General features: G+C 45.6%; 5 protein-coding genes and 1 pseudogene across 6 annotated transcripts; 4 read left to right on the top strand and 2 right to left on the bottom strand.

The window, feature by feature from the left end:
• The first annotated feature begins 15,315 nt into the window (after positions 1-15,315).
• Positions 15,316-17,339, top strand: LOC112897288 (xyloglucan endotransglycosylase/hydrolase protein 8-like). Of its 2 annotated transcripts, XM_025965560.1 has the most exons (3): positions 15,316-16,210; positions 16,343-16,935; positions 17,206-17,339. In XM_025965560.1, exons 1-2 carry the CDS (start codon positions 15,920-15,922, stop codon positions 16,919-16,921), a joined length of 870 nt encoding a protein of 289 aa, XP_025821345.1. In that variant the 5' UTR covers positions 15,316-15,919; the 3' UTR covers positions 16,922-16,935; positions 17,206-17,339. The 2 variants fall into 2 exon arrangements, with proteins under 2 accessions (XP_025821345.1, XP_025821344.1); XM_025965559.1 differs by lacking the exon at positions 17,206-17,339 and having other exon boundaries at positions 15,317-16,210; positions 16,343-17,122.
• Positions 17,340-28,030: 10,691 nt separating this feature from the next.
• Positions 28,031-31,723, top strand: LOC112897112. Its single transcript, XM_025965310.1, has 3 exons — positions 28,031-28,246; positions 28,348-28,544; positions 31,130-31,723. Exons 1-3 carry the CDS (start codon positions 28,133-28,135, stop codon positions 31,419-31,421), a joined length of 603 nt encoding a protein of 200 aa, XP_025821095.1. The 5' UTR covers positions 28,031-28,132; the 3' UTR covers positions 31,422-31,723.
• A 5,323-nt stretch (positions 31,724-37,046) lies between these two features.
• LOC112896354 (tetraspanin-8-like) lies at positions 37,047-40,362 on the top strand. Its single transcript, XM_025964294.1, has 2 exons — positions 37,047-37,665; positions 39,818-40,362. Exons 1-2 carry the CDS (start codon positions 37,153-37,155, stop codon positions 40,121-40,123), a joined length of 819 nt encoding a protein of 272 aa, XP_025820079.1. The 5' UTR covers positions 37,047-37,152; the 3' UTR covers positions 40,124-40,362.
• A 1,620-nt stretch (positions 40,363-41,982) lies between these two features.
• LOC112897429 (transcription factor IBH1-like 1) lies at positions 41,983-43,823 on the bottom strand. The gene is made up of 2 exons (XM_025965720.1): positions 43,054-43,823; positions 41,983-42,499 (listed from the first exon to the last, which is right to left on the bottom strand). Exon 1 carries the CDS (start codon positions 43,692-43,694, stop codon positions 43,077-43,079), a length of 618 nt encoding a protein of 205 aa, XP_025821505.1. The 5' UTR covers positions 43,695-43,823; the 3' UTR covers positions 41,983-42,499; positions 43,054-43,076.
• Positions 43,824-66,068: 22,245 nt separating this feature from the next.
• Positions 66,069-68,906, bottom strand: LOC112896322. Its single transcript, XM_025964257.1, has 5 exons — positions 68,506-68,906; positions 67,588-67,743; positions 67,026-67,121; positions 66,582-66,702; positions 66,069-66,418 (listed from the first exon to the last, which is right to left on the bottom strand). Exons 1-5 carry the CDS (start codon positions 68,776-68,778, stop codon positions 66,249-66,251), a joined length of 816 nt encoding a protein of 271 aa, XP_025820042.1. The 5' UTR covers positions 68,779-68,906; the 3' UTR covers positions 66,069-66,248.
• Positions 68,907-70,550: 1,644 nt separating this feature from the next.
• Positions 70,551-70,916, top strand: part of LOC112898123 — a 2,840-nt pseudogene continuing 2,474 nt past the window's right edge.

Here is a 70,916-nt window from a genome sequence, read left to right as displayed (position 1 = left end):
AAAAGGCCCAATTCACCCCCCCTCTTGGTCCATCGATCCTTTCAATTGGTATCAGAGCCTCGTTGCTCATTTGGATCATTAGGCTTCACCGCCTAGAGCTATGGCCAAGATGGGTGGTTCGCCGCCTCACTTCGAGGGCAAGAACTTTGCCTATTGGAAAGTCCGCATGGCCGCATACCTTGATGCGATTGCCCCCGAAGTATGGTTGGCAACTAAAGTCGGGTTCACCGGAGATCCCACCCCCGATCAATTAAAATGGAATGCTAGAGCTAGAAATGCAATTTTCGAAGCTATTAGTGAGGAGGTTTTTGCTAGAGTAAATGGCATGGACCTAGCAAGTGATATTTGGAAGGAGCTCATTGAGATACATGAAGGTTCCACCAAAGTTCGTGAGCAAAAATATCACTTGTTTAGAGCTAAGTATGATTCCTTCAAAATGCTAGCTTATGAAAATTGCAATGATATGTATTCTCGCTTGAATGTCATTGTCAAGGACATTAATGCACTTGAAATATCCAAAATTGACAGTGCATCCATCAATCGCAAGATCCTCATGCTACTCCCGAAGCCCAAGTATAACATTATCCAATGCTATGCTTCAAAAGGAGGATCTCGCCACAATGGAAGTAGGAGAACTTGTGGGCGAAATTCGCGCTCATGAAATGAGCATTCTTGGTATGTCCGAAGAGCCAACATCAAGCAAGTCAATTGCTCTAAAGACCAAGATAAACAAATCCCGCAAGCTCAAGATGGTCAAACAAGACTCAAGCTCAAGCAATGAAGAAGATGATCATCATGAGAGCTCATCCCGATGTTGAAGATGATGGAGAGCTTGCTCTCATGATGAGAAAGTTCACACACTTGAATGAGAAGATCAATAAAAGGGCTTCAACTTTGACTCCAAGAAGGGAATGTTCCGGCCAATGGATGTCAAGAACAAGATTGCTACAATTGTGGCAAAAAAGGACACATCCGTCCAAATTGCCCCAAACCGGACAAAAGAAGCAAGGACAACAAGAATAAGCATCGCCATGATTCAAGCGATGATGAAGAAGAGGAGAGAAAGAACAAAAACAAGAGATTTGGGAAGAAGAAGACCCATGACAAGAAGACCAAGCTCTTCCCAAAGAAGAAAGGGCACACCAAGAAGAGTTTCTTGGTGGAGAAACAAGAGTGGGTGACCGATGTCTCATCAAGCGAAGACTCAAGTGATGAAGAAGACATTGTCACTATCGCCCTCACCAATGAAGAACCACCTCTACCACCGCCTCCTATGTGCCTCATGGCAAAAGGTAACACCAAGGTATGTGAGGTGGATAGTGAAGATGATAGTGATGAAGAGCTTGATCCTAATGAATTCACTAACCTCATCAATGAGTATACATCCGTCATCAAGAGGGAAAAAGGCAAAGTCAAAATTCTTGAGAGCACTCAGGCCAAGTTAGAGCTTGCCCACTCCGACTTACTTAGTAAGTTACAATGACTTGGCTCAAAAAGCACAATGAGTCACTTGTACTTGCTAAGCAAGTTGAAGAGATCCACAAAAAGCTCAAACAAGAGCATAGGGAGTTGGCTCACAATATCAAGAACTTGAATTTGCTTATGAAGTAATTGACCCAAGTCTTGAGAAAGTTGTTCATGAAAAGGTCAATGCTTCTACTTCATGTGATGACCTACTCATTGATGCATATGCCACTAATGTTATGCCCAAGCTTGCCTCTTCTAGGGAAAAGGAATTGATGGATCAAGTGGCAAGCCTCAAGAGTAGTGTGGAAGAAACTCTCAAGGGGAGAATACATCCACAAGGAGATTCTCTTTAACAATGCCCGTGACTATGGTAAGAGAGGTCTTGGTTCATTTTCGGAGCCAAACATGGCTACAACTCCTTCTCCGGATATCAAGACAAGCTTTATCAAGGAAGTTGGCTCATATTGCCAACATTGCCAAGTCACCGGGCACCACACTAGGGAGTGCACTTTACCATCACGTCCCCTTCCTAATTACCCAAGAATTACTCATCAATGTTCCAAAATAATCATTTTCTCTTGAGTAAAGTGAAGGGCAAGGTGAAGGCCAGTTCATTGGCAAAATTGCTAAGGAGTCGAAGAAGAAGCTCCCCAAGCAACTTTGGGTCCCAAAAGCTCTTGTCACACATGTGCAAGGCCCAAAGCTTGTTTGGGTTCTGAAAACTCAAAAATAAATTCTCATGTGTGTAGGTGAACTACAAAGCGGTGGAAAATATTGGGTACTTGATACGGTTGCTCTCAATATATGACCGGCAATATAGCATGTTCACCTCACTTGAAGACCCCCGGCGATCATGAACATGTCACCTATGGTGATAACTCAAAGGGGAAAGTCTTAGGTTGGGTAGAATTGCAATTACAAAAGATTTATCCATCTCAAATGTTTTGTTTGTAGAAGCACTTAGTTTTAACCTCATTTCTATTGCACAATTATGTGATCTTGGACTAACGTGTGCCTTTGACAAGAATGGTGTTGTAGTGACTCATGAAAAAGACAAGTCATTGGTATTCACGGGGTTTAGGCATGGCAATATCTATTTGGTGGATTTCTCTACAAACAAACAAGCACCATGGACTTGCCTCTTCACCAAGTCATCTCTTGGGTGGCTTTGGCATAGAAGAATTGCTCATATTGGCATGGAGCAACCTTAAGAAAGCCCACAAGAGAGGGATGATCACCGGCATAAAGGACGTCACTTTTGACATGAACAAGCTATGCAAAGCATGTCAAGCCGGGAAGCAAGTTGCAACTCATCATCCTATCAAGACGATGTTGTCTACCTCCCAAGCCGCTCGAGCTACTACACATGGATCTCTTTGGTCCAACTACATACAAGAGCATTGGCGGTAACCTCTATTGCCTAGTAATTGTTGATGATTTTTCACGTTACACTTGGGTCATGTTTCTAGGCGATAAGGGTGAAACTCCGGAAATCTTCAAGTCATTTGCAAGAAAAGCTCAAAGGGAATACAATTCCCCAATCGTGAAGATCCGAAGTGACAACGGCACCGAGTTCAAAAATATGAAAATTGAAGAATGGTGCGATGAAGAAGGAGTCAAACATGAGTTTTCCGCCACCTACACGCCCCAACAAAATGGTGTGGTGGAAAGAAAGAACAAGACACTCATCACCCTAGCAAGAGCAATGTTGGATGATTATGGCACGTCCGAGAAGTTTTGGGCGGAAGCAATCAACACGGCGTGTCATGCATCCAACCGAGTGTATCCTCACCGACTCCTCAAAGAAAACTCCATATGAGCTCATCACCGGGAGGAAACCAAATATATCATACTTTCGAGTCTTTGGTTGCAAATGCTTCATTTATAAGAAGAAAAGGCTCGGTAAGTTTGAAAGTAGATGTGATGAAGGTTTCTTTCTTGGTTATGCATCAAACTCCAAAGCATATAGAGTATTCAATCAAACCTCCAGGTTAGTTGAAGAAACATGTGATGTGGAGTTTGATGAATCTAATGGCTCCCAAGAGGAGGTTGTTGGCTATGAAAATGTAGGGGATGAAGAGATTGAAGAAGCCTTAAAGAAGATGTCCATTGGGGATATCAAGCCGGAAGAGGTGCATGAAGACAATGATCAAGGGGGAGGAACTTCCTCATCTTTGCCAAACACCTCCACGGCACCCCAAGTGAATGAAGATCAAGATAAAGTTGATCCACTACCTCAAGAAAATGTGTCAACGCCAACACCCCAAATCCAAGAACAAGAAGAGCAAAATGTTCCACCACAAGCACAAGTCACTCATGATCCCCCAACAAGCATCCACGCAAATACCGCTAGTAAAGCATGGTCGCATCTCCAAGGATCATCCAATCGGTCAAATCATTGGTAGTCCTTCCAAAGGAGTAAGAACTCGCTCTAAGTATGCTTCATTTTGCGAACATCACTCGTTTGTTTCTTGTATTGAACCCACTAGCATAGAGGAAGCACTTGAGGACTCGGATTGGGTGATGGCCATGCAAGAAGAGTTGAACACCCGCAATGAAGTATGGGTCCTCGAAGCTCCTCCGAAAGACAAGAACATTATCGGCACAAAGTGGGTCTTTCGAAACAAGCAAGATGAACATGGGGTGGTGATACACAACAAAGCAAGACTTGTGGCAAAAGGGTTTTCTCAAGTCGAAGGTTTGGATTTTGGTGAAACTTTTGCTCCGGTCGCAAGACTTGAAGCTATCCGCATTCTTCTTGCTTACTCTTCACATCATAATATTAAGTTATATCAAATGGATGTGAAAAGTGCTTTCTTAAATGGCTTTATTAACGAACTTGTTTATGTTGAGCAACCTCCCGGGTTTGAAGATCCGAGGAATCCTAACCATGTTTATAGGTTGCACAAGGCACTCTATGGACTCAAACAAGCTCCAAGGGCTTGGTATGAGAGGCTTCGTGACTTCCTAATCATGCAAGGTTTCAAGATCGGGAGGGTGGACACCACTTTGTTCACAAAAGACGTCAACGGGGATCTTTTCATTTGTCAAATTTATGTTGACGATATTATCTTTGGCTCAACTAATGATTCACTAAGCCATGAGTTTGCTACCATGATGTCTAGAGAATTCGAGATGTCCATGATTGGTGAATTGACTTTCTTCCTTGGTTTTCAAGTCAAACAAATGAAGGAAGGGACATTCATCTATCAAGAAAAATATACTAGAGATATCCTGAAGAAGTTCAAGATGGATGAATGTAAGCCAATTAAGACTCCTATGGCTACAAATGGGCATCTCGACTGGATGTGGACGGTAAACCTGTTGATCAATCCTTCTATCGTTCAATGATAGGGTCCTTGCTTTACCTTACCGCATCTAGGCCTGATATAATGTTTAGTGTGTGCTTGTGTGCCCGTTTTCAAGCTAACCCTAAGGAATCACACCTTTCTGCTGTGAATAGGATCCTTCGATATCCCAAGCACACTCCTAGCATAGGCTTGTGGTACCCCAAAGGCGCTAGCTTAGATCTCTTGGGATACTCGGATTCGCATTTTGCCGGAAGCCGTGTCGATCGCAAGAGTACCTCCGGGGGTTGCCACTTGCTTGGGCGTTCTCTAGTTTCTTGGTCGAGTAAGAAGCAAAATTCCGTGGCTTTGTCCACCGCGGAAGCGGAATATATAGCAGCCGGTGCATGTTGTGCCCAAATTCTATATATGAAGCAAACCCTTTTGGACTTTGGTGTGAAACTGGGAAGAATACCACTCCTTTGTGACAATGAAAGTGCCGTAAAAATTGCCAAGAATCCGGTTCAACACTCTCGCACAAAGCACATTGATATTCGCCATCACTTCTTGCGTGATCACGAAGCCAAGGGGACATTTCCCTTCAAGGTGTGAGATCCGAGGAGCAATTGGCGGATATTTTCACAAAACCTTTAGATGAGAGTACCTTTGTTAGGCTAAGAAATGAGCTAAATGTGTTAGATGCGGCAAACATCATGTAAGTTGCCATGTCATATAGAAAAATGCATACATATAGGACACTTGTCTAACCATGGTAAGATAGTGATGAGCAAGGGTTTAGCTAGAGGTGGTGGTCCACTTGTTTTCCTCTAGGCTTGTAGAAAGGCTCATCATGATGAAGCTTTCCGTGGGATCAAACTTGACAAGTAGATCTTAAATTCTCGCTATGCATTTCTTGTCATATAGTTGTGCATCTCATGTTTACCTTTCTTTCACATGTGTTTGTAATTTGCATTATCATTGCATGCGTAAAGGTCACAAAGGAGATCACTTGATGAAAATGAGACTTGTTTTACGTGCAAGATCTTAATTCATGACAAGTGAAAAGAGTAAAGTGTTAGGTGCGTTATTGCCTAGTGAGCAAGGTCATTGTGAGTTTGAAGCTTTCCTCCTTCAATACTCCTATGACATGGCTCATACATTTTAATTTGGCGCTTTGTCTCTCTTGCGACTTATCCTTGATTTTGAAAAGAAAAACTATTTAAGTTATTAAGCTATCCTATTTTGAGGGGTAAAGTCGCATATGCAAGTCCATTAACTTGAGTTTAGTTGAATCTTATAAGTTCATTGGACTTAGCATAGAAAAGTGAGCTGAGAGAGGGTTTTTGGGTTCATCGGTTAAACCGACGTTCAATGGATCTATACCCATCGTTTTAACCAGCGTTACTAAGTGTCAGCTTCAGCTCAGTCATTTCAGGCGTTCAACCGGTGTATACAAAGTTTGCATCATCGGATCAACCGGTGAACATAACATGCTTCCGACCTGAAAATCAACTGATATTTGCATCGTTCAACCGACGAGTTCACTTTTCAGATCATCGGTTCAACCGGCGTACTGATGCAGATTTGGCAGAGTTTCTGGTGAACTACACCGACGCAATCAACCGGTGTTCAAAACCTAAGCGTCGGATCAACCGGCGATAAGAAAAACTGCGGGGTCCACATGTCATATTACTCTCTTGCCCGCTCGCGACCTCTCACTCTCGTTCGCTCCCAGCTCAACCCGTCGTTGTTTGCCGCCGCCTCAGCTTCGCTCTTTGCGCCGCCGCCCGCCGCATTCTCGCGCCGGCCGCCGTCACACCGCCGCCGTCACACCGCCGCCGTCACACCGCCGCCCTCGTGCCGCCGCCGCTTGCGCCCGCGCCGTCTCTCCCCCATTGCATCGCCGTCCGCCGCTACGCGCCGCCATCCGCCGGCTGCACTCAACCTCGTCGCCGCCGCCTGCATACTTCCTGCGCCACTGCCACCTGTCACCCGTGCGCACGCGCAGCCCCATCCTCTCCTGCACCCACGCAAACCCTAAACCCTGCGCCACCGTGCCACTCACTCATCATCGTTCCACCACCACTGCTGCTCCGTGCATCACCTGCACCGAATTGCGTCGCTTGCAGACCGTACATTGCCCTCGCACCACCGCGTCATCGTCTTGTGCCACCCGCGCAAAACCGTCACCGCACCGCTTTCTGTTGTTTGTCGAGATGGGTCGTGACAAGAGAAAGGGTAAGGAGATAGTGGTCGAGGAGCCCGCTCGCAAGCGGACTCGCGCAGCGAGAGAGGCCGAGAGGGCCGAGTTGGTGGCTAAGGCCGCAGAGGAGCAGGCATCAGGCCGTGCTCGTCCATTCGCGATCAGAGATCCGCCAGCCAGAGGCAGAGGCAGAGGCAGAGGGATGGGCAGAATCCGAGGTGCCAGGGCCACCAGAGCCACAGCCGCAGCAGCAGAGTCAGAGCAGTCACCTTCAGCGGCAGAGTCCGAGTCAGATTCAGAGACAGAGCAGTCTGAGCAGTCTCAGGGGCAGGATACACAGCAGTCACCAGCTCTACGACGTTCTAGCCGCACCCGGCAGACGTCCCCCGTAGAGGAGACTTCACCAGCGACCGAGCGTCGCACCGGACCTAGGACGCGAGGAGGCCACCAGCCACAGGAGCCTCGCAGGTCCACCGCAGCAGCAGCAGCAGCTCGACGAGCCGAGGCCCTAGAGTCCGAGCGCGCAGTGTTCCGCATGGACACTGTCGTGCGTCTGGAGCCAGGTGTGCTGCTCCAGAACTTGACCAAGGCCAATGCGGCGAAGGTCAAGAGGCTCAGGTGGAGTGTACAGGAGGAGGAGTGGTTCCCGGTGACACGAGACAGCAGGGTCGATCGTAGATTCTGGACACTCCTTCAGGCCAGCTTCTACGAGACCTATCAGAGGCGGGGCCACAGGATTTTTCCTCACAGAGTGCTAGACTGGGTTTCACTGAGGACAGCCGCAGGGGGAGCCGATGTCAGGGAGCACTTTGATCACTTCAGGGGTCTGCCCAGGTTGCTCTCGATTGAGAGGAACAGATACATTGAGGATTGGGTCAGGGTTTTCTATGCCACAGCTTGGATAGCCCCAGAGCGCAGAGCTGTTCACTTTATGTTTGGAGGGGAGGTGTTTGGTTTGTCCAGAGCGACACTTGCAGGGATTCTAGGAGTTGATTTGGTTGATGTCTCCCTGCACGAGATGGTATATGGTGATGCAGATCCACCTCGCAGGGCCATGATTGGCGGGATTGCACCTTCACATGAGGCGATCTCACAGTGCTTCCGCCAGCCCTTTCCAGCTTCTTACGCCAGAGTCCCCAGCCTGCTGACCCCAGAGGCTTACGCTGTTCACATGGCACTCCGGAGGACTTTGCTCCCGAGGAGTGGCTACCCAGAGGGGTTCACAGGTCTGCAGCAGCTGCTACTGCTTCACATTCTCACTCACGAGCCGTTTGATATTGTTGACTTTATTCTGGCTGAGATTGAGGATGTCATCACTGATGGGATGGGAGTCGTGCGTCAGTTTCCTTATGCTCACTGGATCAGCTTCATCTGTTCTATGATTGTGCCAGCTGAGTCACCCGTCAGTGCAGTCTACAGGCAGGACGAGGTCCCCTGGTTTCCAGTTTACCGACCGACAGCACCCTCAGACAGGAGGAGAGGGAGACAGGCAGATCGTGCTGCCATGGCACGGCTGTCACCTGAGGTTCAGGCCCGTGTTGCCCAGGAGGACGAGGCACTGCTAGCCGCAGAGGCACAGCTTCCCGGAGGAGATGATGAGATTCATTAGTCAGACTTAGAGTCAGACTCCTCCGAGGATGAGGAGTACTTCCCTGCACCTGCTCCAGCGAGTCATGATCACGAGGCAGGAGGTTCCGGAGAGCCAGCTCCAGTGTCAGCTGCTGCAGCTACCATAGTTTCCGAGTCTCAGGTGTCTCAGCCGTCTGAGCTCACCGCACTTTTGCAGCAGCTGGTCACACAGCAGAGGGAGGATCGCCGTGCTCAGGAGGAGGCCAGGAGAGCCCATGAGGCCCAGCTTGCAGAGATTCAGAGGGAGGCCGCCCGAGAGCGAGCTGCTACAGAGGAGAGTTTTGTCGGCCTCATTGACCGAGTATCTCAGAGGACAGACGCTCAGTTTCAGCAGATGCAGCAGGGCATGATGGCGATGTTCGGGATGATTTCACAGCTATATTCTCACACCGGACTCGCCCCACAGCAGCCAGGACAGTCAGGTCTTCAGGGCACCGGAGCACCACCACTTGCAGTTACACCAGCTCCGGCCTCCACTGCTCCAGCTTCTTCCGCGACCCCGGAAATCATGTTCTCATTGTCAGCATTACTTGGGTCTGCGAGTCGTCCTCTCTTCTCTCCACTGCCTGCGACCTCACTCTTCCAGGAGTCACCCTCAGCAGTGCAGCCAGTTGGCCTCCCCGTCGTACCACAGCCACTACCTTCAGGGGGAGGCGGAGAGGTGTCCTTAGTTCAGCAGTCGTCACAGCCGGCAGCATCCGCTCTTACTACTTCAGATGTTGACACATCTTCTGCTGAGCCGGCTACTACCTCCACGGAACCTCTCCCCGGCAGTGCTAGCACCAGAGCCTCGACGACAGCTACACCTCCAGTCAGCTCAGCACCTGCCGGCAGCTCAGATCAGCAGCTCCCTTCCGTCACCGAGGATCCTCCGTCTGACGACGACGATGATGATGACCCGGATCGCTTCCTCGCCGTCCCTCGTCAGCCGGATCAGTAGCTATCCTTTTTGTGCTTTGATGCCAAAGGGGGAGAGGGAGTGAGAGTCAGGGGGAGGGTAGCATTAGAGAGAGCTCGATCAGGATTTTGTTGTTTCTTATTGTATTATATATTGTATTATATTTGGTTTTAGTTCATGGATATGTACATTTGTCATTTGAGCATGCTGAGCTTTTGAGACATATCTATGGATTTCGTTTGAGCCTTTGAGCTCTTTGGTTCTTTTCTTTCGAGTTTGCCTGTGTTTATTCTTGCCATATCTTTCTTGCTCTCTCGTTATTTATGTCTGTGTTGTCATCAATCACCAAAAATGGGGAGATTGTAAGCATCTAGGCCCTCAAGGTATGTTTCGGTGATTAATGACAACCATTATTGTGACTAATGAGTTTGTGCAGACTTTTAGATCATTATCGCTTATATTGGTTATATGTCAAAAGAGGCCCCTAATTTTCATTATTCAAAAAGGCGATCTCGGCATTCAACTCAATAATATGTCAAGACTAAGGATCTTTCTAGTCCTAAGTGTCATAAGGTTGAGAAGGACACTTAGGTCAGTATAGGTTTTATAGTTTTGTAGTGATCGCACTATTAAGAGGGGTTTAGGCTTAGTAACTTGAGCATGGACATGGTCATTTGAAAATGGATGCACACAATGGTCACTCAAGTTTCTAGAAGCTCAAATAAGTGGTTCTAAACTTATATCTCAAGAAATATTTGGATTTCATTCAAGACTCAAGTCAGAAAAGGCAAAATCAGAAAAATCCTATTCATCGGTTTAACCGACGCTTCAACTCTTCTATACGTCGGTTAAACAAGGTCAGCAGAGTTTGACAAGTCAATTCACCGGTTCAACCGATGATATTTGAAAAAGGACGTCGGTGCAGTTGTCCAGAGACTTGGTATTTCAGTTGATCAATGGATAACTACACTCACCGGTTAAACCGACGCTATTTGAAATTGGACGTCGGTGCAGTTGTCCAGTGACTTGGTATTTCAGTTGATCAATGGATGACTACACTCACCGGTTAAACCGATGCAACGACGGTTAATCTGCCCAAGCTGTAACGGCTAGTTTTCAGAAGGGGCAGTTTACATTCACCGGTTAAACCGACGATGACTATTGGAGGGACGTCGGATTAACCGGCGCTATGCAGTTTTTCTGGCAGCTTTTTCTCCAACGGCTCTATTCGTGTGAGCTGCCCATATATACCCCTCCAACGGGTCATTCTACTACTCTTGACACCAGGCAACACCCAAACACACATACTTTAGTCAAGAGCCACCTTGAGCTTCAACATTTCATACACTTGTTCATTCAATCATTCAAGAAGCAAGATTAAGGACTTGAGTAGAGAGAAGCTTGTGTGCATCCATTCTTGGTGATTGGTTCTTGCTCAAGTGAAGGCCTTAGCTTGTTACTCTTGGTGATTGGCATCATCTAGGCGATCTTGGTGATCGAGGTGATTCTCGCGGAGCTTGCCAAGTATTGTGGAAGCCCGGAGAAGAGATTTGTACGTGGCTTGATCTCCACCACACCGGGATGGTGAACGGAGACTCTTAGTGAGCGCCCTCGTCTTGGTGACTTGGGAGGTGACAATACTCTTTGTGAGTGTCACAACGTGGATTAGGGGTGTGTGCCAACACATCGATACCACGGGAAAAATCCGGTTGTCCCTTGTCCACTTTACTTATTCAAGCATTATCTTTCATGCAATTCATTCATGTGCTTGATTTAGGGATCACTAGTTAGCTCTACCTTGCTAGGCTTTATCTCCTTTTATCTTATCTAGCTTGTGTTGGTTGTTTAGTTATCCGGTTGGTGAATTGGTGCTTTTCTAGTTTTGCATAGGTTAAGGCTGCTTTATCTTGTTTTAGAAATTGAAAAAGGCCCAATTCACCCCCCCTCTTGGTCCATCGATCCTTTCAACTGGTCCAAGGCCACACATGGGACAGGCGTCCGTCCATACAAAGCAAACAAATTCATTTGGGCTAATCTCAGCCCAAAACCCCAACTAGCTTCCTAGTCAGGGTGGCAAAGGCCTCTGTCCCCGACTGACTACTCAGTCAGGGCGACCAGGGCTCGTGTCCCCGATTGGTTGCTCAGTCGGGGTGACCAAGGCTCGTATCCCAGATTGTAAAGCGGTCTAACAGGTCCAGGGATCGGGGGTCCCAGCAGGCCCACTTCTCGCTGGACAGCCCAAGCCCGCGCGTAGAACGAGCACCAGACTACATCTACGACTACTTCGACTACCTCTATAACTATTTCGACCACATCTACAACTACTTCAACTACCTCTACGACTACTTTGACTACATCTATGACTACTTCCTAGTGACTACATCGAGTACACCTTGATCGGCTACATCAAATAGGCTCGACTAGCAAAGTTGAGTAACGGCGCATCCAGTGCCTTCAGCGCTAGATCCGCCTCTGGCGACAACTTCATCTGGGCCGCCTCGGTCTGTAACCTCGACTACTCGGTCGGGGTGACCAAAGCCCGTGTTCTCGACTGCAAAGCAATCGAAGGCCGGATCCGTACCTAGGCTCCGACTAGGGGTTCCGATTGAGTTCCGCCCAACACGTGCCCGCCTCCTCGACTGGTAGGGCAGTCGGAAGGCCGGACTCAGCTTGCCAGCAAGCCCTAGGAGTAGGTGAGGTGTAGAAGATAAGGATAGGCCTTGGGGTCAACTTATCATACACGGCCAACCACCCCCTCCATAGGGGTTACAGTCCTCTCTGCTGTGGCAATAGGACGCCACTATTTTACCTGCCCATCCTCGCAAAGGGATGGGTAGAGCGTCATCGTGATACGACTGGAATGCCCCCATCACGACGAAGTGGTCGGGAGAGGACAGGGCATGATAGCCATACCCCATACCTATAGACGCCCCCACGACCTCCGATCGATGAAGCATAACGCACAGGGACAAGATGAGATGGCCATCCCAGACGTAGGATTTTGGACGATGGTCGTCGCAGGGCTCCGATTGAAAGGGTTGGCGGCCCTCACTGGTGAAGCGAGGAACTCTCTCTCTACCTCATTTCTTCTACCTTAGCACCCCCGTAAAGGAGACCCCCCTTGGACTATAAAAGGGGAGGGTCACCCGCCTAGGAAGGGAGGGGATCGAAAAATCTAATCTCCCAGTCTCATGTCTTACACTCGAAAGCTTGTAACTCCCCATCTCACGAACACCAGGGCTCAAGCAATACATCTGACTAACCCCCGACTGAATGTAGGGCATTCTGCCCGAACCAGTATAAATCTTGCGCCATTGTGTGCTAGGCCACATACGATCACGATGTGCGATACACATCTTCAAGTAGTTTTAGCTGTCATCCATTTCTGGAACCGACACTAACCTTAACAGAAGTTGTTGTACTCATACAACAAAAAAGAGGAGCCTCCATGATGGATTTAGATGAGGAATGATCCTAAAATGAAGAAAAATTCATCACAAAATGCAAGATTAATCCAAAAAAGGTAGGAATCAAACGGATTGCTAATTAGCAACCTTAAAACAAATTGATGTAGTCCATACTTCAAAATGGAGAGCCTCCATGAGAATTTTGGCAAAATCCGGATGCAACAATGGTGGAGAGCAATGTGGTCGTCGGGGTGGAGAAGAAAGGTGGTGGGAGGAAGAAGAAAAGGTGGGGGGTTATGTACTATACAGGGTCATCAGCACTGGTTCATTATATGAACGGGTGGACGGCGATAGTGGGCATCACCGCTAGTTTGGGCCATGAACCGATGGTGATGCTATCACCGCCGGTTCCAACTGCCAATCCGCCCACCAACTTTAAAACTCGTGGTGATAGCCTATCACCACGGATTTAGTTCAAACCAGCGGTGATGGGCTGTTTACAATGGCCGGTTCTATAGTGGTGTGACATTATTTTGGTATATTCGGATAAGATATTATGAGAATAAACTACAAACAGACGCCAAATAAAGAATCCAATTAACTAGTTTTGCGAAGTGCTTTATTGTTTCTTGTAGAATTTATTTGGACACAAGCTAACTGACATGGTGATTTCGTCAAATTGAATGTTGTATGCTTGCATAAATATATCCTAGAAAAAAGCCCAACAAACACTTGTTTCTGTTGCATAGTACTGAAAGCCCTCATCTCCGGTACTAGGAAATAATCTCCTTCAGCCCCTGAGCAATAATATTACACTGCTAGAAAAACTAGAACTAGTGCCGGTCATATGGAGCATTTAGTACCGCTCGCTACAACGAGTACCGCCCGGTCGGGTACTAAATGGAAAACCGTTTAGTACTGGTCGCAGCAACCCTCGGGAGGCCTGCACACGCGCATGACGAATTTTCACGCGTAAATGCGCGTGCACGGCCGATTCCAACCCACGACCTCCGGCCCCGCGCGTAGCTTTCTTACCATCCTACCTACACATCACATGTGACTTGGTTGGAGATTCTTTCCTTTTAAAATAACCCGTGAAGGATCATTTAGTACCAGACCAAGTCATCGACCGGTACTAAATATCACAATTCAGTAGTGGGTGGTGTCATTGACAGCTACTAAATGGCTGCCGAGCTATTTTAGTACTGGACCAAAATACTAACCGGTACTGAATGGTGACATTTAGATATACCGCCACGGCGCCACCAATAGAGATGACAGATCTCTTCCATGTTTTGTAGTAGTTGATTGGAGATGAATTAAGTTGCCTTATGTGGTGAAAGAGGTAGAGATGCTCCACGTGATTTGTCGTAAAACTACCTTGAACTTGATGAAAATGAATGGCTTGGCAAAACCCCATCTACCACATGTCACTGTAATACAGTGAAATGACTTTGAAAGCTGAAGATGAAAGATGCTACGTTTATTACGTATGTCACTGTACCATCAAATCGTATATTACACAGTAAAACATAATGTCATCTACATAACGTGATATAATTCAGAGCCCTCATGTAGCACCATCACGAATCTGTAGGTTATAATGGAGAGACAGGATAATTCATTCATTCCTATCCTGGCAACCCTGCACTAATAGATCTTGTTCCATCCGGCTTCTTGCCCACACCACCGGTGGGTAAAAAAGTACCCCACGCATAAACACATGCTGCGTCAGCACGAGCTGGAGCCTGGAGCAGAGCACTCATCCACCACTATATAACAGCGGCCGCGTAGTGTCAAAAAAGCCTCGCCTTGTTGAAGAAAATGATGCAGGAATGAAGAGGGAGGGAAAGAGTTAAGCGTCGTCTCCTACACTGCAAAAGGGTGATCCTGATGCCCTGAACGAAACTACTAGATTCGACACACGTATAAATTGCATCGACGGCTTGTAATAAACTCTGAAAAAAGCAATCTCTCTGCTGCTGGCGCCTAGCCTTGTCAGGCTGCTCGTACTTAGAGAAGAGGCGGCTGATCTGAGGAGAACATTCGTGAAAATTTTGGTACTCATATCACTGGCTAGTCAGTACTTCGCCGTCGTAATCCGCCAATCATTGCTCAAATCTGACCATCACTAGCTGCTCAAACCCAGCCACACTTGTAGACGGAGCATGCCCAGCCACCGCTGGCCAAGCACGCCGGTTGCAAGGACTGGCTGTCGATGCTCATGGTCACCGTGTCGCTCCCCTGCCCCAAGGCCTTCCTCACCCTCGCCACCAATCAAGCTCGTATCACAACCAGCGTCTTCTCTCACTTGACAAAAAGTTGGCATATTCTCCAAAACCAGACAAATAATACAGTGAAATAGAAAGACTAAAGAATACACAATTTGCCTCTCGATCACTGCAACTCAAATACAATGTTTCTACGTGCAAAGATGCGTGATATTTTGCACTGAATGCAAAGTAAACGAAAATGAAATTAGAGCACGTGCAAGGGACACATGCAAAGTAAACCGTACCGGCTGACGGCTAGCTGGGGGTGGTGGAGCAGAACCTGTAGGTGGTTAAGGCTACCGCAGACGGCGGAACCATGGAAAAGGGACACATGCAAGGAAGACGGGAGAGGACTAACCAAAAACGAAAGAAGAGGAAGACACCACCTCGGTGTCAGAGGAAAACAGCAGTTAGTCAGGAGCTGTGGATCGACGACCGCTGGATGGATGGATTCCTGTCGCCAATGCCACGTTGTACTAACATTCCTGACTATTTAACCAACCAGTTCCTCCACCGTCGACGTACCGACAAGAGAAAGGAAATGCGCCGCGCTCATCAAAACGCATGCAACTTGTGCGGCGCATCCTGCGCCAGCACCACCACAGGCCGCGACCCGTCACACTCACCCTCACTACAAAGCCGTGCCACCTCCGGCTGGCTCCTTCGCAGCACCCAACCAACCCCGAACCCCACTGACCAAGCTCCCTTCCAGAAGCCGAGCAAGGACAGACGTGCCAGCAGCACCAACAGCAGCCATGGCGCGGCGGTCTCTGGCTCCGCTCGCCCTCGCCGTTGCCGCCACCGTCGTCGCGCTCGCGCTCTGCTTCCATCCCGCCTCGGCGCAGTCGGCCTGGCTCGACGAGTTCCGCACGGACGGCGAGGTCCGCTCCGACTTCGACGCATCAGGCAAGCAGGTGGCGTCGCTGGTCCTGGACGAGAACTCCGGCGCCGGATTCAACTCCACGGAGAAGTACCTCTTCGGCGAGTTCAGCGTCGAGATGAAGCTGGTGCCCGGCAACTCCGCCGGCACCGTCACCTCCTTCTACGTACGTAAGCCATCACCGTCAATCAGCTTCAATTCGTCGTCCGGCCTCGTTCGATTCCATCTACAGAGATGTGGTAATTAATTAAACAATGTAACCCACGGATGATGACACTGGTTGTATAATTGTTTGCAGCTGACGTCCGGCGAGGGCGACGAGCACGACGAGATCGACATGGAGTTCATGGGCAACTCGAGCGGCGCGCCGACGGTGCTCAACACCAACGTGTGGGCCAGCGGCGACGGCAAGAAGGAGCACCAGTTCTACCTCTGGTTCGACCCCTCCGCAGACTTCCACAAGTACACCATCATCTGGAACGCCAAGAACATCATCTTCCGCGTCGACGACGTGACCGTGCGCGCCTTCCGGCGCTACGCGGACCTCCCCTACCCGGACGCCAGGCCCATGGCGGTGCACGCCACGCTGTGGGACGGCAGCTACTGGGCGACGGAGAAGGGCAAGGTCCCCATCGACTGGGCCGCCGCGCCCTTCGTCGTATCCTACCGGGGCTACACCGCCAACGCCTGCGTCGCCCGCGGCGGCGGCGGGCGCACGTCGTGCCCCGCCGGGCGGAACGAGTGGATGGACAGGGAGCTCGACGACACCGACCGGCTCACCGTCGCCTGGGCCCGGCGCAACTGCCTGCAGTACAACTACTGCGAGGACGGGTGGCGCTTCCCGGATGGGTTCCCCGGCGAGTGCAGCCGCGAATGATCTGTGTCCGTCCGGCCATCCAGACACACGCAGGCATCACCATATTTTTCTTGTAGATCAAGTTCTTTTTTCCCTTGGATAATTACATTCTTCTTCTTTTGGTACAGCAATAGCTATGTAACTTCCGAGAACCATTTTTGGTCACTAAGTAAATTCAAATCTCACCGTAGAAACTGAATAAATTTCAATGTTTTTATGAATCTTGTCTGTCACTACGTAGAATAATCATGCATGCGAGCATAGATCTTTTGGATCTGAATGGCGGGCGCAGTTTTTTTTTGGAGCCAGGTCGAGTCTTCACGGGTTCATGTGCGCTCGCCGACAAGACGCCATGGCATGAGGTAGCACAGAATGGTTGTTGGTGGCCTCGTGGGTGTGTAGGTGAGCTGGTCAACACCGAGTGGACAAAGGATCCAGCCAGGCGCACATCAGACGCATGTGCCACAACACCAAGCGCCTAGAACAAGCGAAAGCCCACTCCCTCTCCGGCACATCCCATTCCCAGCTACTGTATCAGCACATGGTTTGGACGCGCTCCGGGATGCTGCTGATGTGCTGCGTCGTGCTCGCCGAGGATGTGTGCTTTCACTAGCTAGCCCAGAGAATCAGAGAAGCTTTTTTTTTATTTTGAATTCTTCAGTACAGTTAGTTCTAGAAGTAATCTATGCTTTGGTAGAGAGGGAGATTATCACGCCGATGCGGAAAAAAGGGAGTAAATCTGACAAAATAATTGTCTATCTTATATATATATTACCACTATCGTAAATGATTTTAGAGTTTAACTCCCCGTCAAGCTAGGTATGTCGGTATTTTCTTGTGGGTGCCCCGACAGTATCGGTGTTCTGCATTTTCCTGTCGGGTTTTAACTCACAGGAAAATCATGATTTCTAGTAGTGTGTGGTCAAAGATATGAAAATCGATGATTTTCCTAAGCGCAAAAGAAACCGTATGTCGAACCGATCCACCCAACTGTCTATGGTAATTGGGCGCATGTTGGGAAGGTTCCTAGTGGGCAACCACCGGCGCTTGCGTTTTGTTTTTTGAAGAGTTTGATTTTCCACAACTTTACAATTTTGAAAATGTAAGAAACTTGTACAATTGTTTGGAACGAGCAGGGAGGGTACTGATGCTGGTGGGCTACCCCATGGCTTGTTTCCTTGCGACCTTTAGCGCGCAGGCAGGTTTGACTAAGCAGTGTTGTTAATGTTATCACCACACCTCTAGAATCAGAGGCCTGAGAACAATGGGGAATAACCCGCTTTCTACTTTCACTTTTTCATTATAATCCTAAATGAAATCTAAAATAGTAACGAATACAGGATTCACGGGATATTCGAAAATGAAGTAATTCAATCGAAAACATGTCGATAACGGTCGGGATTGCGAAATGGGAACACCGATCCGCATAATCAAGCAATATGACATTGTGAGTTTACATATGGGTCCCAAGCCAACCAACCTAACATGGCAACACAAGAAATTCTAGTTCATATCATAGTACTCAGACATAGACACACACTACACAATGCAAAATAAGTTTCATTACAATTCAAACACTATTGGAGATCCACCATATCCGCTGGCCTACAGGCTACAGATTATTTTGGGCTTGGATTTTAGTTTGGACTCTGGAATTTTAGGGTCTCAAAGAGGGACTCACGGGCTTTAGGCCCAAGAAGAGAGGTGATACGACGTCTGCTCCCCTTGCGCCGTTGCTAAGCTTGGTAGCTCCAGGCCTCCACCTAGTGGCGAGAGGAAGGGAAAGGATGGCTGGGATTGATCGAAATCAGCTGCTTGGGGTATGATGCGTCTGCGTTGGATTCAGAGGAAGGGAGGCGTCGAGGGGTCCATGGGCGTGGGGCGGTGCCTGCACCTAGGCGACGCGTCATGTGCCCTCCTTGGCCACAACGGTGTCTAACATGGGGCGCAAATTCTATGGTCCATCTAGTCGGCACGGAATGCTCTCTCGCTAACTAGTTGGAGTAAATATTAACATAATATAGTGATAGCTCCACGTCGACAATTCTTATATTTTTTGAGTATATTTTTGTGTTCTTGCTAGGAATAAAAGCATATTCATTGCTTATGAACAATATTTTGAATAGCGGGCTATAGCGATTTTTTGGAATTGCTGCTACGACAATCGCAGTAGAAAATAGCGCACTATAGCGGTGCTACTAGTGGTTTGAGGACCCGGCCCCTAAATTTTATAGCTTGCTATTTAAAATATTGCTTATGAATCATAATTAAGAGTTGAGGTGGATTAAGTTAGTGTGAATCTTGCTTGTGAATCATGATTTGTTGGTATGAATTTTGCATGTGTTCTTAACAGCCAAGCAGACTTGTTTATTGCTCATTATTAATAGGAAAAAATTTATGTGGCCAGCTTGGCTCGCAAGCTATACCAAGTCTAGCGAGCTGACTTTTCTGCTCATTTCATTAACGAGCCGAGCCAAGCCAGCTCGTTTAAATAACGAGCTGCTCTAAGCCGAGCCGACCTGAGCCGGCTTGTTATCCACCCCTACTTATACGGCTATCAATGTAGTCTTCAGATAGCTCCCTTTAAAGCGTTATACGGCCGAAGATGTCGAACTCCTTTGAGTTGGTCCGAGACCGGCGAACGCAAAATCTTTAGACCAGACCTAGTTGTCGAAGCCGAAGATAAGGTCAAGGTTATTCAAGCCAATCTTAAAACAGCCCAGTTTAGACAAAAGAGTTATGCAGACCAAAGAAGGAAATCTCTGCAATTTCAAATAGGAGATTTTGTCTATCTCCAAGTATCTCCTACCAAAGGTGTTCAACGTTTCGGCATAAAAGGGAAATTAGCACCCCAATATGTCGGACCCTTCGAGATTCTTGAAGTCTGTGGCCCAGTGGCTTACAGAATTCACCTTCCATCTCAATTGGCTGCCATTCACAATATCTTCCATATCTCGCAACTCAAGAAATATATCAAGGTACCTACGGAGATTGTTGAAGCACCCACCATTGAGATTGAACCTGATCTATCTTACACCGAACAACCTATTCAAATCCTGGATACCAAAGAGCGAGTCACTAGAAGGAAAAAAATTAAGATGTATAAGATCTTATGCGATCATCACACCAAAGAAGAAGCAACTTGGGAAACGGAATCCTATCTTCAACGAAACTTCCAAAAATTCCTTCAAGCCAATCCCCAAACCTAATCGTTCGATTCCATTCTACTTCGGAATCTCGGGACGAGATTCATTTTAGGGGGGAAGGCTGTGAAATTCAGGTAATTAGAAATATAGACACTAGATTTTAGTGTGAAAAGTGTATGCTTGCTATAGTGTATGTGTGTAGCACAAAGGAATAGGGTTATAATTGTAATTCTGTAAAATATAGGTCCTTTAGTGTTAATTGGGTAAAATGGGAGGTACCATCAAAACCTAGGAAAAATATAACATTAGGTGTCAAATCTATATCACCATAGGAAAGAAAGTGCAAAAGATATGCTGAATTCTATGAAAAATGGGTCTTTATGTGAAAATAGGGACCTAGATGTGATTAAAGTAAAAATATGGGTCCTTTTATGCAAATTATTGAAGTACAAGAGTAACTTTCAAAGTTTACTTAAGGGCTAAAATGTAAGAATACATGTCATCATGACATCCCATGAAAACTTACAAATGTATCCAAAATTACATGAACTCTACCCCAGTAAGGACAAAAGTAATTCAAATACAACCTTTGTTCAAAATTTAACATGTAAAGCTATAAGCTTTGGGTTTTTGAATTTGAGCCCTAAAACGATATTGTAGAGTTTGAAAAACTCTACAACTTTCATTTTGGGCATTTCCTCATTAGACCTTTAGATTAGTGGGAAATTTTGCTTTACCGAGAGGCCCCTAGAATCTTTTAGTTTTGCACATAGGTCCTTCGGCCCCTCTCCTCTCTTCTTCTTCCTCGAGCACGTGTTGCTCTGCTCTGCCCCCCCTGCCGCCGGTGCAGAGCCCCTCGCCGTCGCTGCTGTGCCGCCGCTGTCGCTCCACCTCCTGCTGGATCGACCTCCACGCGTCCCTCTCCCCCTGCCCCGGCCCTGTTCCCCTCCCCTGCTGCCCTCCTCCGCGCGTGCCACGACTTCCCGAGCCACCGCCGGCCGCCACACCCCTCGTTGCCGTTGCCAGCTCCTGCTCGCACACACAGCACCCCTCTGGGCCTTAAAACACGCCTGACGACTACTCCGTGATCTTGTTTACTCGTTGCCGCACTTCTTTTCCACCGCATTCTCCTCTCCCGAGCTCAGCTTCTCACCGGAACCCCGCCGCCACTCCTGGCCACCGTCGACAGCCGCCCACATCGCCTCCGAGCCTCGATCCTGTGCTACCAGAGCACCGCCGTGGCCCACTGGTGCTCTCCAGCCCGTTCAATTTCATCCTCCCGCATCCGAGCCTCGTCTTCCACAGCTCCGGCCAGCACAAGTTCCGCCGCCGCCTCCTGCTCACCGTGGACAGGCCACCTCAGTCATCCCCGCACCACGACAACCCTTCATCTAGACTCCTCTCGACCCCATGAAGCTCTACGACCCCTCCATTGGTTCCTTAGTGCACTGCATCGACTCCCCGACGCTCGCCGGCGTTTACCTCCGCTGCCATCGTCACTGCTTCCGCCGGTTGCCCCTAATCCGAAGCTTGTGTTCCCAATTGACTGCACCAATACCTTCCCCACAACTCAATGGAGCTCATGTGCAGGACCTTCACCGACGTCGGCCGCTGGAGCATCGCCGTCGTCGTTGACCCCTCCGCCGCCGCTTCGGGCTTCCGTCGAGATCCCCCTTTCTGGCCGCCGCTACCCTCGACACATGGTGCAATCAGACCACCGTAAGCTCTTGAAGCTTCCCCTCCCCTCGGACCTCGCCGTCGGTGGCCCTCCTCGCCGGAACATGCCGGTCAAATCCCTGCCTCCCTCTCTGACCACGGCCAGGGACTTCGGATGGGAAGAATCAAAAGCCCAAGGGGCTGTCTGCAAAGCGTGTGACTCATAGGAATAGTGCCCTAAGGACCCCCTTGTGTTATTTTTATTGCAGACTTTGAAATTCTATAACAAGATGGAACAGCTGATCTGAAGTAATAATCGCTAAGTTTATTCCTTTTATTGTTATGTCTTGCTTGGTAGTTTATTTTTTGGTAGAGTAAGTTTGGTAATAGAACCAAAGGCCTAGTAACAAAACCTAGAGAGTCCCGAAGCTGTTGTGACACTTCTTGTTCCGAGAGTGCTATACCCACCACCAAAAAGAATGTGAATATATGTTAAGACGAGGGTCTGAAGGGAGTACTTTACTTTCTACGAATACATATAATGTTAGATATCCATCCATATCAACATTTATTTTAAATACAAATCTGAATTCAGATACTATATTTTGATAAGAAAAATAATTTTTGATACATCTATCAATTTATTACCCCATTTTAAAAATGGACGTGGATATAAATATCTATATTTATGTTTAGCGGACACGGATACTCGAGAATTCTAATAACTGCTATCTATCTTTCACTTCTAATAACATCACTCACATGTCCTATCCGTAATATAATATCCTGTCTCCACATAACATTTCCTTTCATCTGGCATTAACTATTCCAACACAAATTATTTGAAACAAGCCACATGTGCTATGAAATTTTAGCTTAGAACCGTAGTGCTCCAACCTTTTCAAGTGTTCTCTTGCTCTCACAAATATACTTAGTGCTCCCACCTCTTCAAGTGTTCTCTTGCTCTCACAAATAAAAATTATATCTAAAACTGCGTGAAAAATTTAAACAAAAACTTGATAGATAGATCACACTACCATTTATAAGCATGCAAAAATTGTGAAAGGTGAGCAAACAAAAGAAACATTAGCGTGACAATTGGGGCAATGCACAACCCTCGTTAATTGACATATTGATTTGTTTTTCTTTGTTGCCCTTGCAGAATTTCGCTTATTTAATGTCATTTTCTATAAGTCTATATAATTGCATGATCTACCCATCGATATTTTAGTCACTTCCATTGTCCCGAAATATAAGGATTTTCTGATATTGTCCTAACTCAAGCCATCCTATATTTGATCAAATTAGCATCGATAATGCTCATTATGTCCATAAAACACATACTTTTATAGTCTACTTCTATAGTGTGGTTGTTAATGATCTTCCGGATAACTTTGGTTAAACTTATGATCGACTGATTTAGGCACTACTAAAAAATGCTTTTTAGGGCAGGGTAAAAAAGTATTTTTACAAACGGGTGCGGTACCCGCTACTACTTCTCGCAGCTAGAAATACTATTTGCAAGGACAGATAACGCGCCCATTTGTAGAGGCGGGTCATGGACTAACCCGCCCCTATAAATAGATTTCCAGAAAATAAAATAAAAACTAAAAAATTTGAAAATAGTAAAAGAAAAAAGAAAAAAAATACCCTAGGCAACCGACTACCACTGCAAGCCCCTCTACTACCAAGGCACAATTTTTTGACAAAATTTACACACTTGTAAAAATCAGAATTCGAACCGCTTACCTCATGTCTTGCGCATACCCTTCTCTCCACCACACTACAGTCACTTGTGACTATATGAGGTATGCTATTATTTTATTTAACTCTGAAAATAATTTGCAGGAGCAGGTGACGCCATCACCCGCCTCTAGAAATCCATTTCCAGGGGGCGGGTGACGCCATCACCGGCCGTGAAAATATTTTTCTATTTTATTCTAAAAATTCATTTAAATCTTTAGATATAGCAAAACAAATAAAAAAGTGAAACTTCTACACTATGGTTATTGTGAACTATAGATATAGAAAAATATGCTAAATATATTTCAGTGTATATAAAGATTAAGATTGTGGAAACCTTAAAATATAACTTGAGTTGTATGAGATACTATGTAGTTATAGCTATAGAGAACTTGTAATATTTTTTAGACCATTAAATGACCTTAAATGAAAAAGATATCAACTAAAAAATTTTAGATCTCATCAACCTCTACAATTTTGGTATAAAGTTTGCCTTCATGTGAGATCATATGAAAAAGTTATGAATTTTATTGCATGAGAGCATTTGTAGGTGCAGGTGACGCTATTACCCTCTCCTGGAAAAAGTGGCTATTTTTAGGGACGGTGATGGCGTCACCAGCCCTTAAAAATAGTGGTCATTTTTAGGGACGGGTGATGTCATCACACGCCCTCTAAAAATGCATTTTCAGAGGCGGATAAATTGCCAAGTAACTCCAGTCTATTTGCAGAAGCGGATTATCTTTTAGGCTATCCACAGAAGTAAAACACAGGACGTCCCTACAAAATTGTTTTTTATAATGAGGGTAAATCCAAAAATACTTGTATTTTAGACTGAGGATGATGTATAGTTGTTACTGCGAGCACTATATACTCTCCCTCTACACAGGTCCATAAGAGCAAGTATTGTGGCAGGGTGTAAGCAGGCTAAATGTTGAAGTGGAGGAGAGAGAAGAGGAGAGAAAGGAAAAGCGGGATGTAAGTTTACGCTTCGACACAGGAACTATAAACCCTTTATCAGAGAGACAAATGAACCATGTATTAATGATAAAAAGCTAATCATTAATCATTGTACGAGTAACATGAGAGATAATGTAACACCCTAAGTTATTTCTCCCCAATTTTAATGAATTTATGTTGGTCTTAAATAAATTCTCCAGCATTTTCCTAGTTTATCTTGCATTTAAAGCAATTTATAACACAAGGAAATAAAATTAATTATAGAGTCAACTTGTTTGTGCATTCATGCTGGTGCATTGTTTTATTTGTGTTGGGTTTGAATTCAAACTTGTTTGAATTCAAATGGGATGGTTTGAATGGTTTGAGTGTGGAAAGGAAAAAGGAAAAGAATAGGGAAAAGAAGCAGCCCAACCCTTTTCTCAGCCCGGCCCACTTCCCTCTCTTCCTTTTCCCCCTCGGGCCCTTTTCCCCCTCTCTCCCGCATGGGCCACGCGCCGGCCCACTTCCCTTTCCCCAGCCCGAGCGCCGCTCCTCTCCTTTCTCTCTCTGCCAGGCCGGCCCCGCGCGTCAGCTCCTTCTTCCCCTTTCTCCCTCTCTCCCCGGCGCGCAACGCCCCCCCCCCCGAAATCGCCGGCGAGCTGCTCTCCCCGGGCCCGCACGCCAGGGTAGCCTCGCCACCCTACAAAGGGAATCTCCTGAGCACAGAGTCCTAACCCTAGCTCTGCGCCGCCCCAATTCCCTCGTTGCCGGCCGGTCTCGGGCTGCTCTAACCCCCCTGGTTACCTCCGCAGGGACTTCCCCGACCGATCCGCGCGACCAAGGAACCCCGAGCCCCTCTGCTGTCATCTGTCCGCGAGCGCCGCCCCGCCTCCGCCGCACGGCCCTCGTCGACGACCATCCTCCGTCGCATCTCCGGTCCCCACGACGCCTCGGTGAGCAGCACATCACCTCCCGTAACCTTTTGCGCTAGGTGTGGTAGTCTATAAACCCTCACAGCAGCCCAACCCCGGCACGCCGGCGACCCCGTGCCGCCCCCGCCGTGGGGAGCCATGACCCGAACCCTAATCCACCACCTCGAGTACCTGGACGTGTTCGCCACGTCATGATCTCGCTCCTGGACCAGACCTCGTCCAAACCCGAGCCCGGAGCACCAAGTTGGGCCGTCTCCGGCGAAGCGCCACCGCGGGATGCTGGCCTCCGGCGACCTGCACCGCCGCTGGCGCGTCCGCGTAGTCCTGGCCGCCCGATCCGTGTTGGACGCGTAGGATTAGAAGCCGCGTACCCCTGCTCCGCACCGCTGGATCCAGATCCAACGATCCCAAACAGAGCGTACCGGTTCGCGGATCAGATTAGGTCCGAGCCGTCGATTTCAAATCCAGCGAGAGGCATTAGATCCGTGCTAAGGGAGGGTCCGGAGCGTCGGATCGAGATCCGACGGCCGATACGCGTAGATACCCCTTCGTGTAATAGATCTAATCCGAGCCGTTAGATGGCGATCCAAGGGCCCAGAACAGAAGTTACCGGTTCAGCCCGTCGGTTTTGCTAAAGAGTCCCTGTCCTTTTGGGGAAACAACCCGCAGTCCACCTGTAGTTCAAAATTAATTACGATCGGGTCCTTTTCTTCCCGTTTGACCCCCTGAGCTTCCTCGAATTTGTGGCCGCGGTCCATGTCGAGGGTTTCACGCGCCAGCCCCTGCGTCTATGCTTTAATTACGTTTAGGTCCTCAGTTTTCGCACAGAACCCCCTGTAAGTCATGTTTTTCTCGCAGATAGGTCCCTGTATCTTGTTTTAAGCGTAGTTTTCGCGTCTTAGCTCCGTTTTAGGTGTTCTTTATATCCGCGCAACCGTTGTAACGCGTAGAATAGTTATAGTCTAGTTTTGCGTGATGTTCTATTATTTTGGTGTACTGTTTTCTTATAGTTTGCTATGGTTGTGCATGTGTGTATGTGTGGACTATGCTTGATGATCGTGAGTAGACACGGAGCCTTTGGACCAGTACCAGGAGCAACCATCTTCCGAGCAGTTCGAGCAGCAGCCGGGAGAGTACGAGGAAGGCAAGTATAACATGAACATCCCATCACTTTAAATACAATTTCATACTGCATTTTAATACTGTATGCCTATAAGGATTTCCTAGCCACTTTATATCATATATATGTACTTTGGGTTGCATTTTGGTTAGTTGTGCTAGGTTGCTGCGCTATAACATATCTTGGTCCTTTTTAATTAATTTGTTAATGATCTTATGCAACTTAATTCAGGAGCCGACCCTCTGTGCTGTGTGCTTGAGTGGTTTGTGCGTCCTTAAAAATATGTTTTTGTAGAAAATTGGTTTAGGGGGCCAGCACGGTGCTTAGTGCTTGGTTGGCCACTCTCCATAAGGACCGGTTTATAGAGCGACAACCTGGGACAACCGCGCAACCACAAGACTGGAATGGGACGTTCTTGACTTACTAATTAGGTCATTTTGGTTCGGGAGTAACTAACCTGCGTGGGCAAGAGGGGTGGTAAGCTTCAATGGTCCCTACTCTTCCGGCTTGGTCTGTGCTGTGTGTCTTGTACCCCCGGAGGTGGGCCCCATCGTCGCTGATCCAGAATCCTTAGCGGTTACACCTTACCAATGTGATCTTTTGTAACGGTCTCGTAGTGCGCTTGCTAGCCATCTCACCTAAGGAAGTGTGATGAACAACTAGCGTAGCTCACGACTTGTGGGTAAAGTTGTGCAACCTCTCGAGAGTGTAAAACTGATATATCAGCTGTGCTCACAGTCATGAGCGGCCCAGATCCTCCTTTTGATTAGTGGGGTTATCAACCTTTGATTAGGGAGATTCCCCGGGTGGTTTTGGTTTGGATGGTTCTCAGTAGTTCTTAATTAATTTTGATTAATTTATTATGCAATTGGGTTTATGGCAATTCATCCACTTGTAGTAATTAGCTTTAATAAAATTGGCCAAGACTAAAAGCTAATGCAGTTGAGTCAGCCAGCCTAGAGCCTCATAGTTCGTGTTATACTTGTTGAGTACTAGTTTGTACTCACACTTGTCTCTCTACTCTCCTGTTCTCTTGGATATGTTTGATTGCTGCTCAGTGCCCGGCAACGTGGAGGACTACGTCAGCGGCTTCGACGACTTCTAGGCGTTTGTCTCCCAGTCGACGTCCCTGTGGCGCCCCGCTTTACATGTATTCATTTTACGCTTCCGCATTTCTTGAACTGATTCTTGATTCAGTTGTAATAAAGACATTCATTTTATAATTTATACGATTTTGTTCGTGACATGTGTTGTGATATCTTGATAATCTGTTGTATATATGCGTGGCCTGATCCTGGCGCATATATGATTGCTCGATTCATGTTCTTATAAATTGGGTGTGACAGATAAGCTGAAAAAAATCTTTATGGCCAGCTAACACTGTTCCCACGCTATTCGGAGAGCCGGAGAGTCAAAAAGGTCATAAAGAAATAAAATTGGAAAAAGTCGTCTCATTGAAAGAAAAGTTGAAAAACCTAAGAAAACAACAAAGAAGAAGAAGAAAAGTACCGGGCCACACAGGAGACAGGCCACCCCGAAACGCGGATTGATGATATCGGTGGCTGACGAGCGGGCCCCGCAGGACGCTCCACTCCCACTAGGCCACCACTTTTCCCACTCCCACCAGAGCACTGAAGAGTGAAGAGAGAGACCCTCCTCCGACTCGGAGCACCGCCGCCGCCGCCGGAGCTCGAGACCTATGGGCGGCTTCGCGACCTCGCGCCCGGCCTCCATAGGCCTCTGCGCCTTCCTCTGCTTCCTTAACCTCTTCGCCTTCCTCCTCGCCGTGGGCGCCGAGCGCCGCCGCAGCACCGTACGCGCCCCCTGTTTCTCGCCCTTCATCCCCTCTGCATTTCATCCGCGCCCAGCGGTGCGCCCGTCGCTGAGATCTTCGTGGTCTTCTGCTGGACGCAGGGAAAGGTGGTGCCGGACGAGTACGACGACCGCTCCTACTGCCTCTACGACACCGACGCCTCCACGGTCTACGGCGTCTCCGCCTTCTTCGTGCTCCTGCTCCAGCAGGCCATCGTCACCGCCGCCACTCGGTGCCTCTGCTTTGGGCCCGCGCTCTCCTCCCTCGGCTGCGCCGTCGCCGCGTTCGTCCTCTCCTGGTGCGTGCCTTAAAACCCTAGGCCCGCGCATAAGGCTAAACCCCGCATTCTCTGCTTCTTGCTTCGTTCTTTGGTGTGAATGTGGCGTCATGGGATGATGACGCGGGCCACATTTTGTGGATTGATTGGTGGATGTGGTTCAATTTGGGTACATTTGGTGCAAGGTTTGGTAGTAGCCGCCTTGGTTGCCTTTTGGATGCTTGATTTGGACGCATATACTCTTATGAATTTTTAAGAGATGAGGGGTAGGAGGTTTTGGATGTTTTCAGCAGTTGTTCTTGCCTGGCTAACTGACAGAATTGTTATTTTCTTTGTATAAGATTCAGACACAATATGCTTGGGTTGGATCCTTGCTAGTGGGAATTTAAGGATGCACTGCGTATTTCAATATACTAGAACAACTGTAATGTGCTTATAGATGGAAGGATTGGCGACATAGGTGTGGTGTCGTTTACCAGATTGGCCCGTTCCATTAGTGCAAGGTAGTGGAAGGGCTATGTAGCTTTTGTATGGCCAGCCTTCACAAATGTTGAGAAAGTTTCGACATGATCATTCAATAATTACTGGAAATGTAGTTTCAAAATCCTGCAATGCCTTATACATTAATGACCCGATATTTGGTTAATTCATTCTGTGGATAAGTCTCACTCTGTTGGTTGAATTATATAGACCTGTATGCTATAACTTCCTATGGCCCGAATGCTGAATGTTTATCAAGCACATAGATTCACATTGTGTGTAGAAAAGGGTACTATCACTTGATCTGAATTGTCAAATGTGTTTTGATCAGGCAGCATATTCCAGTCTTTGCAACAGTGGTCTTTTCTTTTTACACTAATAATCTGTCACTCAAGACTGCTCTACATGATACTTTTTATAGTATTTCAATTTCAGTCAAGTTATGCACTATTTTCAGCAGTATTCTTTTCAATAAAAAATATCATGTACGCCCAAATCCTTTTCTTGTGGGGCCATAGACTGGTGTTGATGCCTGCTGATTAATGGCCATTGTTTGTTAAGACCCCAAGCTGCTTAGCTAGTGGAACTGAATCTGAGGTTTTCGCCAGACCTCAAAAGTTTTAAAGTCTACTCTAATCAAGTTTGTCTGCATCCGACCAGCCCATTACATCCCTTGAGTCCTTAATTGAGGGATCTGTGTTCAAGGCTTCCTCAATTATTGATTCTATCATCCTGGTGACATCTATCCTGTGTTCCTGAGTCCAGCAAACTGTCGTTTGTTGAGGGGTTGAACCTTGTGGCATGAGGTGAAGCACCAGTAGCCAAAAATAGCCGGTTTTCTGCACTATGATTTTAAACATATTTTTCTGTAAAATTTACTTGCAATAATCATTGTCCTTTTTCCTTCTTAAAAATCTTTTATTCAGAACATGGACTGTAATTTCCAGATTCACTATTAAAGGTCCATTTGGGAGAGCTTTTATCGGCTTCGGCTTCATCTGTTTCACGCAAATCGAGATACTATAGCGTGAAGCCGTTTTGTAAGCCGGGGTAAAAATTGAACTAGAAACCGGGTATAACCTGGGGTAAAAATGAACTAGAAGCAGGGTGAAGCCACTTTTTTTGGCTTCACTGGCTTCAGCTTCACCGGTGAAGCCGTTTTGGGAGAGCCCTCCCAAATGGCCCCTAACTCCCACTAGTTGGTCATCTTCGGCACGCAAACCATGGATGTAATTGTAAACTTAATTGTTCTGGTTTGCTCAAATCTGATTCTGAATATAGAATGTTACATCCCTGATCGGCAGACGTCTATCTACCAGTGTGTATTAATATTTCTTTGGTTTCTTACAGTATTATCTTTGCTTCATACAATTTCTTGATCTCTATTTTATCATTCATCAATCGGTTTACTAGTGAGAATTGCCTCAAGTTTATTCTGTTGAGTTCATTTTTTTGTCGTCTGAATTGATCTTCCTTAGCTCTCGGAAAACATTTCTAATTGATTACATAACAACCTCATATGGCTGTTTTTTTCTTAAGAACATTAACTGTTAAGAGTTCACTTTTGCAATAGGCAAATTTTGTTATGGGACACTGCTATTTTGTGGCTTTTGCTCTAGGGCACTTATTGTGGAACTTGGTCAGTGCCCAATGGACACTATCTTTTTGGTGCATTTGCCATTGGGCACAATTTAGTGTCCTTCAGCATAGCACATATTTTCTGTAGGATACTAAATTGTGTCCTGCAGAAAATGCACTCACAAGATATGGTTCTATGGCCCATAACATAATAGTGTCCTGTAACATAATTACATAATTTCCCGCAATATATGCCTGCGTTCTACAGAGCTGGGTTAGAAAATATAAAGTTATAATTATCATGAAAGGTGAGCAACTGCTCTTACCCATGTGAAAATTTTAATTTATCAGGTTAGATATATGGACATTGAATTCCATTATTCAGTTTGGTTTGGCACTTTGGCAATTTTTGGATTTCCTAGATGACTCGGATGTAACTTTTGCATGTCAATATTTTCATGTTGATGCTGGGTTTTGTGTGGTCTGCAAGTGCCATTTGGGATGAATTTTATAACCCTTCTCATTGTCGTGTTTTTTCTGGTTGCCAGGACAACATTCCTCATCGCAGAAGCTTGCCTCATAGGGGGATCGGTGAAGAATGCAAAACACACCAAGTATTTAGGCTACTATATGAAGCACGATCTGGTGTCCTGCGCCACCCTTCGCAAGGGGGTCTTCGCAGCTGCTGCTGCGATGATGATCATCAACCTCGTGGCATCCCTTCTCTACTACTGGAGCTACTCAAAGGCTGCAACTGGTGGGTTCATGAAGCACCAAAACGAGGTTGGCGTGGGCATGACGGATTACGGCCTTGACAAGGGAGTTTCTGACCCTGAGTGAGCTGGCATCTTGTTGCTCTGTCTGTGCACTAGCGCTATATATCCTGTGCCTGAAGCTCTGTTGTTGCTCTACACTGTAAACGACTCCAGAACTGTAATACGCGTGAAGTTCGTGGTAGTGTTATTGTATGGTTCACGAGCTCTCTCTGTGAAGATGTGGTAGCCTTCAGTATTATTTTTCTGTTGTGCTTTCTTATGCTCAGAGTTCCTCGCGTCACACATACAGGCTTGCTGTTGTACTTGTACATCACTTTGATGCTCGTCGTTTCCATGGCATGTCGGAGGTACTAAATTTCCATTAAATGGTCGACTTAAATGGCATCTATTACACATGCAAGGACCAACAGCAATTGATCTTTATTCACGACCGAAAGGCAGTGCTTCCGTCCTTTTATGTTAGGGTCATACCGTGCTGCCATTTACTACACATAGAGTAGTGAACTAGTGCAAGTTCCAGACTGAGCCTTACAGTGACATCTATCAGGACAGAAACACTTGCAAAAATTGTTGACAGCAGAAACGCATTGATCTTGCCAATTAGAAGGCCAATGTAGAGGATGTAGAGGCATAACACAAAGTCACAAACTGGTTGCTCGGCTAGGCGCGGCTCTGTTGCCATTGGGCTGTCCATCCAGGTCCCTGAGCTGTTGAAAAATTCCCACTAGGACGCCTGCTCAAAAAGTGCCACTAAGCTAGTCTATTGTTTTAAGTGAAAATATTTGGATCCATCGCATAGGGTGGTGCGGAATAGTATGTGAAAATAATTCGCAATAACATGGTAAACATACAGTTTCCATTATTTTTACAGTTTTTCCATTATCTATGGGTTATGTTCATATGAATGTTTTGGTAAAAATTGCATAACAGGCACAGGTCCATGTGCAAAACATCATGCATTAAGGGGGATTAATTGCACTGGTCACTCTTGACATTATTACAAAAGCTAATTTAAAAATATATAGAACTTTTCATTAAAGGTGATATGTTTTCATATATATTGGTAGTGAGAGTTTAAAGTTTTACTAAGGACAAACCTAGATGGACACTGTCGGTACACACAGATAGGGGTACCTCCTGCTAGGGTGTCCAGGCCCTGGGACTTCTTATAATCCACGCTCCCCCTCGCCTCTGGGCCACGTGGCATACGGCCTCCGGGCCTGACAGCTGGGACCACGGTCTCCGGACCCTCCCCGACCTCCGTGAGGTCCGGGGCCTCTGCACACCCACGTGGGCGGGAGAGCTCTCGGGTAACCCCTGCGGACCCAGCCTCCCCTGGGAGGTCCGGGGCCGCCACGTGTGATGGCCAGACCATCACAGGCCAGCCCGCTCCGGCCGGCCACGGGGGCCCCGGACCCCTCTTTCCCCCGGAAAGGGGTCCGGTGCCGCCATGTGCTGCCCGGCGGGAGGAGCGCGGCTGACCCCGCCGCGTGCCTGCGGCCTGAGGCCCCTTACGGGTCGCCTCCTCACCTACCCGCATTCAATGCGGTAGCTGAGTCGGGCGCGCCAAAGTCAAAAGGTGCGGCCTGCCACTGACACACGGGGCAGGTAAGCTGACACCACGGTAAGCCCGCCAGATCTGAAGGCGGCGCGTCGTATCACCGCGTACAGTGCGCGGACTGTGTACAGTCCCGTCACGGTGCTGCGCGCGTGACGATGGTCTGTAATAGGCGTGCTAAGGCTTGCGCTATAACAGTGCGCATGGCACGAGCCAGCGCTGGCTCGCCCCCTGACTGGAGGTTCCATCCCAACAGTGACAGCACGGCTTCACTGTTGGGCAACGCTGACGCCGGACACTGTGCAAGACAAGGCTGTACACGGCCATATCCTGGCAGTAGATACGCACATCGACTTCTCGATCGAAAGGACTACGGAGAGGAGCTCGAGGAGATGACCTCTATATCTCTCGTAGAACAGCTCCTATTGGCCGGGCCCACCTGTCGGGGTCCCGCACGGTGTAAGCACTCCCCTTGCACTATTAAAGGGAGAGTGTACTCGTTAGAAGACAGGGTTCAACAATCAGAAATACAGCCAATACAACACCAAAGTGGACGTAGGGTATTACGCTCCGGCGGCCCGAACCACTCTAAATCTTCGTGTCCTTCCTGCGTTCATCTGTCCACCGATCGAACGCTCCTAAGTCCCCACCAAACCCATCCTTAACTAGGATTAGGCGGGTGCTTTCCGCCACCCGGCTGGAGAATTTCTCCGACATCCATCCTTAACTAGGATTAGGCGGGTGCTTTCCGCCACCCGGCTGGAGAATTCCTCCGACAGACACATATTTGTGATGAAAGTTGTGAGTGTGTTTGTTCATAGGATGTGAGTAGGGATGGCAATTCTAACCGGAGGCGGGGGTGCGGGTACCCGTGGGTTTCGCACCCGACGGGCAAGGGTACATGTATGAAATCTTGCCCGCGGGCATATGGTCGGGTCAGGTACCCAAAACAAGGCAGATCGGGCATGGGCATCCAATCTTACCCGTAGGTACCTATCGGATACCTGAAGCTCAAGGTTTTTGACATAGAGACCTAATTTTAGCAATTATGTGTACGTCTCATTCTAATGTAATATGTGAGATTGTGTGAAATGTAAACAAGTGAGATTTTTCTTAATTGTTTGCTAGTGGTGCACCTTGGCTTTACTTGTTGCTACTGTACTCAATGGAATATTTGTTTCAAAATTGAATGGATTTGCTTGCATGCATCTACAAAGTATACCTTTGAAAGAAGAAAAGATCGTGTAGAACAGAGTGCTTTGTTCTTTTTTACTACTAGTTTGCATTGACTTGTATAGGTGGTATATTTAAAATATACTAGTTTATTATATCATCAGTATGACATATTATTTATGCTATTATGAGTAGACTCGATGAGTACATGAACCTCGTCAGGTACCCGCCGAGTTCAAGCACGGGTACAAAACCCGTTCCGATTGGTAAAAGTTCAGGTCGTCCAATTAAACTCCTACACGAATTTTAAATATAGAGAATTTACAAACATACATTTGGCTGCTACATAGCAAGAACACAGGAATCTAATAAAATACAAAAGAAAGAAAAAAATAAGGTTGAGCCTCATGTTATTTTCCTTCAAAATTACATGAAAGAGCTCATTCCATAGGAATTTCATAGAATTTAATCAATGGCTTTCATTGCAAAACTTCCTATAGAAATTGAATCCTTCAAATTTATTCCTACTTTTATTCCATTAAAGGGGGCCCACAGAGGAGATTGGTTTGGGCCGGGTTGGTTGGGTCGTTGTGTGTGTGCATATAGGTAAGAATGGGCTTAGCTTTTAGCCCATCATTAGCAGGTTTTTGTGAATAAAAACATTCGACGTCCATTAACTTTGAGCCCAGCCCATAAGCCTAGCTAACACCCGGCGGTCGTTTGGGAATCCTATTCATTTTCTGGAAGAATTTTTCTTCCCCATCTTCCGGTGTTTAAAATTCGTACAAACATGTATAATTATTGGATCAACACATTCAAACCTTAACCCTCACTCCCTCTCACCTTGTAGGATCTAGAATACCGACTAGAGGGAGGTGAATAGACGGTTTGAACTAAAATCACAACACTAATAAAATTTGATTAGGTACACAAGAGAAATCCTATTTCTATTTAACTATATTCTAGACGAAGGTTTGCAACTTAGGGTGACAAGTATCAATTTAATCTCTAGGAATATAAATGCTCAAAGTAAATTGCAAGAAATAGCTTGAGCAAGAGAAATAACAAGCACACAAGAGATCGAATTTTTCCCGTGGAGTCGATGGCTTGCCGGTCACCTCTAATCAACGTTGGATTCAAAGTTCCAACCGCTCCTCTATCAAGTCACACTTGATTATGAGCCGACTTGGATCAATGAACCTCTTCAAACCTTGATTCCACTAGAGTTGCCCTTCGCCGCTCTGGCGAGGTGAGCACAATACCTCTCACAAGAACAACCGGGACTCCTTCACAATCTCCTTGAAGGGCTCAACGATTTCACAGCTCCAAGCCGTCTAGGAGGCGGCAACCTCCAAAAATAACAAGTCGATGATGCTTGCTTGAAGACTCACTAGTGCCACAAAGCTCTAACTCTTGATGCAATGCACTAGGATGCTCTCAATCTTACAAAGATGCAACCTCAAAGCCAAGTGAGTGAGAGAGAGGAGGAAGAAGGCTCAAATATATCAAGGAAGCTTTTCAAAGTGCCAAGAGACCTCACCCACGGCCGGGCATGAGGTATATATAGCTCCTTCCCCCGTGGCTAGCCGTTACAGTCAAATCCCGTGAAATCAGAGCATTCGCGAACCGTCCGCCTCAAAAGGACTGGACGGTCCGCCGTTCAGACCGGCTATGTTCAAAATCAAACTGTGTCAGAAGTGACCCTTACAGCCCAGACGGACCATCCGCCTCACAAGCCGCGGACCGTCCGCAGTTCAACGAAGTTCCAACACAGAACAGTCGAGTTTCTATCAAGATTCAAATTTTAGTCGGCGGACCGTCTGCCCCCAGGGCTGGACCGTCCGTAATACATGGTTAAAGAGCACACATAAACAATAAAGTTTCTGTCGTTGCGCAACATCAATCGGTGAACCGTCCGCCCCCTAGGGCCAGATCGTCCGCCGTTCACGGTCAAAAATTAGACAGAAACAATTGAGTTTCTATCGACGCACAGCAAGACCAGGCGGCGTCCGCTAGTACTAGGCGGACCGTCCGCCATTCAACATAGAACGCCCACTAGAAACTTTGAAGTTTATGTCGATTCACTCACATTAGCCGACGGACCGCTCGCTCCCTAGAGCTGGACCATCCGCCGTTGAAAACTTCAACTCGACCAGACAACTCGAATTTTGGCTAAGTCATGGAACGGTCCGCCGTACAAATGGCAGACCATCCACCTTTCAAGCGTAGTTAGCCATTTCCAACATGCGTTTCCTCTCTGATCTTTCCACCTTTTCAAATACGATTTTCCTATATGCATGCAATGCAATTGTTTGAGCAGAGTGGCACTATAGAACCATCGAGCAAATGAAATTGACCCCTCTTGATACCGGTAAAATGGAAAAGCCCTATCTTATACCTTTACCTTGAGCTATCCATCGTGCATTCGCAAAGAATATCTCCATAGCACATATAGAGGCTCAAATCATCTCCGGAACTAACATATACTCAATTCTCAAATGAAATTGTTAGTCCACAGCTGTTATCATTAATTATCAAAATCCAAATTAGGGACCTAAATGCTTTCACACCTTCACCTTCCTCCCGTGCCTGCGCCGTCGCCCTAACACAGGCCTGCGCTGCCGCCGCGCCGCACCGCCGCCAGCCCTCCCCTACCCGTGGCCTGCCAGCGCGCCCCTGCGGCGCCGCCTCTCCCGCAGCCGACCGGCCCTGTGCGCCACCGCCCGTGCTAGCCCCCGCGCCCCCGCCGGAGAAAAAGGTGGGGAAAAAATATTGAGATTCAACATATGAAAATGTTGGTTCAACATTTTAGAAATGTTGGTTCAATATTTTGATTGGTTCAATATTTTTTCAGTAAAATATTGAACGGGCCATCAGCTAATCCTCGATGGGCATTGTGAGTTACTTAACCATCTTCCACGACATATACAGGAGCCCACGTGGTCGTTGGCTCGCAACCACTTCAACATTTTCCCTCCATCTTCCACTATAACTGCCTCCTATCCCCTGCTTTCCCCTGCTTCTCCACACCCTCTGCCTCTGAACTCACCACCGTCCACCGCCAATGGCGCGGCCGCGTTGCAGCAACGCCGTCTTCACGTCCTTCAACGTCCTCACCCTCCTCCTCGGCGCGGTCGTGCTCGCGGGGGGCATCTACGCCGGCGCGCCCCGCCACCGCGGCGCCACCGACTGCGAGCGCTTCCTCCGCGCGCCGGCGCTCATCCTCGGCGCGGCCATCGTGGTCGTCTCCGCGGCCGGCATCGCGGGCGCCTGCTTCCGCGCGTCGCTCCTACTCTGGCTCTACCTCCTCCTCGCCGCGCTGCTCATCCTCGCCGCGCTATGCTTCGCCGCCTTCGCGCTCGCCGTCACCAACGCCGGCGCCGGGCGGGCCGTGTCCGGCGGAGGGTTCAAGGAGTACCGGCTCGGGGACTACTCCAGCTGGCTCCGGCGGAGGGTGGAGGACGGCCGCACATGGGGAAGGATCAGGAGCTGCCTCACGGAGGCCCGCGTGTGCCGGAGCCTGCAGAGAAACCGGACGTTCGACGAGTTTGTCAACGACCACCTCTCGCCGGTGCAGGTTTGTAACTGGCTTTGCAAATACTTGTGAAAAAAGATTTTTTTTTCACCATAACTGTATGACATGCTACTTTACTGATAAGCTAACTGTTGTTTTGAGTCGACTAGACAACAAGAGTAGCTTTAAAGCTGAGCTCTTGAACAGGTTGCTACTCTACTTCATTGATGGAAGAAAATTTTGGTTTCTATGCTTGTTATCTTTTATGGCCTAGCCTGTGATATTTTGTCCTGAAAGGAAAAAGTTCTTCTGTTGCGTATGCTCAATGTTACCTAAGGCATGGATCCTAAAGTCAATAGGACATCTTCATCTGAACTGCTCTTAGATATTTTTGAAAAAATAAATGCTTTCATGACCTGTTCTAGTGATCCATTGGATTGGTCAAGTTACTTCTTTTGATTAAGTGCTGTTTACACCAGAAAGAAAGCTCTCTATTGTAGACAAAACTCAGTTGGTGACAGCGTGGTGAACTATTTTAGCTGTAGCTATGATCTCATATTTCTAAACTACGTTTTGCCTTTTTTACCTGCTCGAGAAAGTTGCATGTTTTTTCCTTGAAAGATTGAAGGACCTGATATTTATGTTTTTTTCTTCTTTACATGCACAGTATTTTTCCAGTTTTCTGAACACAAACTGTTACACTACTAAGTTGATCCTTCAACTTTCTCTCAGAATTTGTTCCATTTCCTTCAATACTCTGGTCCTGCATGCATCTTCTATTTGTTAATGTCCACTTAATTTCTAGGTAAACTGAAATCATTTGACAGAATGAAGAAAATCTATATGGAGAAAACCAATTGTCCGGATAGTGTATACCTATATTAGCAGCAAAGACCTTTGAAATTCATATTATGTTGCCTACATGTGTATATGCGAGATAACCAAAGCATTAAATCTAATTGGAGATGTAATGGTACAGGGAACTAGAGTAACTAAGTTAGCACCTTTCCTCTAGCATCACTCGATGTGATATTTATTAGCATCCATCAGGACTTCATCAAAGTCTTGGGCTCAATGGCTTTGGATGACCAGGCCAAGCCAGCGATCGACATCATAGGATTTTCATCAACATTAACAACTCTTGTAAACTAATGCAAACTTGCTATTAGAAGATAGTGATGGTGACCGTGAATTCTACAATCTACATCTATTGATTTGGTCTTAGATGCGCACTTGCAAGAGCGTGCTTCTAGACTCCACATTGCTTTTTCACAAACCGTTAATATATTTGCATGTTGCATGCTTCTACACTCTACATCTTCATCTGAACTGCTCTCGGATAGTGAATTACAAAATTAACTTTCACTTTTCCCTCAGAATATGTTTCGTTTCCTTCAATACTGCGGGCCTGCATCTTTTGTTTGTTAATGCCCATTTAATTTCTAGGTGAACTGAGATCATTTGACCCAGTGAAGACAGCCTATATAGAGAAAAACCATGGTCCAGATAGTGTATACCTATATTAGCAGTAAAGCAACTTTGGAATTCATATTATGTTGCCTTCAAGTGTCCATGCAAGATAACCAAAGCATTAAATTTAGTTGCTGATGTACACAAATGTCAAAGACAAGATGGTATCGGGAACTAGAGTAACCAAGTTAGCACCTTTCCTCTGGCATCTGTCAATGTGATATTTAGCGACTTCATCAAAGTCTTGTGCAATTGCTAGATTAGATGACCAGGCCAAGCCAGCGATCCACATCATAGGGTTTTCATCAACTTTAACAACTCTTGTGAACTAATGCCAACTTTCTATTAGAATATAGTGACGGCGAGACCGTGACCTACATCTATTGATTCGGTCTTAGATGTGCGCTTGCAAGACCATGCACCTACACTCTACATGTGTTTTTTCATAAACCATATCTTATTTGCAAGTTGCAGCGCATTACAAAAAGGTCAAGTCTACACACTCTGATTCAGCCCTGATCATGAATATGGTTGAAAAAAATATATCTGGTCACTTGTGTTCCTGCAAAAATTAGACCCACTGCTCCTTTCTTTTTTCCAGATAGCATGGAATTAGCAAGAGTTTCCATTCAGCTGTTAATAAACTCGGTTCCCCCCGTTTAGTTTACAAAATGTAACGAAAAGCCAGAATGAGTTTGAGGTTAAGGGCAATGTGAACTGAACTTATTCAACTTCCGTTTTGCAGTCTGGATGCTGCAAGCCCCCAACTGAATGCAACTTCACATACCTGAACGAGACCTATTGGACCAAGCCCCCTAGCCCCAGCAATTCGTCCAACCCTGACTGCAATACCTGGTCGAACGACCAGTCCGAGCTCTGCTACGGCTGCCAGTCTTGCAAGGCCGGCGTCCTGGGGAACCTCAAGAACAGCTGGAAGAAGATTGCCATCATCAATGCGGCGTTCATCGTGCTCCTTATCGTCGTCTACTCCCTCGGGTGCTGCGTGCTTCGGAACAACCGACGGCACAAGTACACCCTGGTTGGGAAGTAGGGAGAGTCTGGGTTGGATCTTCTGAATATGTGTGCCAGTATATCTGTGTTCTGTTGTTCCCCACTGTAACTGTTCCTGAAGCTTTTATGCAAGAATGTTGTTGGAAGAGCATTCCATGTAACCGTTAGCATATGTGCCATGGTTCATGGTGGGGTTCTTGTCTATATGATATATGTGAGAATAACATGGAGCCATGGGTTTTGGATCTGACATTTTATCCAAGTACCATTTTTGTTAAATTTTCTAATTGACAGAAACAGAGTAGGTCACAAAAAAAGGAAACAGAGTACGGACTACGAAACTTCTTTTAAGAAAATGACACTGTGATCAGTATTATGATATCTGGAATTAAGATTGTGGAATTGCGAGGTTTTTCTTACAAAACCTCCGTTGGATATTCTGCAGGCATCATCATACCTACAAGACTAGATACCCTCAACTTGCAATAGTGCTTAGGAATCCTAGATTACTAGTAGCAACTAGAAAGACCAACTAAAATTGGTAAATAGAAAGGGTCCAACCTTTTCATAAACCTACCAAGTGCTGAGGGTATAGGTATTTGCTTTCCTGCAGAGCCAACACGTGAGTGGATATTGTTCATAGCTTTGCTTTTACCAATCTTGAGTATTTAGTGTCCCAAAGTTTCTGCACTTCAAAGAAGAACACTAAGATATATAGCTCCAGAGTATGGCCTATTATTCCTCTTCCTTACCAATCCAAATAAAAGAATAACCAAATCCAGTTTTTCTGATGAATGATTTAGACCAGCCTCCAGCCAACATTTTTCTTACCCACTGTGGTGTACTCTCACAAATCTTGAAATATGCACAGTTGTGCAAACTTTGGATTGGTACGATGATGCATGTATGCAGTATGCTCCCTCATATAGAGCATCTGATTATGTGAAGACTGAGGACACATTAATCCATGTTTCAGACCGGACACCTTCACGAATATGCTCTGCTGGTTTTAGTTCATTGTTTAGGGTGTTACGTGATTGTCTACTTACCAGACTAAGGATTAGGACGGACATGAGAGTCTGTAAAAAACTCTTTTTTTATTAGAAAAATGTCAAGGACTAAAGAGCCAAAGCCCAATCGAGATGAGCCAGATCAGCTGGGGGATTGACCGTTTGTAACTCTTGTCCAAGGATATGTGGATATGTATTGTGGAACAGATAGGCAATTGACAGTTTCCATTCAATTTCAGTATTATCGTTCTGACAAATAAGTAGCTGAAGTAAAACAATTGTTTGTTGCAGGTGATTCAGAGAAATGACAGGGTCGTGAATTGTTCTTAATCATAGTGTCCTGAATTGTTCTCGAGCATTTGATTGTGTATTTCCAAAAAAAGGATTTGCTACACAAAACGAAACCTGTTCAGGATTCTGTTGGCAATACCACTGCACGAAACAGGAAGCATAGAGTGGGGGTACTAGTGACTGTTCGTTGGATTGAATCATTGCGTCAGCAATCTCAGTGGTCTACAAATAAGTTGCAACAGTGCTGTCATCCTAGGTATCTAGATGCAATACAGTTACAATTGTCATAATTGGGTTCAACCTTTCTATACACCTACTGAAACTATTCATAATACACAACTATTTTGCCTCTGTGTCTTGCTTGTTGTTTTGATCCCAATGTTGAACTGGACATTTCAGTGCCGCACAGTTTTCTGAACCTGAAAAGGCAGCAGTGAGAATAAACGAAGCTTGAAGACATAGGCCACTGCTTATTCCTCGTTCTAGGCTAGACTAGAATAACTTATCCGGGCAATCTGAAATCGGTCTCCAAAGCTGCCAATTTAGCTCCTTAACTCGAACTCTCGTGCCCGGTCATGTTATAAAGGAAGACAATAGATTAGCTTTGCCAACACCATCTTTTTTATTTTCAGTACATACAGACCACTAATATCGTGTCATATGCCAACATACAGAAATAGAGCCTTCAAAAAGATCCCCATTTCGTCAAGATTGGAGACTCCACACACACATAGATTTTTCAACCACCAAAAAGAAAAAAAAATTGGTAGTTACTTAACACCAAAACTTCTTTCACAAAATGGACAATGGCTTTGTTCATCCTAACAGCTCTCAGCTAGGAGATACACCTATTAAACCAAGGCCCATCTTGGCACTGACATGTACTTGCACAATAGTTACACCGGTAGTACCACTAGTACTAGTAGCTGGCTGTAGTAAGTTGGCTCCCTAAGACATCGATAGCTCTGATTGGAGCCCTCCCATCCAGACGGCTTCAGTTGCGGTCCTTGCTTTTTGTGCATGCATGAGCAGTCTGGTGGTGAAGGATTTTTCATTGAATCCTCCCACACCTCTCATGCAGGTCTGCAGATGTGCAGACTCGCAGTTGCTGCTGCCTGCCATGAACAGCAAAATGTTACTGAATGTCAAGTGAGTATTTTTGGGAAATTGTTTGTCATGGCGAGTCATATATTCTTCCATATTCAGAGTTTGACTAGAAAAAGATGCATCTACGAAAATAAATATGTAAGTACCTTGAAGTTGCATATAATATCGTTCATTTCGATTGGAAAGGAAAGACATGAACTTTTCTATATTGGAAAGAAAAAGTTGTATGAGATGGAAGTGGAAGGGGTGCTAAATCTTCAGAGCAATGCCTTATTGAATGTACCACAGATACAGCATCACACTTGTGTAAAAGAAGCGAGACGTTTCAGTCACTGACAGGAGGGTACAGTACTAATTATTAGTAACTCTCAGTTAAATTCAACTCCAAAAATCCTGAGTAGTTCGAAAACTTTCAGGTACTCCGAACCTAAAAAATGAATTACAGAATCAAGAACTTACATATATGTTTACCCAACATATAAGTTAAAACTAGATCATACAAAAAAAATACATCATACAAGCACTTAAAAGAAGACGAAAAGATGGAACAAAAGCCAATTACCCTGAGATGAGATCACTGACTCATCAACCCAGCTTGGGACGGGATCCTTTGCACAGGCATTGCATGAGCTCCACCTGTGTCTTCAGGCACACGACGTAGTCCAGCGTCTCGCTCAGCAGGGAGAGGCCACGCAACGCCTCCCCTCCCGGCACCAGGCTCCTCAGCACCCGCAGCCTCGCCTTCACCATCCTCCTGGCCGCCGCCATTGCGCTGCATCTCACGGCCCCGCCGCTCGCCGCCGCCGCCGCCAGCGAGACCGTCCTCCTCCTCCCGGCGCTGCTGCTGCACACCCGGCGCGACCTACGCACGATCCTCCTGCTCCGCGCCTCCTTCCTGCTCCTCGCCGCGGCGGCCGCGGCCGCGGCCATCTCGTAGCCGGCGCCGCCCATGATGCGGCGCATGAGCGCCTCGTTGCGCCGCTCCACCGCGTGCCTGGCGACGAGGGCGCGCGCCCACGCCGCCGACGAGCGCGGCGCCGAGCGGGTGCGGGCGGACGCCAGCGCCATCGCCACGTCGGAGGAGAGCCGCACGGCGTCGCGGCGCTCCCGGAGGCCCATGGACTTGGACGCCTGGCCGGCCGCCCGCAGGCTCACCAGGAGCTGCGCCATGAAGGCCTTCCTGAACTTCCTCGGGGCGTGCATTGGTGTCCCTCACGCGAGGAACAAAGCAATGGCTAACTTCCTTTGCTTGCTCGATTAGTTCTTGGAAGGAGGTGGAAGGAGAAGAAGAGGAGAGGAGGAAGGTGATGGGTTTGTGATGTTGTGGGAGCTGCAAGGGGAGGGGTTTATGTGAATATAAAGCAGGTAGCTAGGTGTGCCCAAGAAAGCTGCATGTGGCCTTGCTCAGCTGCTATTCATTGTGCAGCGTGCAGGGTATATTGTTCTTGAACCATCCATTTGGATTTAGTAAAAGAAAGAGCCCTGTTTGGGTTTGGGACATGCGCATTGTACTTTTTCCTGTTTTTTTATCTGCCTGAACGATGAGTAAATTCGACTAGATGTTGTACTTACTTACATGATCAGATAATTAGTTATTACTGTGACATAAATGTACTTGCTGAAATTAATTAGGTAAACATTACCTTTAGGTGATCACAAATATGAATACTTTGATTTTTATACGTGGTAGAAAATAAAAATTAGATTCTTAAATTATCGTAGGATGAGACCTTTCAAAATATTAGTCTTGACTAATATGCTCATTCTTTTCATGACAGCACTTTTGATTGGAATAGTAACTATTTTCATAAGTCAGTGTGTATTCTGTTTCAACAAAGTGAAAAAAAAATGGTATGCACAAAGAGAAAAATATCTCAGACAGATAGAGGGACCCCCAACTCGAACGGTCTTTTTAACTGTCAAAAGCGGTTATATAACTTCCACTGGAGTGTGCGCCTTTTATCCAAGTTTTTATATTCATTACTAAATAAACTTAGTGAGTAAGAAACAAAAGGTGTGAATATGAAAGATGGTATGGGAAAAGGAAAAGAAGAGGAGAAAGAGTACACTTTCTGGAGGGGACAGCATGTTAGAAGAGGGTTGGGAAGAGGCCGGCAAGGGGATGGGCTGCAGACCATGCACATGCCTGCACATGCAGGACCAGCCCCACTTGGACCCTAATAACATCCAAATAGTCCTCATAAATCAATGCTAAATATTGTTTCCCGGAGAAAAGGAGGACGTGCCCATTCACCAAAGCAGGACTGACTAATCAAGTCTTTAATTAGGCGATTCTTTTTCCTGGATCAAAGTAGCAATGTATTTCCATATAAAACTAGTAAAGGATCATTATCAACTTTAGATGGTTATTGTAGCTATAATTTCAGCATATTGTTGCGGCTTTTACACTTGGTATTGGTAAAAATGCAAACGTATCATACAAGTTGCGTCTTTGCATTAAGGCAGATTCACCAAAAAAAAAAAGTTGCGTCTTTGCATAAAGCACAACGAGCAATTAAGAAAGAATGATAGGAAAAGACTTGAAGATCATTGGACTAAAATTGTGGAGTGCACGGAGAGCGCGTACTTTAAGTTCTTGAATACTTTTGACCAAAAGTGTGATAATTTAGAAATAAAGTGAATTGACCATCCATTAGTATTGTTCCCGTACAGCTCGATCAGTATACACCTCTCTCTTTTTTTGTTGCCTCCTTATTGCTCATCAATGCAATCTAAATATATAACTGGAGATTCTACTTCTAATTACTAGACTGATCACGGAACATATTCAGTTCAGTAAACAAATTATTCGTGTGATACTGCCACTTCTGCTCCAATTAAAGTATCTACTAGCAGGAATATCATATAAATTATATCCAATAAAGTTTTTGGTTGGATATAATATACACATAGTTAAACAAGGAGTTAGTCATGCAACGTTATTGAGAAACCAACTTCAATTCCTCGTGTTGCTTATCAATGCACATACTAAATCCAAACATAAGTAAAACTTCAAATTCCACGAGTAAACGCATTATACGAAAACAGTGTTGAAGTCTGCAAGAGAAGTAGGCATGTGGACCGTATTGTTCTTGCTGTAGCAGCCTTGCATGTGTTTCTCCATTACCAAGAGGCTCTCTTGACTGTTGGCTATGGAATACTGTGGTACTTCAGGGTCAGGGCATTCGAGTGCAGCGGCAGTGAGACAGTAACATGGAAGCATGATAGCTTGTGGCGGTGGGGGCATGGCAGAGCCCACCATGCAGTGCCTTTTCTTCCACACCATTTCCTTTCTCTTAGCGCCAAAACTCAAGAAGGGCACTCACATGGCAGCCACATGGGGGTTACTAATCCCTAAAAGCTACATGTAAATTCCATCTGAATTTTTGTCAGTTTATGTCACAAAATTCCATAAAAATGAAAGGAAAACACTTTTTTTTTCTGGGTGTATGTGTATCTCTTGTCTTGTTTGGAGCAAAAAAACTAAATGTGTAGATAATTTTGTGAAAATCTACTCTGGAAGGAAGCTTCAAGCAGCATGGTCATTTTCTGTAAACTAATTAGTGCTTTGAGCAGTCAAAACTGGTGGGTGGGTGTATGCGCGTGTTATCCTTGCAATTTCAAAAATAAAATGAGTAAAGTGGCTAACTTGATTTTTTGTTCTCCATATATACCAAATTTAGTTCTTGAGTTTACTAAGAACAATTTAGTTTAGTTGAATCTTGCTGCGTACAAAAGATTTTTCTAGCCTGTAGTTTAAAAGGAAAAAATATGGTGTGTTCCACTAATTAGGCAGATTCATTTTGCCATCTATTCCAGAACAAGACTACGATTTAACAGTGAAGTTGAAGGACCAGAAATGCATGAATATTTTTTACTTCCAAGTCAGAGGTACTATCACTAGTAAGCACAAAAGCATATGCCGTACATCCACAAATACAAGAGATCGTGAGATTTTTAGAACAAGTCAAGGGGATAAGAAAAGACTCACATGTCCCTCATTAATGCCTTGGGGCTATCTCCTAGTTAGCTAGATTAAAGGGAAGCTATCGAGGTCAGCTCCTAATTGGATAAATTAAGATGTCATATACAATGAGAGGTTTTAAATTTCTTCATGAGAAATATTTGTGTAAGTTAATGTGTCCATATCAAGTCTAGTAGTCTAGGCTTGACTACAATAGAATCACTGGACCCATCGTATGTATGCCGCCAGAAGTCCTTTTGATAAGAACTCATAACCAATCTAGTTCCTCTAGACAGATATATTCTTTTCTTTAAAAATTATAATTCTCTCAAATCAAGTTGGAAGAACAGTATGGTTCCCACATTGCATTGAAACTCTGGACATGTACACACAAGGTTTCTTTTCCGAGTACTCATTTTCGAATATTCCAAGATGATAGCACCACCTATTTCGATAGGGATATGTAACCTCATTCCTGTGAAACTGTACTATAATAAACAAAATAACATGGCAGACATGCATGAAGTGTTTTTCCATAGTCAAAGTATAGTTCTGTTCAACTTCAACCTAGTGGGCCTCAGTTATCAAACATGCTTCGTAGGACCAGAGACAACTCCAATGAGTTAACACACTCGTCGATATGTCGATAAGTTTTTCATCCATCTAATCTTGGCCTCTAATACATCTAATTTACATAAAGTTAGCACTTAGCAGCTCAAATTCTGGCGTGGAGCAGCTTCATACACTACATGATATCAGAGATTTACCTAGTGTGTTTTGTTTCAAGTGACCGTGGGTTATCATTATTCTTCACAATTTCTTGTCATGTGGCCCAGGTTAGTCTCGTTTGGGCAGTTTTTGAGAGGATAAACAAATTAGCAACCAACAGTTCTCAAGCAACAATTTCCAACAAAAAGAATGCCAACAACTTGATAAATGTCCCTGGGGGATTTTCATAATTTAGCTAAACAAGCCTAGGCTATTGGAGAGAATTCTGAAGAAGATCAATAAAATAGGCATTGGTCATTCGCAAAAAAAAACTCTAGGTCAATCCTGAATAATAGGAACAAAGATTTCAAATCAAAAATATATTGTTAACTCACTTGTTTTCTGCATTCGACATCCATCTTACTTATTTGGGTGTTCTTGGAGGATGGCACACACCAAGATCAGCATTCGACATTCACTGTTTTCTGTCAAAAGTTCAAGTGTCCCTCTGCAATGCACCTACATTATAGGAGTTTCATGATAACTTTGTCAAAACAAAATATCATAACAAAAACACAAAGCAAATCATCCAAATGGTTTTTTTTTTGAACCACAAGCCATGATCCAATACTCCATTAACATCACATATATAGCATTAAGAGCTATGAGAGGGAGTAGCTACTTCCTCTCCTCCTCACGCTATGGTAGCACAGGATCCCAACCATATTAGCATCAAAATCCAAGTGCCAGGAGCACTGGAAGGTGGCCCCTTGAAGCACTGAGAGCAACACATTTGTCAATGGGGGCGCTGGCGAGTACTGTTTGTACCATGCTTGGGCGAGGCTGTCCCCTGGACACCACATGCCGCTATTCAGGTGCCCGTGGCATGCGGACACATGGATGGGCTCCTCCTGCCCAGCCAAAGCCACGCATCGCTCCTTTCAAGAATTATTAGAGATCTGAAGGGCAGGCCGTCCGTCACAGGGACCCATGCCGGCCTCCCACTGCTGCCCAAAATTTGGGTGCAACTTGACAGGATCAGTCAGTCAAATTGCTCACTTTTTTGGTTTTGGGCTCCTGGGAATCTAGGCCGGGTTTGTTATTAAGTTGCCTGATCCTACCTTTGGTAACCCCTGCATCACATGCCATCTATTCCAAAAAGGCTAAGATTGCCTTTTCGTTTAAACCGTTCTTTAGATCGATGTTTTCTAGTTTTATTTTAACTTGTTTCATCTGTGAAGGCCAAGAATAAAGACTAAGACAATCGGCACGACGCTACAGTATTTGACAAACAAGTTAAATGTTGAAATATTCATAGTGCGTGGAACGCTGAGTTAGAGAGTTATGTGATAGCCTAGTGTGTGGTTAGGAGTTACAAAGCTGCTCGTTGTTCCACGAGGTATCGATGAGCGAGTATTATTGATGGGCACCTAATGAAATTTCTCGTCCAGAAAAATTCAGCACATGCTGTTCACCTCAGATCCCTCTTGAAAAAAAAGGCTTGTCATCCCAGATGATTGAGATGTAAAGAGCACCTTGGGCAGCCCTACTAGGTTCTTTCCATACCCCTAGTTTGGGTGCAGATGCAAAGGAGATTGGTCATGCCTGTCAGCCCTGTCCACTTGGACTTGGAGTGGCGGATTGCATCTGACTGCATCTGCACCCAAGCATGCTTTGCGCTCTCAGTGAGTATGCACATGCCTGCTTCTGATTTCAAAAAGGTAACCTTGTTGTTATCCAAGGTAGCAATGGCCAAGTAGCTTTTGTTTAGTTTCCCCAAGCACAGTCTCATGCTTGCTGGCCCTCCTTGAAACATGGAGAGAGGCTTGTCACCTCTGTCCGCTTGCTGTTGTTCTTATCCTGCTTCTACAGATTGAGGCTTAGCGGCAAACCAGGATTTGGTGGTAGAAAATTCTGAAGACCATGCCCGGAATGTGATGAATCAGCACGTCTATGGTTTATAGAATAGATGGCACAGCATCCAACTTATTCCCTTGGTATTGTTTCAACCAGATGTTGCGTTAAGTGTTCACCAACCAAGAATTACTAGCATTTCCGCCGTGTGTTTTGTAACCGACATCACTTTTGTAGAAATCGGGATTATCATAATCTAGTGAAGAATTGATAATCACTGTCACCTTTTTGGATGCAAAAAAGATAAGAAAAATGAGGGGTTTTCCTTTTGGACCCCTTCTATCTGAAACTTTGGACGACCAGGGTATATATATATGAGTTCAAGTGGAAAATTTGTCATGGAGGACTCGTCAAGTGCTGCTATTTTATGAGTTTGAAACTGTTATTTTTACTTGAACATAAACAAACTTAAGCTTTGCATACTACGTATTGCACATTTAAAAATTATTTTTTAGTCTTTAAGCAGTGAATATATAATTTTTTTCATCATGTTTTTGTTATTTTTTTATTGGTACTGTTTTTAAGTTCTATAGGTAACCCCATCAGTGAACTACAATACAAGGAGTCGAGCTTGATATGATATAATTGCTACATTAGTTTATCTTAAATTTAGGTGCTAAGATGTGTCCAAAATAAAAAAAGTTATCATCTCGTCGAGTGTTAGACTTCTCATAAAAATTTTCTACATCCAAGTTTGTATGAAAAAAATTATGGATTGTCACAGACATGTTATAAACTTATTAGTGCCTGTTCACAAGTGGAACCTTGATAATCCATTATCATGCGGTTTATGACTAGAACCAATTGTAGAAACTAAAAGTTTCTATAGAATCTGCTCGTCACTAAAACCAAGAGTACTAATGATACATTTCCATTGTTGGTTCTATACATGAACCGACTATAATAGCATTACTCACAAAACTAATTATGCAAACACACTAATGAATAATGCCTTGGGTTCTTTGGAGCCTCTTTCACGTATGACAATCCAAGATAAGAAATGGAGATACCAACCGTCACGACCCCAATGTGTAAAACATAGTTAACAAACAATTAAGAGCACCATGAGCATCTTTAAAGCATAAATGAGCATCAAGGCATAAGCATTTGCTTGAGTTTTTTTAATATGGTTTGAATGTGAGTTTGTAAAGCAACTTAACATTTCGCTAAGCAACTGTGCCTACACTTAATTTAATTAAATACTATGTGCAAAATGATGAATTAGAGTATTTTTTCTGAATTTGTTGATGACTCATGCTAGGCATAAAATTCTTGCAAGATAATAAAAAGGCTGATTTGTTATTTTTATTATGATCAGTCTAGGGCAGACTTTTGAGTTTTTGAAGTTGCATTTGGTTCTTTGTGATTTTATATATCCTGTGGTAAAATTTGGTAAATTTGCGGGGCACCGTATCTCACTGTTTTGAATTTTAAAAGCTTGAAATGTTCTTTTAGCCTGAGCCCACCTATGGGTGCGCCTGAACCACCCTGTTGTTCCCTGCCTCCGATGCTGCTCTGCCGTGACGGCCGCAGTCAAGGCTGGCCAAGCCACACCTTCACCCTGCCCTCGCTGCGCTGACCGCAGGGCCCACTTGTTGGAGCCCATGGATAGGTTTAGGGCGCGTGTAAGAAATGGTTGTAGACAGGGTTTAAAGAAAAGGAAATAAAATCTGGTTTTTGTTGTTCAGGAAATGTCTAAGAACTTGTAAAATGTATACAAAAATAATACAAATGATGAAGTTTCTTTTGCTGGATTGCTTGTGATGTAATCTTTCATGCAAAAATACATGTTGCCATGTTACTGTTGTAGATATTTAGTTATGCTTTATTTATGCAAAAGTGAGTTAAATGCTTAATAAATTGTGTACTACTCCAAAAATGATGAAACTAATTTTGTTAGGTTCCTATTGTAATGTAATTCTAATTGTATTGCTTGTTGTCTTGGATCTTGCATGTTTATTAGACTTTTGGTTTAATTTTGTGCTTGCCGGCTGAAACTTGTTTGCATATCTGTTAACTGAAAAGTGATAAAAATGCAAAACTACTCCATTAGCTTTGTTTTACTGCATAGTTTTATGAAAATGTTCTTTGAATTATTTGCAATGGTATGCATGTATTTTAGAATTGACATGTTTGTAGGAGCTGAAACTTGCTTCCTTTATAATTAATTGTCCAGAAATGATTTTAGTGTAAATCCAACTCTCATGAGTTTGTGTTGATATCCTCTGGCTGTGAAGTTTATTTTGTCTTATGAATTTAATCTTGTAAATGCTTGCTTCAGGTTCCTTATGATAATATTTGGAATGTGGTGATGCAATGTCCTTTTATTTTTATGCTTGATGGTCTTAATCTTGAGTGTGTGTTGTGCCATTCTTTTTTCTTATACATCTAATGATATTTACATTTATGGCATCATTCTAATGCATGCATCCATTCACATATTTTAATGACCAAGACGCCGGAGAGCGAGACTGTCGAACCCATTGAGACCAAGGCCGAGGTTGAAGCCATTGTTGAGCCAAAGAAAAATCAAGGCAAGCAGCTATGCATGTTAATTTTACCTGCAAAAATTGAATTACTATTATGTCTATCACTTGGGCACTTGTGGTTTATGTATCTATTTACTTATTGTATTGTTGGTTACCTATCTTCATGTATTTACCTTCCTCGTTTTGAATATATGTTTCTTGTCACTCGAGTAGTTGGGTTAATTACATAATTTGATTAATTGCTTAGCTATGCTTAGCTTTAGTTCGTAACTTAGAAGAAAAGGTTGGATAGGTTCACAATCACCAATGCTACTAGTGGTTGCACTTGTTATCGAAAAAATGGTTAATGTTGGTAAAATGGATTCGAGATTTGGGCAGTAGGGTCCCGAGAAAGGAGTCTTGGAGACTAGTCCGCTTGAATCGTTTAAGGTCAGGACAATATTGGTTTTGAGCATTAATTTTGTACTACCACATATCCAATCATAATATGGATAAGCCGACTACCTCTTTTATTTTGATCATTGAGGTACGATCCTAGATGCGTGGCCTTTGGGCTTTGTCGAGAGGTCTAAGGGTGTTCCCGGTAGACCTAGGTAGCTCTCTGCGTGAGTTAGACGTGTGCTCAACGGTTGAGGCTTATCGGGAAAGGTTGATGCGAGTACCCCTTATCCAACTTTGATTGGTTGGGTGAGCCACATGATCCTTATATCATGTGGGTAAAGTAGTATGTCCTTTCAAGGTTAAATAAACCAATTCTAATTGCCGTGCTCTCGGAACCTATGAACTGTTTGTAGAATTTCTCTGTTTATTATGACTTTGGTTACTTATATGATCATGTTTCATTTGTTGTCCTTCTATTAAGTAACTAAAATCGGGTTGGGCAAGATAAATAAACTTGTTAGTGAGCTTTCATGCATTTAGAATGCTTAGGCTTATGCAAGTTCAACTTTACTGTAAAGCCTATACTTGTTGTACCCTCATGCATCATCCTTGATTATTTAATTATGTAAGACTTGCGATCATCTTTTATACTTATATTGCTTTAATCCTAAGTTATAGGTGAGCCAAAACTTATGTTTGGTCACTTTTACCTAGCCAATCCCGATGTGGATAAGGAGTAGACCGTTGTTGCTACAATAATCTCCGTGGGCAAAGACGCTATTGTTTATCATGCTTTTGTTATGTTTCCACTGCGCAGATGGGCTCTTACAAGATCGTGTTGGAAATCATTAAACCATACTTCATATTACTCTTAATTTTTTTGGTGAGCGTAAGGCTCGTAATGTGGAGCTTAGACCTTTAAATTTCAGATTTGAACCATTTTATGCCATGAACTTGAACTCTTAAATGTTGAAGCTTGTACTCCCTCCGTCCTTAAATGTAAGGCATTTTGCTTTGTCCTAAGTTAAAGTAGTCTAAGTTTGACAAAATTTATAAAGAAGAATATTAACATTTTCAAATAAGTAAATTATGAAAATATATTTGATAATGAATCTAATTATTCTCATTTGATATTCAAAATATTATTACTCTTTTCTATAAACTTGGTCAACTTAGAATAATTTGACTTAGGACAAACCAAAATGCCATACATTTCAGGACAGTGGGAGTAATTTTTAAAATTTGCTCTCTATGGTTATTATGGTGATGTGTGATTTATGTACAGTGTGTGTGATTATTTCTTGGGCATGTGGCAAGCACGTACCGGTACTACCAGATTTGTTTTCATTTTAAGCGGATTGTTTGTCAATTTATGTGTCATCTAGATGTGAGGTAGCACATGGCATGCTCTCGGGCAAACATGTACTAGCTCTCATCTTAATAGAAATGGACAACGGTTCACTTAAGCCGAGTAAAAATTGGTTTAAGCCGAGTATAGATTGGACGGTTCTTGCACCAATCCTCTCCTGAAATGTATTGTATAACCATATTGTACTTGTGTATGGCAAACATACACTAGCAAATCACATACGGCTAACCAACAGTTGAGAAATTATTTGTTGGAACTCAACATATTCAGAAATCCTACACACAAAACCAATTAAACCCTCTATTTATTGCTAATAAACTTTTTAACGTTCACTGACTCTCTCTGTTGCACACTGCACAGAACCAGACGCCTCACATTTGCAGCATCAGCGAGAACACACACGCACACGCGCACACGCCATATAGGGTCAGGATCCGAGTGCTCCATTTTCCTGCACCCTTTATGTCACTCCGGCCACTCACCCTCGCAGCAGCTAGCGCTGCAGTAGGATTGGTGAGCCATCATCTTCTTGTTTCTTCCTGTGTCTGCAACCTGTCTGCAGATTGATAACGGCTTTGCAGCAGGGTGCACACAGACGCTATGTGCCCGCTGAATGCGATGCGACTGGAGCTTGCTTTCTCTGAATCCTGGGAAAAGAGACTGAGAACAATGCCGCAGAGGGATCCGAGGAAGGTCCAAACGTTGCTACTCATTTCAATTATTTTCCTTTTTTCCGTCGTATCTACGATGTGTTATGATCAAATTCCAGCATGTTGCTGCTTGTCTCGAGCATCACGAGGCACTAAATACACACTATATCACCGGACCGTCTATCTGCTGGTAAACACTGTGAGAAGAGAAGTGCATAAACATGGAACGGTAGCCCTGTGTTTTGGTGGCAAGTTGTCGGCTATTCATGCGGTTTCTCGCCACGTCCATCGCGCGATAGGCGACAGCGACTACATTCATTCGCAAGTCACAAACTGAATCTTGAATCATCGGCGAGACGAATTCTGATCCACTTTTGCCGTATGGGTGCTGGAGCCTCTCCTGTTCCTTGCTCTCTGAACCTCTTCAACCTGTCACAGCATCAGTTAAGTTTCACCACGAATAATGGACCCCGTGCCTGTCTGCGTGCAGACACGGCTGCCCATACCAAAGCAGGCGCCATTCCCTGACACCAGTCCGATGCAGCCAGTCCACCTCCATCTGAATTCTGAAAGCCACGCCTGACATGGTTTGCAGCAGGCGCCCGGCTCCTCCCAAGTCCCATCGTCGTCACGCATGTGCCACCACCTGTGGCGTCGTCCGTCCATGAGAGCTGAGAGCGAGCGAGAAAGAAAGGGCCATGGCCGGGTTCCATGTAAACGCAGAGGAAACGGACGGCCGGGCCCTGGACCCCTGGACCATGCATGCGTGACGACGGCGAGCACGACGCGCCATCATTCCCCTCGGAGCCCGTGCCCCGCCGATCGCGACGGCTGGCCGCTGCCGGCCGCACAGGAGATCGATCGACGACGACGAGGTCACTCGCCGCGGTTCGCCGCCGACCGCCGTCGTTTTGTCCTCGTGTTGGGCGTGTCGAATGAACCCGTGGCCCATCATCATGGGCTAGTGCTCTTGTGGTCGCCACCTGCATTGCATGAGAGCTTGGGGGCTGGACCAGGTGGCAGCGGTAAGCTCGGCAGCGTACAGGTCATTTGACCTCTGGGTCACGGTGGTCGCCGGTCAACCGGATCTGATCTCCGGCCTTCTTGCAAAGCTGTAGTTGTTTGGTGCGTGATCGTGCCAGTGTGTCCTAGGCAGACAAGTGCTGTTCAGAAGTAATGGCCTGATGGGGATGCTGCTCTCCAGAGTTCAAACGCAAGGGAGTCAGGGCCACACAGGAGCCAAGGGATTTTTGTTTGGAGGAAAAACAGATGATGCAATTTAAGAAACCAAAGAAATTCAAACAAAATCCTTCTAAGTTCTAATGAATGCACTAATAAAAACTTCTAGGACAAAATCCAAGTCCTGAGCCCAGATTCTTCTCTGAGACACTAAAGGTAAAAACCGAAGAGACTGTACTTGCAAATCTGAATAAGTAACAGACACCAAGATATCAGGGCAGAGGGCGCATGCGAACATGCATCCATGTGCCACCACTGTGCCCTCATGAACTCGGGGGTACGGCGCCTTGTACTGCACCCTAGTTACTCGGCTGCTGGACGGAGCAGCGCCTCTCGAGAGCTTCTGTGCCCTGCACGTTCCAGAATCTTCAACTTTCAACCTGATGGTTGGGTCTCAGTTACCTGAGTGACACAACCTCCCAGCTGAGAAAATTACTGACTGTCCAGAGAGAATTTATGCAAACTAAATAGTGTAACAGCGAGTGAAAAAAAAAGTTACAATCCGTTAGTAAAAAAAGTAACAGTGTTTCTACGAATGATAAAATAATAGAGACCGAAAAAGAAGAATTTTCTGAATGCATACAGCAAGCACCTCAATGAAGCCAACTTGGTTCCTGGGTACCCAACTAGCTAGCCATGGATCAACTCTTGCAGATCTGCTGCTGTAAACTTCGGTGGCAGTACAGCGCAGCAGAATATCCACGGAACACGGCTTTGGCAGCCAGATGTCCCGCAAAGCAAGGCAACCAGGCAGGTGAGGGCTCCGATGGCATGTCAGGTTCGTATGACTTCATCACCATGATCCAAATGAGTCAAACAAGCAGTAAAAAACACGGTTGAGCTCAACAAGTACAGCTAAAAGTTGAATATTTCTTTACTGCTGAATGACTGAATCTATATGACAGTCAGAAACACACATAGAGTGGAGACAGGAAAACTAAGGTTATCAGAAACATGCAAGCTAGAGCAGAGGTTCATATGAAGGTGAAAAACTGCGGCCCACACTGCCGGTGACTTTCAGTGCTCCTGCAGCACTGTTGATCTGGTGAACTGAAAACTTCTGATGTAGCCACTGAAGATGTATCTGAAAACTCGCTCGTGGCAAGGACGCTGATGCAGAAAGTATGTGGTTCCGGGTATAAACCTTGAATGCCACAAGATTTATTCTGAAGTAAAGAAGCGATTTAGGTGTATGCTAGCTTTGGGCTCGCCCTAATGAATGGTACGTATGGTCCCTGTTGCTAGTTAATAGGATGGGACCGAATTATGGGTGATCTCCGAGCACTAAGGCAAGCGTTAAATGGCACTGAGAAACAATCATTATGGGTCCTGCTTGGATCATGGACCATCAGGCCACCAGAGTTAACAGTTTCTGAGAATAAGAAATGCATTGTGTTGCCATAAGCTAGATTTGCATGCTAGAGCTAACAGCTTCTTACTAGCTAGATTTATGAAAAAAGTCTACATAACCCCCTAACATATAAACACCCCCCCAACATATAAATAGTGGATCACGTCACCCCTGAACAACAAAACTGGATTTCTAGCCCCTCACCTTTGCAAAACCATATAAATAACCCCCTAAAGTGGTTTTACAAGGTGGTTTTACTATGTTGGCAGCCATGTAGGCTGTTTTTGCCACGGTGGACCTAAGCTGGCCATCAATATTTTGTCCGGGTGATCCCGATGAGTGTGTTCCACCTATCAGTGACACAGGGTCTTCTTCCTCCTCCAGACGAAGCACCTGTTGCCGGCCGCTCCCTCCCTCCCGTGTCATTGGCCGCCCCTCCCTCCCTCCCTCCCGTGCCACTGGCCGTCACTCCTTCCCTCCCAGCGCCGCCGTCCATGCTGCTCCCTCCCTCCCGTGCCACGCCGCCGGCCCCTCGAGCCCCCGCATGCCTCGCCGCCAGGTGCCAGGAGGCAGGCCCATCCCGGCCGCGCCCCCCACATGCCTCGCAACAGGAGGCGGCCCCGGGCCCCTAGGAGGTCCACAGCAACTCGGCGAAGCTCGTGGTGGCGACTAATTGCTCTGCCGGTGACCAATGGTGCCGAATTTTGTGGTTTTGACCCGCGATTCCCCCACCCACGATGAAGTTCCGGCGAGGGGGAGAACCACCGGGACACTCAGAGAGACAAGCCGCACCCAACCCCCTAGCTACACACGTGAGCCAGTGACCTGACCCGGCCGGTGGCGAGCGGCGGTGCAGTCCGGTGACGAGGGCCAAGAACGATCATGGAAAGTCGGTGAACACGATGAAACAAAGGAAGCATGAGCTTTAGGGGATCACTGAGGTTCGATTTGAGCCATCTTTCGGGGAAAACGGTGGCCGGAAGGTGTAGTTCAACATTGAGGTCCATGGCGGCGCTTATGGTGGCTCGGGCAGATGGGGAATCCATGATTGCCGAGTCGGACGAAGATGGGGCTGGTGTTGGAGCGGCTGGGGAGGAAGCTTGGAGGGTTAAGGAGCTGTTACCGCGAGGAATTTGGAAACGGTGAAGGAAGGGGCTCGAATTTTGGCCGGTGGCGCAAGCAGTCCGAGCAGCTGAGCTTTGTCTGGAGGAAGAAGAAACAGGGGAAGGGAAAAGAGAGGAAGAGAGGGGACTTACAAGCAGGGCCCGCACGTCAGCCGATCCACGTCAGCATCTCTACCCAGTTCAGCGCATTAGTACAACAAAACCACTATGTAAAATCATTTAGGGGGTTATTTAACCGGTTTTGCAATGGTTTTGTAGTTGAGGGGTCATGTAGCTGACCCTAGATCCTAGTGAAGATAACTCTAGAAGAGTCAACTCACAACACATTAGTGTAAGGAACTCTTGAGAATTCAGATTGAGGGATGCTCAAATCAATGAGGCCTCTGGCTGGGCAATTATCCACCAGCACATATAAATCCTGAAGCCTGCAGGGCCAGGAGGCAGCTTCCCTGTGGGCAGGGGTCATACCCTGGAACTGAACTGAAATCTGTGAGAATGAGAAACAAAGAACAGAAGGACCAGAATATGTTCCAGATGGTGGGAAGCCATATGAAGGTATTAAGGGCGTGTTTGGGACTGCTCCACTCCCTGTTTTTCAACTCTGCTCCATTTCATACTTGCCAAATACTTCCAACTCCAGCAGCTCTACTCCTAGAAAAAACATGGAGTTGGGGCAAACTCCACCAATTTGGTGGAGCAACAAAATAGGTACTCCACAGATTTTTTAGACCAAAGTCCTCATGGAGTTGGGTGGAAATTACCCACCAATACCACTGCTTACACAAAAACGGTTTGATTTGTTTTGTTCTGTCCTTCTCTCCCGTGACCCTCACGAGCGAACGAGCCCTCTCTTCTCCCACCGTGCGTCCTGCCTCTCTTCTCCATCCAGGGCGTGGAACCCTAGCCGCCGGCCATGGATTACCATCTGGAGCTCTCCGGCGACCTCGAAACCCAAGAAATGGAGAGATCCGTCGACCCTCTAGCCGATACGCCTGTTATTGCGGAGGAAATCGAATAGGAAGAAGCGGATTTGGGAGAAGTAGTGGATGTGGCGGCGAGGCTGGCCGTCCCGCGCGTCGGGCTCTCCCACGTCGGGCGCGGGGGCGGATCTACCGGCGCGGCGGGGCTCGGGCGCGGGCGCGGCCAGGAGGCCGGCGCGGCAGGGCTCGGGCTCGGGCGCGGCCAGGAGGCCGGCGCGGCGGGGCTCTATGGCAGAGCCGCCTGAATTATTCCGGCTCAAGTGCACTAGTGATCGCTATACAGCCGATAATAACTCAACGCACTTCAAATGGAACAACCTATTGGTCTGTCGGGTCTCCGCCGATACAACCACGGTTCAACAGGATCGAAGCAGATTTACCTCGCATGAAGGCGAGTTTACAATCACAGTACAGCTCATCAACTTTTAATTTACAGATATGCAAATAATATTACAAACCTTGTTTAAACTTAAAGTAAAATTTTTACAAACAGTGTTTAACTCGACAAGCTAAACAGCTTGTCCATGCTCACTGCGGAAAGAAAATAAACACGCGACTACACACGTCGCAACAGTTGACACCATGCTCAGCCCAAGGCCTGATGTCACTCAGGAGGGTCACTGCCAACCGGGGACGGATCCCACTCCACGGACCAGCCAAAAGGAACAGACGTTGGCCATGCAGGGTTGTCCGTGGGATTCTCGAAGGTTATACCTGAAACAGATACTAGCAAGGCTGAGCATTCTAATACTCAGCAAGGCTTATCTGGGTTTGGGTATACTTTAGCCCGTAACTAGACTCATGAAGGCATGGTAAAGGTTCTGGGTTTATTTTCAGCTGAAAAGGAACAAAGAGTATGAGCTATTTTCAAATTTTAGCTTTCATATTCTAGTTGATTATTCATTCTAGGTTAGCACCTACACTAAGCAAGCAAGGTAGAGATTATCATCCATCAAGATTGTTTCATCATTAGTTACACTTCTTACTCTATGTGGCAGAAGGAATAAGCAGTCTCAATTTTCGCGAGAGACGGACGATTCTGAATCGAGTTTCAAACCTTGCAAGGATAAATCTAACTCACACGCTTGGAACATCCAAAGATCGTTCCGAAGCAACCTTTTCCTCATATTTCGGGTTATGGATCAGGGTCACCACAAGCGACTGCAGGACCGTACGCAAACCAATTGTGCAGGATGTACGTCTGTAGTGCGACTACATGATCGTACTCCTGTCTGCCTTGCAGAACGCACTCCCACACGTCGGTGCGTGTAAATATAAAATAAAAGTCGAATGGTGGAGACATGTCCATTTGCCGGGCCATTCAGGTACTAGGCTTACCGCTTTACCATATTTCGCCGCATGTGGCTAGTACATTCAAACGCTTAGCCACCACTACCACACACTGCGACCTTAACCACTTTTAACAAAACGGACAGGGTAAACCTTCAGGTCATGATACAGCACATCCATTATCCTTATAGTGATTGCAGAATTGTAAACAGGCAATTCCTATATCGCGCGAGTGACAGGAAATCACTCAACTTTTACCGGTCCTATTTAGCAGAGCGTCTATGCGATAAGAACTCGGGTACAATATATTGAATTCCTAGAATTTATGCAACTAGGGTTTCATTTCAACTCCTAGATGTAATGCAAGGTATATAATATATAAGTGAAATGGTAATAAATTGAAATACTGGGGTATGCATCGGGGCTTGCCTTCTTGAGTGGGGTTGGGGGTAGGAGTGTCAGAGACTTCTGAACTTTGATTCGGGGCTTCAGTTAGATCCTCGGTGACGTTTATCGGGTCTTCAGAAAACCCTTGATCTTGTCCCAAGACCAGCTCGTAGTCTCCGTCGTCGAGCGTCGTTGATTCTACATGACATGCAACAAATTAATTGAGATGGTGCTTGAATTAAAGATTTTATTTCACGATAAAGTTGCAATTCAATAATTGACACACATGAATTCACGAAACAAGGGGGTTTAGTCTTGAATTATCATTTATATTTAAGCTATGCTTATAGTATTGGATCTACTGAAAACAGGAATTAAGACATTTGAATTTGAATTCAAATTTCAAGTTTAAATTCAAAAATTGGGTAAATAGATTTATAAAGTTTTAAAATTTTAATTATAGACTAATTATCAACGCATTAGATTATGATAAAAAGATCTAATTAATTAAGCTTAAGGAACATGCTTAATTAATTTCAAATCATCTCAAATTTAAATTACCCAGATTCAAAAGAACTTAAATTACAAAACAAAGCTAAGTTTGAAATTTTTACACAAGGTCACACATAGCCTATAGAAGTTACATACCAAAAATCACAATAAACAAAGCTAGCATGTAGAGGTTATACACAAAACACCTCTTAACCTTAGATTTAAAATAGGTTCAAAAGTATTTGGTTTCAAACTAAACTTCATTAATAAAAGTTGTAGGGTTTGAAATCTAGTTTCCAACAAAATTAGTTTTGCAATTTTTGGATTTTTTTATAGTTTTCTACGAATTTTACAAGACAGTTGCTCTACACAAATGAAATAACAAAAGCATCTAGGGGGGTCCTCGGTATTTTGCGTTTGGGTCCCTGGAACAAGGTTTCTTCTTTCAGATTTACCCCTGCCCGGCCTCGACAGCGGCCGGCCGGTTGGCTCCGGCATGTTCCCACCGGCGGCGAGGTCGCCGGCGGGGAGGGGCCGGTTTGGCATGACCTACGAGACCCAGGGAACAGCTTGGGGAAGGATGTGCTCGACGGGCGGTGGTGGAACACGGCCGGCGACGAGGAGTGGCGGCGGCCGTGTCGGGTCACCGGTGTTCCCGGCGAAGGGCCGGTGAACACGAGCAAGTAAGGCGCACACGAGCACCGGTGAGCTGCGGGGAGACAATCTGAGTACCTGGATGGGCTGGAGGTCAAGCAGAAGGAGCTGTCGACGGTGAGGTCGAGCTCGGGCGGCTCCGGTGAGAGGCGGCTCGGGGTGGGGGCGATTCCGGCGAAGGAGGGCCGGGGGTTGGACCGGATCAGGTCAGGGGGCTAGTGGAGGAGGTGGGGAAGCGGTAGGCCGAGGGGATTTGGATGGGGTGAAGGAGTCACGGTGAATTCCGGTGAGGAAAGTGTGGCGGCGGCTCGGTGTTGGTGGTTGCGGGGGAAGAAGAAAGGGGGAACAACAGAAAGGAGGAGCTCGGTTCGGCTTTATAGGGACGCAAGACTCGGTGGAAGTGAAGGGGAGGGAGAGCAGTTGCGCGGCCAGGCATAGATCGGCGGGCGGCGCCGGCGTGCTCGACGGGGTGGCGTGGCAGCCGCTTGGGATCGACTGCCCGACGTGGAACGGCAAGGGGAGGACAGCGGAGGCGGCGTGGCGGTGGGAGGAGGGTTAGGGCGACGCGTGGAACAGGATCAGGGTGGTGCAGAGCTGCAGGTGCTGGGAGGGGGGGGGGCCAGCGGCGGCGGTCACGCGCGCGGCAGAGGAACAGAGGAGCTCAGGGACTTGAGGAAGACGATGGAGGACTTAGGTGCAAAAAGCAAAAAAGCCAAGGACCCTACTGTAAAGCATCAACAACTTTTAAACCAGTGCTTGGATGGAGATGGGCCCAAAAGCAAAAGTGTATGGTTTTTCAAAATGTACAACTTTGCTTTAAGGTTTATCCATAGAAGAGCTAAGGATTTGCAAGTAATTTAAAATTTAACAAGATTTCTAAACTTTGCATAAATCCTATTTTAAAATTACACCACATTTAAATCCAAAGGGTAGTTTCACCTACTTTTGCGATTTAAACACAAGTTTTTAACTTTTGCAAAACAACCCTCATACTTTAGAAATCTACCCTCCATGTTCACCCATTTAGCACAAAAGGACCTTAGTTTAAATATAATTATATAAACTACCCTTTTCCCTTAGCACTTAAATTTTTAAACACACTTTTACCACATTTTACACATAATATCACACTAAAATCTAGGGTGTGACAATACTTAATTACCTGAGTGTCACAGGCTCGGGCGCGGGCAGGAGGCCGGCGCGGCGAGGCTCGGGGGCGGGCGCAGCCAGGACGCCGGCGCGGCGGGGCTCGGGACTTCGTGAATGTCAAAATGAACTTCGTATGAGCACAGAAATATTCATGGACCTTCATAATTTGTTAGTTTCAAGGTACGGGCTCCAACCATCCATGCATATGAACACTTATGAGGCTCTTGCAATATTTCTATTCATTTGTGCGGGAAATGAGTCTAATAGAAAAACTCAAAACCGTTTCAATCATTCGGGTGAGACAATTCATAGAAAGTTTGATGAAATTGTTGAAGCCTTGATGCTTATGGCTGAACATTTTATTGTTGCAAAAGATGCCAACTTTCCAACGGTTCATAAGAGAATCCGGGATGATAAACGAGCATACCCTCACTTTAAGGATTGCATTGGTGCTCTTGATGGCACACATATTAGAGTAGCTCTCCATCCAAATGAGCAAGTGAGATATATTGGAAAATCGGGGATTCCAACAAGAAATGTTCTTGCTATTTGCAACTTTGACTTGAGATTCACTTATGTATCTGTTGGTCAAGTGGGATCGAAGCATGATACAAGTGTTTTGTATGATGCAATGCATGTGGACCACGACTTCTTCCCACACCCTCCCAAAGGTATGAAGTGTCGTAATTTCATTTATATAAAAGTAGTTACTATAATATCTATCTAATTATATCATTCTATTGAGAGGTCATTTGGAGTATGGAAAATGAAGTGGCACATTTTTTACAAAATGCCGATCTATCCTATAGGGAAGCAAAAAAAGATAATTGTAGGAACTATGGTGGTTAATAATTTTATTCGTGAGCACAATAGTGGCGATTTGGATTTTGACCGTGTGGAGCGTGATGATGATTATGAGCCTACAATTCCGGAAAGATACAACAAGTATGTGGTGCCATCCGATGGATCAACTTCAATGCCTAATGCACCTACTATGGATAATTTTCGTGATGAGTTAGCGACGGCTATTTGTATGAATTGGATCTAGTCATGTAATATAAGTGAATTTATCATTTGAAATATTTATGTAATGGTACGCTGAGGTTAATTATTATTCATGAACATCGAACTATTGTAATGATATTTGAATTTTAATTACTATTAATGTGCGTCGGACTATTGTAATGATATTTGAATTTTAATTATTATTTATGTGCATCGGACTATTGTAATACTACTTGGTTAATCACAACACTGTAATCAAGTAAAGGGTACTAGAGTTATTTTACATCAAAATCTCAATTTTTTGGAGCTAGAGTTGGTCTGCTAGCCAAACACTTGGAGCTGCTCTGAAAACTCTGCAGTGGAGCTGCTCCATAGTGGAGTTGGTGGAGCAGAGCTACAAAACTGGGAGCAGAGCAGTCCCAAACATGCCCTAAGCATTGAGTTAAGTTTTCCATGTCTTGGCATGGAACTGTAAAAACTAATTCCATAGAACTTTAAGAAAAACTAATATAACAATCACCTGTCATCTGTCATGTTACATTAGCTAATTCTGTATACTCTGAAAAAGATTCAGGCTATCTGTTTTTTGTTTGTCTGTTGCTACTATCCATTAAATATTTGCTACACCACCCTGAAATAAACTAATATTGAAATTCATCAATGCTTAGGCTAGTCGCACCGCTCCAGCGCTAAATGAGTCTGTAAACAGGACATGGCCCACATGGCCCATCGACCTTTCCAGGTTCCTTCCATGGAACGCTGCGGCCGCACCCCCTGTATTTCAATCTGCATCTCAACGAATGTGGCCACTTCACAGGGCTGGAGAGGAGACGGTGCTGCGGGGACACTTCGCAAGGCCGGCGCGAGAGGAGAGGCTGCTGCGGTGGAGAGGATAGCGTTCGTCTCCGCCAACACTAGGTTTGCCGATTTACTGTAGCGAACGGAAGCATCCAGTGCCATATACAGGTACGTGGTGCGGTAGTTTCATCGGTGGATTTGCAGTTCAGTCGCGTGTGGCGGTCCACGGTGCGACTAGCCTAAACGCCACAAAAGTTTGCAAGTAGGACATACCATGTACAGTTCCTATTGAATTGCATGCACGGGCTAGTTCAACCGAAAAGACTAAGATGGTGAGGAGAGGTACTTCAACAGTTCCTGAGATCAAATTATTTAGTAAGTTTTCTACTGCATAAATTATTTAGTACATTTTTCTGCCTCACCAGCTTATGAAGCTAGCTACCGTGCTGCAGGGAGATATCTTCTCGGATATTGCTAAGAAAGGCACTATTGTTACCCAGTTCAGTGAGCTACGGATGAAAAAAAATCTAAAGAGTATTATTAGTTTTGCATTATTCGTATTATTAGTCCCTGAAAAACAACATTGTAACAGCTCTTTGTTTTTTCCTTTCTTCAGACGTGACAAATTTGCAGGAAAATACTCTAGGTAAGATAGATTAACATGAAATTCATGTATTCTAGCACTGAGTTATTTTTATTTCGTTCACTATACTAGTTTTGTTTATAACACATATGAGAATTAAATGGAAAGGGAACTGAGATGAAATTGGTTTCTTGAGAAAAGAGACAAAAGATTTATTTTGTCTACAAAAGTGGTATTTTCTCCTAATATAATGACTTGCAACTCTATGTCTGATTCAAGAAAAAAGGATTCATGGATTTCAGTTCCAACTTGGGTGAAGATGGGGATTTTGTACGTTCTGGAGTACAAATATAGATGTATAATTAAAGTAAACTAAAATTGAATGACACCACATCTATTTGACTGGTTCCGCTAACAACATTTAACGTTTTGGAAAAAGATTGTAGATCATCCATTTAAGAACGCAACTTTTCAGCTAAGCAGATCATCAGATATGTTCCCTCTACAAGCGAAATGATTTCTTGCCTTCAATGTGTTTTAAAATGACTCAGCATAAACACTTTTGAGCACAATATTTTTTTCAACTCAAAATGTTACTTTGCAACTCCAAAATCAAATAGAAACTTCACAGAAATGTGAAAGCATGTATGGTGAATCTGGTGATATATTCAGGTTACTACATACATGAGATATTACTTTTCAGAGACAGGTTTTAAGTCTTATTCTTTTATTACTATGACTTTTTTGGACACTACATTCAACAACTTAAGCTCAAACACATCCAATGACAAAATGACAAAAGGTGCCAATTTAGTAACATAATCGCTCTCATTGCAAGTTGGACATTTGTTGCTATTTGCCCATGCGAATTACTTGCTGCTGACAGAGCTCTCTTGTTGCAAGTTGGAAATTTGTTCCTATTTGTGCATGCGAGTTGCTTATTGCTGACATAGCGACAGATGAACAAAAACTCCCATAGAAGTACCCCAGACAGTCAGCTTTGTTTACAATTTGCAGGCGCTCTGAGCTCGCCATGTTGACACAATCGGGAAAAAAAATGAAAATCATCGAACCTTTTCATTTTCTTTGGAGTTGAATTCAATATACAAGCTATGAACAAGAAATAATGAGAGGAGAGATGATCTACAATCATTTAGAGCTTTGAGATTGGATGGTAAAAATAAACAATTACAAGAACATAATTACAAATATGTATTTTACATTGCAAGGTCACAATGGCTCTTTGTTCATATCAAACCAAAGAAGCAACCTTCGAGGCCGCCCCAGAAACCTAGCCTTCCATGCAGGTTCTTCGCCTTCATAAACAAATCCACTCTTCTTGTACAGCTTTTGTCCTGCTATGTTGTTTATGGCGACATGGACGTACAGATCTGTTATGCCTGCCAATGTTTCACGAGAATTGTTACAAGCATGTTGGAATCAGCAAACCGAGAATAAAATCTAAGGGCAGATCATTGCAAATAAAAAAGAGGAACACCAGGTAATAATAAAGAAGAAGATAACAGTAAAATGGATCAACTACACTAGATGAAATAAACTTACCCCATTCACGAGCTAATTTCTTGGACTTGTCAACCAATGCATAACCTAACCCCTTTTTCTGGAGCTCCTTAGCAACACAAACATTGCTCAGATACGCTCTTGTCTGGCTGTCTTCATTCACCTATTAACAATAAACAATGAACCAACTTTGAGCATCTTTCAGAAAATTTGTGTTTGGACAATTTTTAATCTAGGCAGATAAAAAGGTACTTCAAATAGCTATTCAAGTTTTGTGCAAGTCAACATAATATAACAAAAAAGTGAATGACATTAAAAAATAACTAGAACGAAAAATAGTTAGGTCCACTGAGCTTTTTCTGTATTGCATGAGAATAACCAAGAGATGATGAAAGCAAGTCCGACAACGTTAGTCACAACTATCAAAACATACACATTATCCACAATATTCTGCAAGAGAAATGAAAAAGGAAGCAGCAGCCTTACCCCAGGCCTCTTGCCAGTCAATTCATCTGGTAGCCAGAGACACTGATTAAGGTCTAAACTACCAACTACTACTCTCTCTTCTCCATCCTCCACAAACTGCATGTACAGGCAACAAACAGGGCATCAATTTTAGACTTAAATGCCTTACAAGAGAATCCATAAAGTAAACCTATTAGAAATAAATAGGCTGACAACAGCAAAGAGATCAGAATGTGAGAAAATATAGGTGATAGGCTAAAAATTGCACTATGATGGTGAATCTCAGTCTAAATAACAAATAACAAGTAATGAACCTTTGCGCAAAAAAATTGGCATGTTAGTTTTTGATGTTCTTTTCCTCCAAATATAAGCGATCATTCAAATGAACTAGACAGGAAATCTATTGCAGAAGAAAAGTACTCACACATTTTTTTGTTATAATTTCAGTGTAAGCATAACATATAAAATATTCTCGTAGAAGTATATAAAAACAATTGTTTACCAAATTTGCACGAGACAGTTGGGTGACATGTTTAAAAACATTGCTGAAAGAAATGAACAATTGAGGGAATGCAATCTATACCTTGCACATAGAACAAAGTTCATCAGCTGTCATTAAGGACGGGGACAGTGGTACAGTCCCATTTATACAAGAAACTCTTTGGAAATTGATCATTTTCCCAGAAATTCTATCCTGCAACGCTTCAAATTCCCTGTCTGCAAGAGCCTTCCTGTGATCCTAGCAGAACTTAACAACAAATAGTAAAGTTAAGTCATCAATGGATCAATACAATGGTGCGGTAGTGTACCAGAAAAGAGAAGGAAAAAAGAAAATTGCATGAAAGTAAATACAGGACTACCAAGCACTAAGTATTTTAAAGAAGTAGTTGTGCTTGACTGTCTACATACATAGTATTTGTTTTGAACAAGGTAAGTTGTTTTTGCTAGGAATCAAAATGGACTTGACTAGAAGAGTGCGATTTCCAGCATAATAACAATATATTAGTGAGATGCATGCTTTATTTCTTCACCTTTCTATTTCTGAACAATGTTAGTTAAGCTCAACTTAAATTTATGTCTTTCTGAAAGAACGATGTTGCACACAGTAAAACTGGCATGGATGACCAGTAAATTAACAAAGCTATGTGCCGTTTACCAAATCTGCTGATCACTATTCGCTACAAATCCAATTGTCTAATGTGTTTCCCGAAGTTTGGTGCGAGCGTCAGTTGCAAAACTGAAACCTACTAATCACAAACTAATTGACAACAATCACAATAAATATTTCACCAGATTCTTCCGAACTACGACCACATCACACCCATAGATGCATCGCATACATTGCGCCCCCTAAACGGCTAAATCTATCGAATCTCCCGAGTTCTTGATTTTCCTCGCATAAGACATCCTAAAACTTAGGATGCCCCCAGCCACTCCAAAACCAAGAGCAGTCTCGTTATCCAATCATAGCACAGGGAAGAGATGACAGGGGACCAATCACCTCGGCACCGACAGAGTCGACGGCGTACTCGCAGAAGGTGCGCACGCGGAGGCGCACGGCGGCGCGGAGTTCGTCGAGCGTGACGAACTCCCGCAGGGCCACCTCCGCGGCACTTCCGCCGCCTTCGAGCAGGGCGGCGCCGCTGGAGGTCGCCGCAGAGGAGGCGGCCCGGCACCGGAGGCGCGGGACGGCGAGGTGGCTGCGCGTACGCGGACGGTGGAGTGGCGCGGCCGGAGGAGGCGCGGGTGGGAGCAGCCGCGACGCCGACGCCATGGATGGGGGATGGTTTGGCGCGGGTGGTTGGGAGGCGGGGATGTCTCCGCCACGGCTGCCGGACTGGCTTGGCCTATGCTAACCGCCAGCGCCACTGCGTTCTGCTGCTTTGCCAGTCAAAATTAGTCGCAAATCACTCCCTGCGAGTAATAACTATTCTAACTGAGGTGATAAGAACAATTTGCATTGCAACCACCACGTCCACGTGTTCTTACTAGAATCTCTGCTTAAAAAAACCAATTGAGGGACAATTTTTTGGTGTAACCCTCCCGTCTTCCCCCTTAACCATTCTGCCATTTTGTTTTGCAATCATCAGCCCTGCGATTTGACGATGATGCATAGGGATGCGCGCCGAAACAATCGCGACCCACGTCGCCCTCCCGCTGACCCTCCATCTCCTGTGCGGTGCGAGCCGTCCATTCTGGCTGCCGATGGAAACCAACGATTGCACATCAGGTGCTTGTTCTTTTCTCCCTCGCATCCCTCGCCCTGCCTCCCTCAGCCGCCGCCGCGCCTCCCCCGAGCAGAACGTGAGGAACCGTCGCCCTTGCAATCGCTGGCGCCCTCGCTGGCGTCATCACATCCTCCCTCAAGCCAGCGCCCTCGCAATCGCCATAGCCTCCTCCCCCGATCCTCCGCCATCATCGCTGCCTCCCTCACGCCGGCATCTTCGCTCTCGCCCTCGCAACCCCACCCCGTCATCCCCGACCCGCCTCCCACCCCACGTCGTGCGACTCCACGCCCGCCTCCCCCCTCGCGATGCGTCCCGCACCCGGTCTAGGGTTCCAGCTGCGACACCAAGAGCGCACGGCGTCGCTTGCACCCGCCGTCGCCACGTGTTGTGGCCTGCATCGCACGCCTCCTCCTCCTTTTCTCCTTCCTTCTACTGCACGGGCAGCCGAGTAGAGCCGCCGCCGCCCCCAGATCCGCCGCCTACCAACCTTCTCCCTCCACATCCATAGCTGCGCCGCCCTCTACTCCACACCCGCAGCCCGGCGCCCGCCTCCTCTGAGCAGTCGCCCCCGCCTCCTTCAAGCCCTCCGAGCCGTCGCTGTTGGCCGGCCGGCCTGGTGATCGTCATGTATCCTCGTGGAAGTAGGCGATGCGATGCCGCCCGTGCGGCCTCGATGCGGCCATTGCACCCATGGGAGATTGCCACACGTGCCTAGCTCGAGTTATTCCCCGACGGCCGGCCGTCCACCAAGCCCGAGGTCGACGCCTACATCAACGCACTCCGCCCCGAGCTTCCCTCCCTTCTCGCTCTTGGTGGCGACCAGGTAACCCAACGCTACCCCCTATTGCGAATCATCGTAAGATTATCCGGTTGTCCAGTTGATGGGATTGATCGGCTTGCGCGCTTCGTCTGTGTCTTTCTTTTTTTGCATCGGATCTGAGTATGGTGTGGTTTATTTCTGAATCAATCCAATGACCACAGATGTGGGTTTACTCTATTGCTCTGTCATAGAGGTTGAGCTTGTTTAGTTACTATGTGTTGAAACATTGCAGAGGCGTTCAGAGAGTTCCAGTATGTACATGTTCTTGCTCCTGCTGTTTCCTTTCCTCTGATGTACTGCTGCATGTGCTATTATGTGTAATAGTTGGTACTTATATATGGGCCACATTTCTAAATAAATATTGTTCGGCGTAGCTTAGCTATGCTCAGTAGTTACTGGATGTTAATTTAGTATTATTCTATCTTGACTCATGACTATCTTTTCTTTATTTGCAGGAATGAACTTTGCCATTTTAGTGGCCATGCGATGTATTCAGGGATGGGTATTAGGTTCATTCATACTGATTATTTCCTTTCTGATGTTGGTGGTCATCTTTACCAAAAGTTGGAAGTTTATCTTATAAATTTTGCTGTGCCATCGCTAGGAGATCCACCCCCTTATGCAGACCAAATCCCTGTCTCACCTCTATGTTTTGATTATATTAGATATTCAATTCCTTTGCTCTTGACCTTTTGTGTTGTTTTTCTAAGCCTGGCTTATCCGTTGATCCTGCACAACTGGGATGGGTACACAAGGGGAGCAAAAAGGAATGTCGGTGCTAGGATATCGACGAGAAGCGACTGCCCAGACAGCGAGGTACACCAATCGGCATCAAGGTAGCTTCATGCTCGGCGACCAGCTGCC

This window comes from Panicum hallii, chromosome 6 (genome assembly GCF_002211085.1).
Source record: "Panicum hallii strain FIL2 chromosome 6, PHallii_v3.1, whole genome shotgun sequence".
Lineage (NCBI taxonomy): Eukaryota > Viridiplantae > Streptophyta > Magnoliopsida > Poales > Poaceae > Panicum > Panicum hallii.
Note: the sequence above shows the minus strand (reverse complement) of the source record. Positions and strands in the feature narration are given on the sequence as shown.

Bases quoted from the DNA above. Each gene is read 5' to 3' on its own strand.
- LOC112897288 (XM_025965560.1), top strand. From the start codon at position 15,920: ATGGCGCGGCGGTCTCTGGCTCCGCTCGCCCTCGCCGTTGCCGCCACC. The intron at 16,211-16,342 runs GTACGTAAGCCA...AATTGTTTGCAG, and splicing joins GCACCGTCACCTCCTTCTAC to CTGACGTCCGGCGAGGGCGA.
- LOC112897112 (XM_025965310.1), top strand. From the start codon at position 28,133: ATGGGCGGCTTCGCGACCTCGCGCCCGGCCTCCATAGGCCTCTGCGCC. The intron at 28,247-28,347 runs GTACGCGCCCCC...TGCTGGACGCAG, and splicing joins CCGAGCGCCGCCGCAGCACC to GGAAAGGTGGTGCCGGACGA. The intron at 28,545-31,129 runs GTGCGTGCCTTA...TCTGGTTGCCAG, and splicing joins GCCGCGTTCGTCCTCTCCTG to GACAACATTCCTCATCGCAG.
- LOC112896354 (XM_025964294.1), top strand. From the start codon at position 37,153: ATGGCGCGGCCGCGTTGCAGCAACGCCGTCTTCACGTCCTTCAACGTC. The intron at 37,666-39,817 runs GTTTGTAACTGG...TCCGTTTTGCAG, and splicing joins ACCACCTCTCGCCGGTGCAG to TCTGGATGCTGCAAGCCCCC.
- LOC112897429 (XM_025965720.1), bottom strand. From the start codon at position 43,694: ATGCACGCCCCGAGGAAGTTCAGGAAGGCCTTCATGGCGCAGCTCCTG.
- LOC112896322 (XM_025964257.1), bottom strand. From the start codon at position 68,778: ATGGCGTCGGCGTCGCGGCTGCTCCCACCCGCGCCTCCTCCGGCCGCG. The intron at 66,703-67,025 runs GTAAGGCTGCTG...TATTGTTAATAG, and splicing joins TGACTGGCAAGAGGCCTGGG to GTGAATGAAGACAGCCAGAC. The intron at 66,419-66,581 runs GTAAGTTTATTT...AAACATTGGCAG, and splicing joins GAAATTAGCTCGTGAATGGG to GCATAACAGATCTGTACGTC.